Genomic DNA, 62,025 nt, shown 5'->3' on the forward strand with positions numbered 1-62,025 from the left:
AAATAATAATAAAATAATAATAAAAATAATAATAAAAAAAGATAAAAAAAAATAAAAAATGTAAAATTTTTTTTATGTTTTCGAATTATACTTTTTCAAATTTGAATTTTTTCGATTTTTTTTTTAATTTTTTTTTCAAATTTCTTTTTGAAAAACGAAAATTATGTTTGAAACTATTTTTTAAATTTTTTTATATATTTTTTAAGTATTTATATATTTATTAGAATCATAAATTTTACATTCCAAAAAGAGAAAAAGACCAAAATAGCACTAAATCAAGTTTTTGTTCCCAAACTAGCACTCAAGGCCAAAAGTCACAAAATAGCACTCAAGGGGTGGGGTTTAGGGTTTAGAATTTAGGGTTTAGGGTTTAGAGTTTAGGTTTTAGGGTTTAGAGTTGAGAAGTGAGGTTTTGGGGATAAGATTTCAAATTTTGAAAAATAAAAAAACTTAAATTTTTCAAAAGATAAAATGCTATTTTGGTCATTTTAGTTTTTGAGTGCTATTTTTGTGATATACACTTAGAAAGGTGCTATTTTGGAGATTTGCCCTTCCAAAAACCATACCCCACCCCTCAACTCTAAACCCTAAGTCTAGATTAGTTAACCCTAAGGGTATAATTGTATTTTACCCTTCATTAAAAGTGAGGGTAAAAATGGTTAGTGTAAACATGAAAAGTGGCACTATGAATGTGGTATTTGTGGCAATTTTCCAATATGAAATCATCTTTTTATAAATACAAAATAGCTTTTATAAATACAAAAATAATAAATTAGTGTTTATAAATCAAAAAAATGTTTTATAAATACAAAATTAGTTTTGTAAATATAAATATTTTTATAGATATGAAATCATCTTTTTATAAATACAAAAAATAATAAAATAGTGTTTATAAAAATTCTGGTTCATCCTCTACGTGAACGACGGCTTCCTCTCCAAAGTCGGTTAAATCGACTACAAGGCCAACTGCAGCTAAATCTTCTGCTGCACTTAAGTTGCCGGATGTGCTTGGTTGTAGTGGGTCTTCCAGCTCAGAACTTCCCTGAACTCGGCCTCTCGGGTTGAGTGATGTAACAGTGACTCATGGATCATTTTTGTTCCTAACCCGAGGGTACTTGATATAACAAACTTGTAACATTTAAAAAAATTATTTAATTTGTAAATAAGTGTTATTAATACACATGCAACCTCTGCAACCTTTCCGTCAAAGGCAAATACCACTACCATATTCATAATCAGTTTCTCCATGATGATACCAAATTTTGTAACTTCGTGTAAACCCATTCAAATATAGATGAGTCCAAACATCCCACTCTTTAATAATCTTTCTATTTTTACAATTAGAGCAAGGACATCTTAACATACCCGTTTCTGCTTCCGGTTGTCGTTGAACTAACCCCATGAATTCGGTTATACCTCGTTGGTATTCTTCCGTAAGCAATCTCGTGTTCGGATCCAAATGAGGTCGATCGATCCAAGAACGATAATAATTTGAAGAAGACATGTTTTTTTCAATCAAATTCGTGTGTAAATATAGTATATGAGAGGATGAAGAAATGGAGTGAATGAAGAGGATGGGGGTGCGGGTATTTATAGATGAAATGCTGCTGACAGTACCGAGGAAATTCCGACGGAATCCCGACGGCAACGGCTCTTTCCTCGGAATTTTTAAATCCCCCAACGGCTCTCTAACGGCTATAATATATCCTCGGATATTCGTCGGTGTTTTCCGAGGAATATGATTTCCTCGGTATTTCATCGGTATATTCCGAGGAAATTCGTCGGAATATTCCGAGGATCTCATTTTCCGTCAGAATGTCCGTCAGAATTACGCTATTTTCTTGTAGTGTTAGTTTGTTATACCTTCAACATAGAACCATCATAGAAGAATTCAGGAGAATGCTCTACATGACCATTAGCTAGTCTATATTCAAGTCTGCAGACAACGAAAAAGACACAGCTGAGAGCAGCCATTTACCAAAACATGACAAAGCAAGAAGTCACAGTTAAGAAAACAGAGCAAGAGAGTGGGGGACCGTTGATGTTTTCAGAATAGTAAATCTAACAATACTTTTAATTCTGACAGAGGCTAGTGTCACATCCTCGTGTAACTGTTGTAACTTGTGTATAAGATAATCATAAACCGAGATGATGCATAAGACCAGAAGCTGTTACCTGCCAAATGGACTGACTGTCTTAGTTCTTTCTCCGTTCCCTCAACAGCTACATTTTTCACACGTACTTTTGTTGATAATTGTCTGAACCTTTCCCAACCGTCTCCCCCCATTTGTGTTCAGAAAATTTAACATTAAAGCATGCCCATCCAGAGAAGTTCCCTGAAATCAAACAGAAATGAGTCGCTATGATTCATCAAATCCAATAAACTCTAACTTGAAAAGAGACAACTATTATATACATGTACATATCTGAGTCATATTCAAAACCATAACCGCTTGAAACATTTTTCACAGCTTTATTATCTGATTATATGGATTAAAACAAAAAAAAAATATTCAAAACAGAGTCATGGTTAAAAGCAAATCATTCATTCATGTATCAGCAATGAAAAGCTTACCTTAACACTGAGGAAAAAAGTTCACTGGGTTGTTTTTCTTTATCAATAATATACTTCTACATGTCCTAAGCTCAATCTCTCCAAGATTCTAAAGACACAAACAAAAGAACTATGTTTCTCCGATGGCTCCACATGATTCCAGACTCCATTTCATTGGCTTTCTGCATCTCTTACATAACCAGTTAATTACAATATCATCTGACTGGATTCAGGTTAATTAAACTGACTCCAAACCCAATTCGATAACTTACGGGTATGGGTTAAATCCAGTTCAGGAACGTGAGGAGTTTCTTGACAGCCATGGACTGATAAGTCCTTCAGAGATGGAAACAAAGCAACCCAAAGATGGGTCCAGCCGGTAAACAATTGAGATATGGCTAATCGAGTCTGCTTCATTCCAGTGTTTCTCCTTCTCCGGCGAGAACTTCCATACTGAGAATATTCTTCCAATGGCCTTTTTCTCCGATGTCTCCAGCCAAACACAATAAGGCTTCCGTGATCAAACAGCTTGAGTGAAGCATGAGGAAGGTTCCGTCCATGAGGAGAGAGGAGCCGATACCGAGCAGTCGGCTTGATAAGAACGAATTATGGGTTTTCGAAGTGATGACTTTTTTATAGTCCAACTCCACCGCCTTGCATAACAAAAAAAAATCGCATTGAATCTAGGTCGTGGGTGATCAATTAATGAAGCGTTTAAAGATGATAGATCGGTTATCGTAAGGAAGAATATTAAAGATCCGCCGCACAACCGAAGTCGCCGTTTGGCTCTGGAGATGCGAAGACTACCTCATGCTAACTCTTAAAGAAAACGCGGTGTTTCATCATGACCAAGTTGATACAGCATGGAATGGGATTGACAAAAGAAAGTAACAGGCCAACGAAACAAAAAACTGTAAGAGCACATCCAACGCGGGAACGTGAGAGAAACTTAGCGGTCCAACCTAGGTAAATTTGAGTATTATACTAATATAATATTTACTTTAGCTAAGAAAGAGTCCGTAATTAAGGCGTTTAAGGACTTAATCCTTAGACGCGTGGCAACCAGTGATAGGGGCGGAGGGGGCGTGTCTTGCACGTGAGAGAAAACAAAGAATCATTTTGCCTTTTCTTTCTCCATCACGAAAAAAGAGCTCTCGCGAAACAAAAGGCGATTCGGCGATCCGAGAAGGCTGAAGGTAAATCGGAGCTTTCACCTCTTCTTTTTGCATTTTTTGTTGTTGCATGTTGATTTCATATCTTTTTAGGGTTATATCGAGGAGTTTTAAGGTTTGGGATTGAGTTGTAAATCGATTTAGGGTTCGGGATTGAGTCTTAAATCGATTGAGGTTTTGGGATTAAGTCTTAAATCGATTGAGGTTTTGGGATTGGGTTCTAAATTGATTAGTTTTTCTTCATCTCGATTCGCTTCGTTGTTGTTGTCGTCGTTATTATAATGTTTTTCGATTTAGTTGTAAATCGATTTACGGTTCGAGATTGTGGGGATCAAATAGATTTTGGGTTTAAAATCGAATTGGGGATAAATTGAATTAGGGTTTTCGTCTGCTTTGAAACTCATTGTTTATATTGTGTACATTCGTTTCTTGTTTGCAGATGGCGAATCCACATGAACCTCATTTTTTTAAGCCTCTGCTTCCTGGTTTCCACAGTGGCGTCGTATGAACCTCACTCTCTCTATTTGTTTACATTTGTTTCTTGATTAGATGTATTTCTTGTTTGATTATCTTTGCCTTTTCTTGCAGACAATACCACTTGGCTTCTTCTCAAAGCACAAAGAAGGGAAGACGAACCAGAAAACATGGAAACTAAGATCGGACGCTTCAGATCAAACTTGGGAAGTGATACAAGAAGGCAGGACACTCACCGGAGGTTGGAAAGATTTCACCACAGCACATGACCTTCAAATCGGTGACGTTGTCATCTTCAAACACGAAGGAGACATAGTGTTTCATGTCACTCCTTTTGGTCCTAGCTGTTGTGAGATTCAGTATACACATCCTCACATCATCAAGGAAGAAGCCGACGCGGGTGATGCTGATGACAATGAGATTAGTAAGTTTCAATCAAAGTTCATCGTTTTGGTCCTAGCTGTTGTGAGATGTTTTGACGTGGAAAATTATTTTTTTTATTTCAGGAGGAACATGGGCAATGTCTTCTTTCTCATTCGACTACTGTTTTTTGGCTGAAGTCACTGCTTCAAATCTAAAAGCAGATAAACTTGTGAGTCAATTTTCATACGTAAACCATATTTTGTTAGTCAATTTTCATACGTATAAACCATATTATGTGTTTGCAGTATCTTCCTAAGGGAGCTACGAGTTCTACTGCTTTAAACAAACAATGCCAAGAGATGATACTAGTGAACAAAGAGGGAAATTCATGGACTGTGAGTTTGCGATTTAGCGAATCAGGCGGCATGTATTACATCACAAGAGGCTGGGGAAAGTTCTGTCGTGATAACAGATGCGACATAAGAGACTTATTTGTGTTCAATCTGGTTGGAGATGGGAAAACTACTCCATTGTTGTGTGTATGTCCGGAAAGTAAAGAGTGTTCTGAACTACTGAGCAAACACTTGAGCAGAAAGCGTGGTGAGTCTTCTCCATTGACTTGCTTGAGACGTCTTTAACTTGCTTGTTCTTTCTTTGCTTCTGGTTTAACTTGCTTGTTTTGTTTTGTTCTGCAGGTGACATTGCTTCTGACTCACGGGTGAATTAGGAGAATGGTCAAGTAGTCTTGCGTCTCTTTAGCTTGCGTCTCTTTAGCTATGTATCTCGGACTTGTTTAGAGCTTCTATCCTATTGTTTCCTTGCTACAATGTACTTGTATGATCAGTTCAGTTTAGACTCAAGTTCTTGTGTTTCTCGAGTATCAACTTACTTATAAGTTTAAATCTTTTTCCTCTACTCTTGTAAGTTTAAATCTCTTTAGCTAACTACAATTTTGCTTCTCTTCATTCTCTTGTCTTTTATGTTATACAAGTAAGAAGATAACTTGTACAAGTAAGAACATAACAAAATCAAGCTAAGAAGATAACAAAAGTTATACAAATAAGAAACATAATTTATATACAAAATGAGAAATTATATACAAAACTTTTACTTATAGATAAAAATTAAAACATAATTTACAGTTATAGTTTAAAAAAAACACTAATTTTAGCTTATAGTTAAAAAAAATATAAAATACTTATTTGATTTTACATTTTCTTTAAAAATATGTTTAATTATTGTATGTTTACATTTTCTTTTCTAATAAATGAAAATTTTTAATTTCAAATTTTAAAATTTAAAATTTCTAAGATTAAAAAAAAAACACTAAAGATTCCATGTTAAATAACACCATTAGACCTATAATTATGATAAGAGTCTTTAACTATTGAAAAAAAAACATTATAATATAGCTAAGGATTCTAATGGTGGATAACACCATTAGAGCACCATTAACCCAAAACCTCATATAGGGGTGCTTATTTTTTTTTTAATATTATTTAGTTGTAAAAGTGATTTAAGAAGCAACGCTAAGAACCCTGGACATTTTTGTGCTCCAATGGGGAACTCTTATTTTGGGGTTCTTAAAAAAAAAACATTATTTTTGCTTGTGTTCTTCTTGATCAGCAGAAACGATTAATTTCTCAAAAGTTTGATCAGAAAATTGATCAAACTTTTCATCAAATGCATTATCAAATGCATCATCAAATGATTCATCTAAAGTGTTGTGAGAAGAAGAAGCCATATATAAAGCAAGAGTGTTTGCGGTTGTTTTTAATAAAATCGAGAAGAGAGAAATGAGGTTGACAAAGTGATTAAGGCTTTGTTTAATACGAGAAGAGAGAAGAGATTAAGGATTCGTGTCTTATAAGAAAGTGTTTAAGGGTAGACTTTGATCATGTCTTATAAGAAAGTTGAATTGTAAATGGAGATGAAATGGTACAAAGAAAGACACAAGCTTGAATGTTTATAACTATGAGAATGCAAGAGTAGACTTTATATAATGTTTCAGAGCAAGGCAATCCGTGAAGTAGAGATGAAGCAATCATAAAACTTTCAATGAACGTTTTAAAGATGAGGAAGACAGTTACCTGTATTGCTCCAGTAAATGCAATCCTATGGTTTGACGATTCTTCATCAAACTATCCCTATTCAATTAAGCTTTTTATCAAACGGTCAATGCATTTGATAGATCAAATCGTGTTGAAGTTTTACCGGTATTGAAGACTCTGTATTGAAGAGTCGAATCACGGACGCTTCATTGTAGTCGTCTTCTTTCAAAAACCTTCGTCTCTTGCTTCGACCATCTGAAGAAACGAAGACATAGACAAATCATGAGACAGAGACAGAGAATGTGACAAATGATGAACACATAAAACGCAACATGCATAGCTTTACCTTTCTCGGGGAGATCGAATACGCAAGACGCCGACAGCTTCATAGCGGAGTCGTCGAGGTCAGAGCGAGAGAGACGAAGACGCTTTCACCAGCGATTGATCAGGGAGGCGTCGAGGAGAGCGAGGAAGACGAAGAAGCTTTCATCATCGATTGATCACCGAGGCGTCCTCGAGAGCGAGAGAGACGAGGAGAGATCATCGTCGCTTGATCGCGGAGCCGTCGAGGTGGAGTCGAGGGGAGATCGGTTTCTTCGAGAGGCTTGTGTTTCGCCGGAGTCGTCGAGAGAGAAACACAAGTTCTGTTTTGAGAGAGAGAGAGAGAGAGAGAGAGAGAGAGAGAGAGAGAGAGAGAGAGAGAGAGAGAGAAATGGACGCGGAGTGTGGAGAGCACCACACGTGTCCAATAAGACGCGATTCTTCAGCTGCTTGATTAAGCACCGCATTCCCCATAATTATTTCTTTTTTCTTTTTTTTTTAAATCAAAACAACACTAAGCACCCCATTAAGCGTCTGCGTTAATGGTGCTCTTAGAGTTGCTCTAAGAACATAAAATAAATTATACAAAGCGTTTTGAAATAGATGACATGTGTCGTGCTCTCCTCTCTCTATTTGTTGAGCTGGAAGCGTAAGAAGAGAGTTGCCTTCTTTTTTATGTTATAAGATTTTTGACTTGTTTATTTTAAAATTAAGTGAAAAAAATGCAATGGTTCAATCAAAACCATAATCAAATACTGTATCCACAAATATCATCCTTGAAAATGGTAAAACTATTATCCAAACACAAACGAACTTCATTCCCCATTGCTTTATCTCTCAACTTCTTCAATCTCTCACCCATCTCTTCATCCTCCATTACTTTTCTCAACCCATCCTCAACCTCTTTCTCTCCAAAACCGCTTATTCTCACCCCGATCTTCCACACATCCACAATGTATCTAGAGTTCACAAACTGGTCACCGGCTACGGGATAACACACTAGCCTCCGACAACTTGCCACCGCCTATTGCACAAACAACTCATGACTCAAAACTGTACACATTGTATATGGATGTATACTACATACGTTTTAAAAATATTGTATATATATAATTAGGTAATATATAATTAGGTTTAAGGTACCTCCATGGTTGAGTTCCAGCCACAATGAGTCAGGTAACAACCAACTGAGTCGTTTTTAAGAACTTCAATCTGCGGGGCCCATGGCACGATCCTTCCTTGGTTCTTGACTCTATGGACGAACCCTGGTGGCAGTCCCTCCTGCCAAACCCGGTTTGATGCCCAAATGAAAGGTCTTCCTGACGCTTCCAACGCTAATGCCAACTTTCTAATCTTTGATTCTCCTATTGGAGAAACCCAGCTTCCAAATGAGATGTAAATAACTGAGTTTGGTTTCTGTTCTTGTAGCCAACCAAGACAAGATCTGTCTTCTTCCCAGAAACTAGGGTTCTTGGTCAAAGTTGTATCACTTGTTGCTGCTTGGTTATGTGATGGACCAACGTAAAGAATTTTAGGGTTTTGATTGTTATTGTCTTTGTTAATGAATTCACGTTCATATTCGTCTTTGAAGGAGTTTACCAAGATCCACCGGAGACTTTTTACTCGTTCTAGAGTTCTCTGCCAGAACTTGAATCGTCTTTTTTGAGCCGTCGGAGTACCGATAAGCCACAATAGATCTCCGGCGTATAGGAGCGGTTGCTCCGGTAGGAGTAATGGTTTTTCTGGTTGACGAGGACAGCCTACACAAAAATGTTACAACTGTAACTTACTATGCAATCATTTAGTAAGCAGATTAAACAAATTGTATATCGTGTCTAACGTGTTATACACTGATAATCAATTGGCGTTACCCGTTTTGTATACATATTATGTTACACGTGTTCCTACGTTATTATTTATTTGCTTCGTGAAACCACCTAGATATTAACACGTACGTATAAAATCGATTGATCACACCAATTAATTATTGTTATCTGTAACTGTATAATCTCTGTACGTCTTTTTGACCCCACGCACACGCCGCCGCCGCCGTCCCTGTCTGTTCTACCATCTTAATCTCAAATTTAACTTGGAAATATATTTTTGAAATTCACGAATATGCTCTTTCGGAAAAAACTACCATACTGATCATATGTATATATGAGAACTTAACATATACACCCAAAAAAATGTATATATAAGAATTAGGTTCAATCAACATGCATGACAATTCCACGAGATAAACGTTAAATGTTTGGTCCACTTGGTAGGAATATTCAAAGCAAATCATTATATATTATCTCATTACATCAGCAATACATTATCTAACCTATACTAAAAGGAGAATATCCTCAACAAAGAGGATGTCCACATCAGCAAATAAATTCGAACCAATCAAATTCTACGTATATGCCATGTCAGCGGCGACTCAGCGCGACCTAAACTTTCCTTGCAAATTTGTCGATCGACATCCCGTCAAAACAAATCATCTGAAGAGGAGATAGAATCTTCTCCATCGGACATCAGACAAGCCCTCCAAGTTTTGTTCTTTGTGTTTCGCTCCTGTCCGTAGAAGAAATGGGAAGCAAATGGCGAAAAGCGAAGATAGCTTTAGGTGTAAATCTGTGCCTTTACGTTCCCAAAACGCTCGAAGAAGAATCAAGAACATCAAACAACGCCGTTTCGCTTTCTCCGGTAACGGTTCCAAGGCCCACGACGCCGGTTCCTTCCTCCTCTGGTCTTCGATTGCCTTGGTCCTTTAGCAAATCCTCAGCAAAGGTTTGAATTTTAACCTTTTAAGATTCAAAGTTTAGTTTTCTTTTTTAATCTTGTGTGTTGATAATCTATGAGTTTGATTCCATTTCATCTCTAAAGGTTGAATTTTTCCGGTCAAATTTGTTTGCTTATTTCAAAATTATTTTAGCTGAAAATATAAAGCTGTGAAATTTGGTTTTGGGTCACCGTTGGATCGACGGGGAGGCAGCGAATCTTTCTTGAAACCACCAAATTAATTTAGACGGAATTATATTAGAGGTGATTCATTATCTTTTTCTCGGTTTAGATGTACATTCTTATTCTCTTTTATTAATTACAATATGTATTAACATGTTAGCTATGCTCATCTCCAGGGGGTTCCTGTAAAGGTGACGAGGCCTACTGACTATAATCCATCCCTTGCTGCAGCTATTGGTCCGAGCCAGCCTAATCCCAATCTCAACTTGGCGGCTGTTGGGATTTCTTCGGGGTCTACTGGTGGGCTTGAGGGTCCGGACCGCTTATTTGTGGGTGGGCTTCCATATCACTTGACAGAGGATCAGATCAGGGAGCTCTTGGAGTCCTTTGGGCCACTAAGAGATTTCAACTTGATTAAAGACAGGGACACCGGAAACTCGATGGGATATGCATTCTGTGTATTCCAGGATCCTTCAGTCACAGATATTGCATGTGCTGCTCTAAACGGGATTAAGATGGGCAATAAGACACTTACAGTGAGGCGTGCAGTCCAAGGTGCAATTCAACCTAAGCCTGAGCAAGAAGATATATTACTTCATGCCCAACAACAGATTGCTTTGCAGGTGAGTGTTTTTCTTTATTATTGTTAGATTTGTATCTATTTTTAACTTTATTAATTTGTTTAATCTTGAACTACTTCTTTTTTCTAAAAAGTGTTTGGATCTTCACGCACATCAAGTGATCTTTTTGACTAAACAAAAACTCATTTATTTTGAAGGGAATAAAATTATGAAGGGAATAAAATTATGAAAAGAAGCTTAAAATGGAGAATGTTTCATATAGTTAGATGTGGGTTTTCAACTTCTATGACCATCAACTTTTTCTGCCAATAGATCTTGTGTTAGAGATTCATAAACTTTCAAAGTATTGACCTTTTTTGAAAACTATTGGTGAAAGAAAAATCTTTTTTGAGGTCAAATAATAATAACGCCTTGAGGGCTAATGAGGATTAGTAGATGAAAATGTAGACTGGGTAGTGAGACTAGGATCGGTGGACGTCTCTCCTTCAAACCAACTTTATCTTATAGTTCGAACCACGATATACTCATCAAGATTTTGATAATACGTAACTGCCCTAAGATAGTAAGTTTGGGTTCTGTCTTTGTCCCTGGGTTTTATAGTGCCTTTTGTTTCTGTCTTTCTCCATTATTTATTGGTATTGTTGAAGAAAAATGAGCAATTTGCTGTGATGTAATTATCAACTCTCCTAAATGGAGCCACTATGGGATATAAAGTATATCCTTCTCTGTAATATCCTTCTCTTTTGATATTATTCTCTAACTTCCTATTTTGTGCTTTGTTAGTGCTTCTGATGCACTGAAGCTATCTATTGAGAACAACACGTATCTTGGAGGTTTGTGCTAGGCTTTGTAATTCTTCAAATTGTTTTGTTATCTATATTTTATTGTTTTTTTCTGATGTGCATACAATTAGTGAAATTATTTGCTACGTGATGTTGAACTTACCCTGTCAGTTTAGGAGAGAATTGTCGAGCGTCAGACAATTGTCTAATTAGGTGTTCCCTACTGGACTGGTAGAATGACATGGTAATGGATTTTTTCCTCTTTGCCAAGGCTGATTAAAATTCAGTTTCATTACATATTCTCATATAATTGTTTTGTGATCATATATGTATATTCAACTTACCCAATTCTTCTTTTTGTTTTCGTAAGTTAGATTGTCTTTTATTCCACTGAGACATGTGTTTCACGAAAATCAAAAGAGGTGGCTTGAGGTACTTAAGGTAAAAATATATTATAAGAAATCATATAAGTAGAATTAATTTAAAACCTTTTTAGCCAAACGCTTTTTAGTATGAGGAGGAGAGGGGCGGATCTACTGCGTGGTCTCGAGGTGCTCTCTGGGATACTGCGTGGTCTCGAGGTGCTCTCTGGGATTGTGGTCATTCTCTTCATCCTCATTCTCACCAAGGCTGCTTAGACTGAAGCAAGGCCCTCCACTCCCGAGGTTATAAATCTTCTTAGTTCTCTCTCGGTTGATTCATTTCTCATCTCTTCTTCTTATTTTTACTTAGTGGCGACAACCGTGCTTAACTGCGAGATATCTAAGGCTAAACCTAAATCAGACTGAGCCATGGAGAGCAAGGCGGACTCTTTCAGAAGAAGTTAGTAAAGGAAAGTGAAAACTGAATATCCCTTTGTTGTGGAGTTGACTATTTTAGACGAATAGTGAGATTCTTGGGTTTGGTTTTGAAACAGGGATTCTCTTGAGCTTGAGAAGAAGACACGAGCAACCATGAACGCGGTATGGAAAAGACCACCGATCACTTACATCGTCAAAATGTGAACTCCGAGAAGAATTGTCACCGTGGAGATCAAAGCTAGAGCAGCAACTGCAGCTGCTGAGGCGGATTAAGGCTTAGTTAAAACCTTTACTTGCAAAACTAACTTATAACTTTGTGAACCTGTTGATATAAGCCCCTGGATTCGTTGCAAGTTATGTATGGAAACTCAGATGATGCTTTTTGCTTACGAAATCCTTGGCAGGCCACCAGCACCCTGAAGCTAACGGTTCTCACCAGGTACACATAAGCGATCTTGGTAGAAAGATAGTTGCTTTACTTGATCATCTGTTCGGATTCCTCCTATATTAGCTTGGATAATTATCTACAGTTAGCTTTCCTATTTCAAATAGATATAAAAAGAATAATTGTTTGTGTTTTAGAGTTTTCTATAACACTGCAACATACCCGAGTCCATAGAACCTTATCTTATTGCATGGATCCAATGCATCAAACTCGAGTTAATATATGTCCTTAAACTTGGGATCTATATGATTCATTTAGTTTGTTTACAAGAGACGGTTTCAGTTACTTTCATTTTTATACAAGTGTAAATGTGTCCCGGTATATTTAAATTGTGAGCTGATGTTTCCTGGGAAGTTTGTGCTACAGAAAGATTTAAGAATTATTTTTTAAAAATCAATTAAAAGAGAAGATGATGTCTTAGAAAGACATAAATCTTCTAAGAATTCATATTTGTCAAAATATAAATTAGTAGTATAAAATACTAACATGATACAAGTGACCTAAAAGTTAGATTGATATCTAAGCTACCTCTTTACAAATTTAACATCGCCAATATTTTAAGTTAAGTTTTAGAAATAATAAAAATTCCCTATCATTTAAAAATGGATATAAATATCTAAAGAATAAAAATTTTAAACTATTTAAAAGGTACTAAATTGATATTTGGAATGATATTATGTAAATCAACATAAAAATTAAACTACCATGAAGAAACAAAATAAATCTTAAAATAGTTAAAATTCCTAAAAATAATATTTGTCAATATGAAATAGAAATCAACATATATATATATATATGAAAAACTATAAGATGGAAATTTATGAATTTAATAAGTTATTTATAGCTTTTGATTACGCATAGTAAAGAGTAAGTCACATTACAAAGATTTTTTTAATTGTTACCTCCAGTATATCAATATACTGTTAGAGATTTGTCCATCATTTATTTATAATGATCTATAAAATAAGTTTGTGTAAAAACCAATTTAGGTTAGAGAATCACCTATCGATCCATTTAGAGAAGTCTTTACAAATTTTTGTCAAATTTCCATGCTTTTCTTTATTCCAATTCCATCTTAAACTGTTTAATAATTAATTTAAGAACAATGGAAATATGTTTCCACTCTGACATACAAACAATATTGTAAAGTTATAATTTTTCTACACAATACAACTGACTAATATATCTGCATATCTGTAATGCAATCTACCCAAAGTACTCTTACGTAGTATCTAAACATGGAATCATTCATATTGAATTTCCTAAAAGTTTCACATTTTTATATTAAATAAATATTTACAAAATAATAACTACCAAACAAATTATAGCTTCAAAATTTTAAAGATTTATTGAATCATTTTCATTGGTTCTCAAATTTACATATTTAAATATTCAAAATGATTACACATTTATGAAATAAGGTGATTTACCTATTCTTCAAATAATAATTAAAACTGCAATCACATGATGTACAAAAAAAATATGATATACATAAAATAATAGAAAATATTAATATTTTTCATAAATAAATTATTTGAATTTTTAATAAATCTTTTAACATGATCGCTAAAATCTTAATAGAAACTTAAACTATGTTTACATATAAAATTAAAAATTAATGATATACCTAACAAAAAGTTTACAATTTTTCAAAATCATTTCACTCTAATTTATCCAAAAAACAAATAAATGATATAATAAAAACACCAAAATAGATTCAATCTATTTTAAACTTTGAAGTTTGAGATATAAATTTTATAGAAAAATAAACCGCGCGTAGCGCGGTAAAATCTCTAGTTACTTATAAGAAAATAAAAAACTCTAAAAATGCTTTACGTAGTTGATTTGTACACGGACATACTAATTCTCATCGGCTTTCTTTGGGTATATTATTATTATTATTTTTCTTTGGGTATATTATTGTTTTTTTCTGTTGTTGATATTCTGGGTATATTATTGTTTATGTATAAGTTATAGTACATGAGGTAGTACGTATATATATACATTCTTCATTCGGACGTACCTAAGTATTGTCAAGGTTTTAAATTGATTATTTTTATTGATGTATTTCACATATTTATACATAAATTTGTTAATAATAAACTAGACAATCTATACAAGATAACTACAACTAGATAATCTCTACTTTAAATACATAGTTAGAGACTTTTTAGAACAAAAAAACATAGTTATAGATAATCCCAATCTATATCGATATATGTACAACATGCGCTATTACTTAACACATATTTATGTTCAAGTTATGTATATCTATATTCTTCACTGGAAAGTACCTACTTGTTATGCATATCATGACTCCTTAATCCTTATAATGTATGCAGATGCTCACATTATATTCGATAACGCTGCGTCGCTGCGTCTTAAGCGCTAGATGTCATGTGAATATCATTTGTGATTCAATAATAAAACCATGTTGTAGTTAAGACTTTCACTTTATTTGTTTTTGGTTTTATTTTCTTTATCGCTTCCAATGATTGCGTTTTAGGTAATCATATAAGCAGGCAATTATCAGTTACAAATATTTTGCTAAAGTATGTACGAAAAAACAGTTGGTTTTCAAATGTATGAAACTATTGATGCCATATTCCATATTTATTATTTTCATTTTTGACGGATGTGGAAATATACAAACTATAGTAGATCGGAGCATGTAACACCATGGTTTGTACTAATCCTGCGGTTGTGTCAGGGTTGAAATTGGATAGGACTCGCGTGATTGTATATAAGTATGAATTTATTTTGTCAACCAAAAATAAACTAGTATGCATATTTATAAGTGATTCACTCTATTATATTTGGCATATATCTCAATTACGATATATGAGAATTAACCGTTGTATTAAAACGAATCAGATTACCTTTTCGGGAAACTATGCCTGTCCTTACTAGCTCTGGTATGGATTCGATCATACGGTAAGCAGCGAGCATCACCGGCCAGAATCCGGCAACAGGAACACCACACCGATCAGCCACTTTTATAGCCCACGAAGCCAACAAATCAACCACAACACAAGCCACGCCCGCGTCTTCGTCTAGTAGGAATCGTTCGAGCTGAGACGGCATGATGTTCTCCATCGACCTCTCTATGGAGAAGAAGTCCGAGGGAAGTGCGTCCGGACGTTCTAGACCGTCTGATAAGGCCAAGAACGTGATCCCAAGATCCTCGTTAGTCGTCGAGATCCTACGGTGGATAGACCCGGGAGTCATAACGACAGGGGAGAATCCACGGCTGAGGAAGGCCGACGCGAGGTGGAGCATCGGAGTGACATGGCCTTGCGCAGGGTAAGGGATGAATATTATCTTTGGCTTTAGTGGTACTTTCATATCTTGTTCTTTGCTTCGGTTTTGATATAATTCTTCATATATGTTTGAATCTATCTTGGTATGTGAATTAGGGTTTATATAACAAGGAAGATGAAAGGCTGTAAACAAGATTATTAATTTGATTTAATTGCACACCATGCATGTGCTATATTGACTCAACCCATCTTTACATTGCATGTAAAGAAAATATGACCACTTCCCTTAAAATGAAGGTGTGCTCCAGTAGTTGTAGTCTACTTTTCTAAGGAAACGTTTCTATCCTGGTAAAACGTTTCTAAAGAATATATGTAAATATTCCGAAAGCAAGACTCGACCACACTACTTTTCTAAGGAAACGTTTATATCCTGGTTGTTGAGCCGTTACTTGTGCAGTGATCATTTTACAATATTAAAAAGGGAATATGAAGCCCTGAGCTATGCGACGTCAGACCAGAAAATCAACCAATAGAAAGTTTTCAAATCGCCACATCATTCTTTTGTTACTCGAAAATCAATTCACGTGGGTTCAATATATAAATAAGCATTGGCCCATTTTTAACCAGTCCAAACTTCTTTACAAACATGGGGTTTTTGCCAAAACTAACCCACAACTTGATTTTAATCCCAAACCTATACCCAAACTTGAATCAAATGCAAAACTAACCTAAAAGCCTAGTGAAATTACAGCTCAGCCCCTTGTGACCAAACAAAAAAACAGAAGCCATTTTTACGAATATAGCCCCAGTAAATCGTCTGAGTCGTCTGAATTGTTGGAAATCGTCCAGACGACTGAAGTTTCAGTCGTCTGGTACCAGCTTATTTTAAAAATAATTTATAAATCTTGTAAAAAATATTTTGATGCGTGAAAAATAAAAATCAAGTAATTATAAACAGTTTTAAGTGATATAAATTAAGATATGATAAAATTGATTTGTTTTGAAGATAGATGAGTGGAAGTAGTGTATCATTATATTCTTTGGTTTAGGAGTTTGGCAAACATATGTTGTAGTATTGTATGTATTGTTAGGGTTAGATCTTGGAAAACTAAAATGTTTTTTTCAAAAATTAGTTTTCACCAATATGTGTTTATTTCTGTGTATAGTAAACACTTTTCAAGTTTGATTTGATTTTATGAAGTGTTTAATTAGATAAATAAGTTTAGGGGTTATGTTTAGGGTGTGGACGACTTATATTTCAGTCGTCTGTTGAATAATTTACACGGACGACGTATATTTCAGTCGTCCAGACGACGTATATTTCAGTCGTCCAGACGACTTACAAGTAAGTCGTCTGGAAAGTCTTCTATTTTAGTTTCCCGCTAAAAATATTTAATTTTCCGCTAAAAATATTAAACTCTTCTGGACGACTTACATGTAAGTCGTCTGTTTTAATTTCTTCACCAGACGACTGAAATGTAAGTCGTCCAGGAAGTCGTCTGAGTCAAAAATATTTAACCTAATTGGATTTTTTGTCTCCCTATATAAAGAAAAATTTACACATTCTCTCTCCTCCTCTCAAATGGCTGCAACAAAAATGTAATGTTCATCATTCTAAAACTCTCCAACCTCTCTCTAATCTCTTTGACTTGAAAACACCAAACTTTATATGAATTTTTTCAGTTTTGTCTCATGTATTTCTTACTAATCTATCTCTTTTGCAGGTTTTTAATCAAATGGTACTCATCTTCCACTAATTTAGAGGTAGATCTATTAATTTTAGATATGTATTTTTGTGTGTTCTATAAATGTAGATTTATCTAATCTTCCACTCATTTTCTCTATTTTTAAGTCATTTGAACGTTTTTGGATATGCAGGTTTTTCAGATCTGGATTTGATGTGCAGGTTTTTCAGATCTGGAAGACTTCTGGGACGACTTACATGTTAGTCGTCTGGAAGTCGTCTGGAAGTCGTCTGGACTTCTTGGAAGTCTTCTGACAAAGTCGTCTGGACTTTCAGGAAGTCGTCTGGACTTCCAGGAAGTCGTCTGGACTTCCAGGAAGTCGTCTGGACTTCCAGGAAGTCGTCTGGACTTCCAGGAAGTCGTCTGGACTTCCAGGAAGTCGTCTGGACTTCCAGGAAGTCGTCTGGACTTCCAGGAAGTCGTCTGGATTTTTCTGAGCGTTTTGGTAAGTTCTTATGTCTGATTTTTCTTCATTTGGTAAGTTCTTGTTGTATAAAGTTCTTACTTTTTTCCCAAACTAAAACTCTCCAAACCCACTCTAATCTCTTTGACTTGAAAACACCAAACTTTATATGAATTTTTCAATTTTGTCTCATGTCTTTCTTACTAATCTATTTTTTTTTTGCAGGTTTTTAATTAGATGGTACTCATCTTCCACTAATTTGAAGGTAGATCTATTATTTTTAGATATATATTTTTGTGTGTTATGTAAAGGTAGATTTATCTAATCTTCCACTCATTTTTTTCTGTTTTTAAGCCATTTGAACGTTTTTGAATATGCAGGTTTTTCAGATCTGGATTTAATATGCAGGTTTTTCAGATCTGGAAGACTTCTGGGACGACTTACTTGTTAGTCGTCTGGAAGTCGTCTGGAAGTCGTCTGGAAGTCGTCTGGACTTCCTGTAAAGTCGTCTGGAAGTCGTCTGAACTTCCTAAAAGTCTTCTGGCAAAGTCGTCTGAACTTCCTGGAAGTCGTCTGGACTTTTTAGAAGTCGTCTGGACTTCTTAAAAGTTGTCTGGTCTTGTCTACTCAAGTGGAATCCAAGCTTGTCTTTGTAGATGAATGATCTATAATAGTTTTGTTTGTGGTCTGTTTTGTGAATTGCATGTATACTCTTTTAGTTGTGAATTTTTTGTAAAATCAGTAATAATGTTTTCCAAGATGTATTAAATGTGCTAACAATGTGTTTACACATTTACAAATCAATGAAATAATAGACTTCAGTAGCCTTTTTTCTTATCTTTGGATCTCTCATATCCAATAATAAACTCCAATGGCCTTTTTCTCATCATAATAAACAAGAATGTTGGTAAGAGATGGAAACAAACAATAGTAACTAGTCAAAGCATATCATATTTTTTATAAGTTTGCATTGAAAAACTTAGTCAAATTTAGTAAAACTAAGGGAGAGAACATATTTTGTAAATATGAGTTTTACATATCTTGAAGTTACTTATCACTCTTAAAAATACAAGTTATTCAAAAACTAAGGTAGAAGACTTAAAAACTAGTGGAGAAGACGCGGACGACTTCAATCTAAGTTGTCTAGACGACTAAACTATATGTCGTCTGGTCAACGCAGAGGTTATTTTTGCAATTGACTTTGAAATCTGTTATTTCGGACGACTGAAAGTTAAGTCGTCTACTATTGTTTGGTTAAAAAAAAACTCCAAAAAAGCTAGACGACTTACATTTCAGTCGTCAGAGGTTAGTTTTGCATTTGACTGGATTATTTCAGAAGTTTGACTTTTTGGACGACTTACATTTCAGTCGTCTAGTGAAAATTAAAATAATAATATTTTTTTTAAAGTAGACGACTTAAAGTTAAGTCGTCGTATGTTAGTTTTGCAATTGAAAAAAAAAACTTCAAGATTTAATTATACACAGACGACTTATAATTCAGTCGTCCACGAGACGACTGAAATGTAAGTCGTCCAGGATTTACGAGGTTTGACCAGAATCTCGGAAAAAAGTCCTGGACGACTTACAATTAAGTCGTCTGGTGGACGACTGAATTATAAGTCGTCTGTGTATAATTAAATCTTGAAGTTTTTTTTTTCAATTGCAAAACTAACCTATGACGACTTAACTTTAAGTCGTCTACTTTTAAAAAAATATTATTATTTTAATTTTCGCCAGACGACTGAAATGTAAGTCGTCTGGGGAAGTCAAACTTCTGAAATTATCCAGTCAAATGCAAAACTAACCTATGACGACTGAAATGTAAGTCGTCTAGGTTCTTTGGAATTTTTTTTGAAACCAAACAATAGTAGACGACTTAACTTTCAGTCGTCTCAGGTTACAGATTTCAAAGTCAATTGCAAAAATAACCTCTGCGTTGACCAGACGACTTCCAGGTAAGTCGTCTACAGCCAGACGACTGAAAGGTAAGTCGTCTACAGCCAGACGACTTCCCAAGTAAGTCGTCTGACGAACAGATCTGGAAAAAAACTCGATGTCATAGCTTAAATTGGTGAGATAAGTTCCTTAGCATACATAAGGCTTCTCCAAGCACACAAAATCACAAACGAAAGTCACCCACCCATAATCGTTGGCTTCTATGACTCTATGAACCATAAAAATTTTAGAATCAAAATCTTGGGTTTTTTTGGCTCATTGTGGAGAGAAAGTGAGAGATATGTTGTGTTTAGTTCACAAGAATGGAAAAAGAAGAAGGGTAAATCGATTTTGGGAGCATTAAGAGCTTCAAATTGGTTGTTCATGGTGGTTGTGGTATTGATGACAATGGCAATCTTGTAATTACTTGAAGATGATGAGGGTGAGAGAGTAAAAATGTCATTTTCGAAAAAAAAAAAAAAAAAAAATTGATGGCATTTTCGTAAATTATATGAACTTGTGGGGTGAATAAGGCAAAACCAATTTTCAAAAAAAAGAGAGGTTAGTTTTGTGTTTGACTTTAAGTTGTAGGTCAATTTTGCAAAAATCCCTACAAACATTTTGCGTCTTACAAATAGATAACCCCTTTAAAATATATATTTTTAATTTCTTTAGTTAATTTGCACGCAAAATAATTTTAAATATTATTTTGTTATCAATAGAATATATATTTGTTTATGATCATTTATATTTTCTTGTTTTAAAATATAATTTATCTTCTATAATTTTAGTATATAAGATGATTTTATAAATATATATATATTTATGTTTTCATAATTTAGACTTACTATTTTAGTAAATTTTATACGTGGTTTACGTTAAACCCCTTTTAATGGTGAATCATATTTATAGTGAAAGATATATTTTAAAAATAGAATAAAACTTATTACTTTAATATAATTTTTAATATTTAATTCATAGTACTTTTATATTAGTATAATATATACTATAATTAGAGAGGTTATAAAAAAAATAACATTTTTTATAATAAACTTTTAATTAACATTGATTTGGATAAAATTATACTACTAATTACGAAATTAATTAATGCATTATCATTTAAAAATATTTAATTTTTGTAAGATTTTTTTCAACAGAATTTTTATAATTAAAAAATAAAATTAAAAAAATTTTATACCTTAATGAGCCAACATGTTAAGTAGAAATAAATGAAATATGATTTTTTAAAAATGATCCATTTAAAAAAAAAATTTGTCACAAATACCACATTCATATTACCACTTTTCATGTCTACACTAATCACTTATATTCTCACATTTAATGAATGGAAAAAGACATTTATACCCTTAAAGTTAACTAATCTAGACTTAGAGTTTAGAGTTGAGAGGTGGTTAGAGTTTATGCAGTGTTTTGAAAACCGACCCAGACCCGCGGTTGAACCGGTAAACCCGGTGACCCAGAAAAAATCCGGTTTGAGTTTTATGAAAAAACCAATATTTAAAAACCCGCAAATACCCAGTAAAACTCGGAACCCGATACCGGTTGAACCACCGGTCGAACCAATAAATAATTTTTACTTCATTTTTTAAAAGTTTTTAATTAAGTTTTTAGATTATGATTTATATTCTAAGTTTTCAATTAAGAAGTTAGGTGCTCACAAAAAAAGTTAGGTTTTCCTTTTTCAGTTTTATATTTGTGATTTTTAGATTTTGACGAAGATTTTAGTTTCTCTATACCACCTGAAAAAAATGAAGTGAACGATGGTAGAGTAAACCAAAATTAGTTGATGTGATTTGGTGTTAGTTTATTTCCGTTATTGACATTTTGTTACAATGATCTTTTACTTTTAGTTTAATTTGTATTTGAAGTTTAATTTATTATTCAATTAGACATTAAAATATTTATAAATTTTATGTCTTGATTTTTTAAATGTCGTAAATCTTACTTTATTGGAGAAAATTTTAAATAATCTAAACTACTTTTTGATATTTTGTATGTTAAATGAAAATAATAATATAAAAACTAAAGTTAAGTATTTTCTAAAAGTTTTTAAACATAAAATATATACATATCCAAACTATTATTTTATGTTTTACAAAACATTTAGAAAAAAATTAAACTTTAGTTTCTATATTTTTATTTACATAGCTTATATATTATTATATAATAAAATTAATTAATTTATTAATCTGCGGTTCACCCGCGGTCGACCCAGTAACCCAGCAATCCGGTAAGTCGTTCGGTTTAGTGTCCGGGTCGGGTTTAAAAACATTGAGTTTATGGAATGTGAAATTTAGGATTCTAATAAATATATACATAAATACTTAAAAAATATAATTTTTAAAAAAAATAGTTTCAAACATAATTTTTCGATTTTCAAAAAGAAATTTTGAAACATTTTTCTTGTAAAGAATTCTTTTCTTATAAAAATGTTTGAATTTGAAAAAATATAATTCGAAAACATAAAAAAAAAATTATTTTTTAAAAATTTTTTTTTTATTTAAATAATGATTATATATATATATATATATAACAAGGTATAAGAGTCTTTTGTCACTTAATGAATAAAGTATTTTTGAAAATGTGTATTTAGTGGTGGTAAATATGAAAAGTGGTACCATGAAAGTGGTAAACATGAAATTTCCAAAAAAAAAAAATCACACATGAATAGAATTAGGCCTGAGCGTTTTTACCACAACCCGAAGTACCTATCTAAACTTGAACCGGAAAAACCAAAACCGGATCCAAATTGTTATACAAAAATATCTGAACAGGACTTATGAGCTTAGTATTTTGGGGTCTGGTTATAATTTGAACCAAACTGAAACCCAAACAAGGATTCGAAGATATCTGAAATTAGTTAAATATGTTAATGTTTTTATATGTTAAGGTGATTTAGATATTTTAGAGTATTCAAATTATTTTTGCAGTTATGTTTTTTGTTATTTTGAATATTTTTAGTAAATTTAAATAATTTAACTAATTTAGTTAGATTTATGAATAATTTCTATATTTGAAAAAAAAAATTGTCTTTGAACAAAAAAAATTGTCAATTTTTGAGGAAAGTATATATTTTTGGAGGATTTCAAACATTGATTACAATCCGATCCGAACTGAACCCGGAAGGAACCGAGCTGAATCCGATCTGATAATTAATAAAATCCGAACGGGATTTATGAGCATAACATCAAAAAATTCAAAAATTAGAATCAATCGAACCAAAACCGACGGGCCCCCAAACGCCCAGGCCTAAATAGAAGTTTTGACTTCTATTTTAATAGAAACTAAATTTTAACTCGCGCGCCCGCGCTGATGTATTTTTTAAAAAATATGATGCTATTTGTTTTTTTATGTCACTATTTAGGGCTAGACAAAAAATCGACCCCAATCTGAATAAGTAGTACCAAATCCGAACCGAAATTGATTAAATATCCGAATTATTCAAAAATTTGGTATTTGAAGAATTGAAACCTAATCCGATCTGAACTGAAGTATTTTGGATATCCAAAATAGATTTATATACTTATATATAAAAATTATTCTTAGATTTAATATATATAAAAACCTCCAAAATATATATGATACTTTCAAGTTCATTTAAATACTTAAAAATATATGCAAATAATCAAACGTAAATATCTAAAATAGTTAAAATATACTCAAAACTTCAAAAATACTTAAATAGTTATTAATTCTCTATCCAAATATTTAAACTAAAATAATTTATATGTTAAGTTAGGTACTCTAACATATGTTATTCAAATTTATATGTAACATATTCTATTGTTTATATATTTTATTAAATTAAAAAATATAATAAATTTTAATTTTTAAAAAATAATTTAAATTGGTTATCAAAATCCGAACCGAATTCTCAAAGATCTGAACCGAACACAAAATCCCAAACAGACCCGAAAGTGAACCTGAACGCCCACCCCTAATCACTATTTTATATTTTATATGTGTCATCATACGTCACAAAATATGTATTATCATAATTAATCATATTTTATACGTACCATCAAATAAGTAATCTTATAATTAATAATATTTTATTCGTACAATCATATAAATAATCACATATATTATCTTTTTAAATTTCAGTGTGAAATATAAAAATCATAATTTAAGTTGATGTTTGAAATTGGGCTTTGTATTGTATTTTTCTTATATATATTGAAAACAAATTATAATGGTTATTGAAAAATATATTAGTAAAAATCATTTTTTGAATATATGTATATTTTTGAATGAATTTTTGATATAAATTAATTTTAAATTATTATTTGGATTTGAATATGTATATCAAGTAACATAAGCCCATTACTTTTTAATATAATATAATTGATCTCCAATTTTTTTAACAACATAAGTCTATTACTTTTTTTTCTAACTTACTGGTATTCATGTTTCCAAACAACACTATATTTTTTTTTACTGCTATTTATGTTGCCAAACAAAAGTTTAATGTATTTTTACTTATAGATATTTGGTGTAACTTTTATAGTAGTTCTGTTTTAGTGTAAAAAAAAAGTAACTTTCTTTTCCTAAAAAAAGTAATTTTTTAAGATGAGACTTGGGTGATGATTGTTTTAATGGTTTTTGGATTTTAGTTTTTAGTTTTTGGATTTTGGTTTTTAGATTTTGGATTTTAGTTTTTAGTTTTTCGTTTTTGATTTTGCAGTAGCTTTTAGTTTTTTGAAAATCATGAATGGTTGCTTTAGATTTTAGTTTTTGGTTTTTGATTTTATATAAAATTATTATTAACACTTTACTCTAAAATAATAAAATATAAAATATTAGCATCAAAATACACATAAAATTATTTGATAAAATTATATCAAAACAGAAACTATAAATACAAATAAAACTATCATAAATCTATATAAATGCAAAAATAATTTCACGAACATCATTGTAGAATTCAGATTTATAAAAACCTAAATGGTAATTTTTTTTGTTTTTGAATTTAATATATAATTATTATTATTAAAAAATGACTTCTACATATTTTTTATTTATTTATATGTTTAATATAATTGTAACACATTTCATGTAATATATAGGGATAATTAAGAAAATTCTATATTAATAATTTTATGAAATTTTAATATTACAAAATAAATATTCAGTAACTATATTTTAAAGTACATTTAATTCTGGATAATTAAAAATTATATTTTATAAAAAATAAAAGTATATTGTTTTAAAAAATGGTAAAATAAAAAAAATTATGTAATTTTGTTACAAAAATTTTCTATATGTAATTCAAATATTTTAATCTAAATAAAATATCATTTAATTAATAAAGTAGTCTTACTACATTAAAGATTTTTTTATGATTAGCAAAAATGTACTATAAATTTTGGCAAATAATACCTATAGATTATTAAAAAACATGTAAACTTTACATAAATAAAATTTAAATAATTAATTTTATTTTGTTGAAATTTTTTAAAATGTTATTGATATGTACAAATGCTTTTTACTTAAGTGATGATTGTTTGGATGATTTTTATTTTGTAATTTTAGAATTTAAATTTACATGATCGACAAAAAAGAATTTTGTTTATTTTTTCTTAGTGATTCTTACTATTTTTTGGAATAGTTATCACTAATTTATTTTTGTTGTTTATACTATATTAATGCATAGATATAGATATATTAATAATTCTACAAAAAGAAAAAAAAAAAGAAAACAAATCACGTACATTGTTCAAGGAATCCAAAAAAATGTAGTTTTTAGTTTTTACTAAGAAGTAGGTAGTTATTTCAAAATCTAGTTTTCCTAAAATTTAGGAAATCTATTTTTCCAAAATCTTGATTGGCAAAAAAATAGCTTTTAGAAAATCAAAAACCAAAAATCATTTTAGAAACTACAAACGATCAACCTCTTGGTTTTTGTTGTGATGTTTTGTATGGATTTCTATAGCGAAGCCCTTTTTATATGGGCCGCCTTTAGGGTTTTCCATAGAACACATATAAATACCAAAAACCTAAACATTTCTTCTTCTTTTTGTCTCTGCAACTAACCTTTTCGCCGGAAGAGAGCAGCAGCCATGGTTAAGTTCCTGAAGCAGAACAAAGCGGTTATCCTCCTCCAAGGCCGTTACGCCGGGAAGAAGGCAGTGATCATCCGCTCCTTCGACGACGGAAACCGCGAGCGTCCTTACGGACACTGCCTCGTCGCGGGACTGAAGAAGTATCCGAGCAAGGTCATCCGCAAGGACTCAGCCAAGAAGACCGCCAAGAAATCTCGAGTCAAGTGCTTCATCAAGGTTGTGAACTACCAGCATCTGATGCCTACTCGTTACACATTGGACGTGGATCTGAAGGAGGTTGCGACTCTGGAAGCTCTGGCTTCGAAGGACAAGAAGGTGGCGGCTCTTAAGGAGGCTAAGGCTAAGCTCGAGGAGAGGTTCAAGACCGGAAAAAACAGGTGGTTCTTTACCAAGCTTAGGTTCTGAGATCTTTTTGTAATGGAATTTACAATATGCTTATGTAATTTCGAGAATGAATGTGGAACCATGTTTTGGATTGGTTTAAGACCGTTTGGTTTGAAGTTTAATTCTTGAGGTTTTGTCATTTTTAGTTATGAGCATTTTTGCTATATTGGTGCGTTTATTAATATATTGTCACTGGTTTGTGTGTTAAGTTCTAATTGATCAAATCTGGTTCCAGTTTTTACAACGTTGGATTGATTTTTATTGAAATGGTATTCGGTTTTTGTATGATCATCAATTTTGGTGTAAGCTTGGTTTTAAAGTTTTAAAAGGCTCGTTCCTTTTTGGAGCAATGGCGATGAGCAAAACGCCTTAGGCATCTCCATAAAACGCTAGTTTGGTGTGCCATAAACACGCTTAGGAACAGCTGTGAGTGAAGGATAGAGCCCTCTTCAGAAACTGGATGCTCTTGCTTCCACTTACTGTTTTGTTAAGGTTGTTGTTGTCTTCTACTCTACATTGTCAATCTTGTTTTGTTGGCTTGCTTTGATGTGTTAGCTGCTTCTCTCTATTTACTTGAGAAACTGTTAAAGCTTTTCCCATCTCTCTGATGATAATGATATTGTTCGACTTCTTGGCTTCCATGGTGGAAATAAACCATACAAATTGCCTTGTTCTTTGCGTTTGACTTCTTGGCATTGTGTGTCAGATTACAAAATGCACTCGTCGACATTGATGACTTACTATATGGTATTTCTACCATAGTGACAATGTTTGAAATGTTCTAAGTTCTAACCATCTGGATAGGCATTTATTAAACACGCAGGGAATGAGTATGAATGTATAGGCTATTTTTATACAGTGAATTTTTAAACTGGTTTATAAGCGTTACAAAGGTATTGCAATTGGAATCTCTGTCACCGAGTCTATGAAAACATGCTTAAGTTGTCACTCCATATACTGTATAACAACAGAAAAAAACACAAGAAACAAAAACATGAGGAGCACGTTTAATGATGAATTAGAGGCAAACTAAAGATCAAATTAGTCATTGACGTAAGACGTTGTGTCAATCACATCAAACTCTAGAGAGGCTACCATCGTCTCTTCCGCTAATCATATGAAAGAAGAACAAAACACGAGTTTCTTTCTCTTCCATTAGACATTGCATCTTAACAAACGCCCTCGTCAACATCTATGACTTAGGATATAGTTCTTTCACTGCATACTCGTACGGAAACATTGTATTGAACACTTAAAGTTTAATACCGCTTTGGCTTTTTATAGAATAGAAGCCAAGAAACTTTTGAATGTTTCTAACGACAATCAAAACCTCTTTTTGAATAAAATGTCATCAACAGCTGCTGAGTGTGTTCATACTACTAAATGAACAATGTCATGTCACTAATGTATATGTAGGGATCAAGGTCCACAGAACAATATCACCACTTACCACAATTAAAACGCACAAGCAAAAGAAACGAAAGGATGATAGGAACCATCTTTCTTCTCTTCTTCTCTATTTCAAGTTCTTCATACACTTATGCTTCTCTTACACTGTGTCGTCCAGACCAAAGGGACGCACTTCTCGAGTTCAAGAGTGAGTTTAATGATGAGGGAATTCAGGGTGCTTGGACCTCGTTCTGTGTCACCTCTTCTCCCAAAAGAAAATCATGGGAAAACAATACCGATTGTTGTTATTGGGACGGTATCACATGTGATGCTAACTCAGGTGTGGTGATTGGGGTAGACCTTAGTTCCAGCTGCCTCCATGGCCATTTCAAACCCGATAGCAGTCTTTTCAGACTGCAATATCTCCGGAGTCTGAACCTTGCTTACAATGATTTCAATGCCTCTTCAATCCCAACTAGGATCAATGAACTCACGGGCTTACAAAGACTTAACCTTTCATACACTTCATTTTCTGGTGAAATTCCAACAGAGATTCTTCACCTAACCAAGTTGGTCTCCCTCGATCTTTCTTCTATTTTTATGTATTCTCAGACTCTCTCATCCCCTAGAAAACCCTTTCTTTCTCAACTTGCACAGAACTTAACAAACCTTAGACAACTTGATCTGAGCCATGTAAACCTTTCCTCAGAAATGCCTCAGATGATGATCTCAAACCTGACCTCTCTAAGATCAATCCGCCTTCATGGTTGCAACTTATTTGGTCGATTTCCACGGCTGAGTCCTACTATTCGATCCATTGATTTGAGTGTCAATCCACACCTAGAATCCTCTCTCCCAGAATTCAATGGAAGTAACTCTCTTGTATATTTGGACGTCACTGATACATCTCTTTCAGGGAGCATTCCAGACTCTATCAGCAACCTCAAAACACTTGAAGGTTTTGAGTTTTTCCGACTGCAAATTCACAGGGAAGATTCCGTCTTCAATTGGAAACCTTTCTCATCTCAACATTCTTGACTTTGGTTATAATAACCTTGCTGGTGAAATTCCCACTGCGCTATTCAATCTTACAAAGTTATCATCCTTATCACTCGCCTCCAATCACTTCACAGGCACGCTTCCTCACAACATCACTTCACTCTCCAACTTGAATATCTTTCACGCGGCCTCAAACTCTTTCTTCGGAACAGTCCCTTCTACTTTCTTCAACATTCCTTGTCTGGAGAGTCTTGATTTGGGTGATAACCAATTCAGTGGCCCTCTTGAGATTGGGAATATATCTTCAATGTCTAAGCTACAAAGCTTAGTTCTTTCAAAAAACAATCTCACAGGACCAATCCCTACATCCATATCCAAATTAGTCAACCTTGTGTATCTTGATCTTTCCTATCTCAACACCCGAGCCCCACTTGACGTTGGTATCTTCTGGCATCTCAAGTCGCTCCAACAACTTACTCTATCCCACATAAATACCACCATTGCTAGGATTGATTTGAATGCAGTTTTATCCTTGCCTCTCAAGTCCTTGTCTATCTTGGATCTCTCAGGCAGCCACGTTTCAGTAGAAAACATGAGGAGTTCAGTTTCCACCCTTTTATCGCAGTTGATATATTTGTTCTTGTCTGGCTGCGGTATCACAGTGTTCCCAGAGTTCATAAGCTCCCTACAATATATCTCTATGATAGACCTTTCTAACAACAGCATTAAAGGTCAAGTGCCCGCATGGTTATGGAGACTACCAGAATTACATTATGCTGAACTTTCCTACAACGCAATCAACGGTTTCAAAGAATTCCCAAAAGATGTCTCAAGAACGATGATGAGTTCACTATTTCTGAACAAAAACAACTTGTCTAGAGAGATCCCCAGAGCAATATGTGACATGACCTCTCTAAGTGTCGTTGATTTATCAAACAACAACTTCAGCGGATCTGTTCCACAATGCCTCAGCAATCTCATCAAGAGGGGTCGCTAACAATCACCTCACTGGAAAACTACCAGACGTATTTCTCAACGACTGCAACCTAAGGTCACTCAATGTTGGTCACAACCAATTGGCGGGGAAACTTCCAAGATCTCTGTCGGGTTGCTCTTCTCTGGAGGTTCTAAACATGGAGCACAACAGAATCAACGACACTTTCCCATTCTGGTTAGGATCCTTACCAGAGCTACACCTACTAGTCCTCCGCTCCAATGAGTTTCATGGGTCACTACAGTACCATCCCAATGTTGCATCTTTCTTTCCTCAGGTACGAATCATCGACATCTCACACAATGACTTCACGGGAACCTTACCGTCACACTTCTTCATGTACTGGAGTGCTATGCACTCGGAAGGAGATGGTTCAGGACTGGAGTACATGGGATACAACTACTTTTACCAGGACTCAATGGTCTTAATGAACAAAGGAATAGAGTTGAACTACACCAAGATCCGTGCAATCTTAACACTAATTGATCTTTCAGGAAACAGACTCCAAGGTCAAGTGAAAGCTCTTAAAGTGCTAAACCTATCAAGCAACGGTTTTGTCGGCAACATACCTTCATCTTTGGCGAATCTGGTTCAGCTCGAGTCACTGGACTTATCACATAACAAGCTCTCTGGCCACATTCCTCGTGATCTTGCCGACCTCACAAGTCTATGTATCATAAGGGTTTCACACAACAAGCTCGTAGGGATGATTCCGAAAAGCACACAGTTTCAAACGCAGAACGTTTCGGGTTTTGAAGATAACGCTGGACTCTCGATGAATGTGGAGTTGGCCGTGATGATTCGCCGCTTTCAGAACAAGAAGAGGAGGAGGAGGAAGAAGAAGAATCCTATTTTAAAATTTACCTTAGCCTGCCATTTTCTTTACTAACATTACATGTTTCATTAAGGGCAATCAAGTAATATTAATAACATATTTACATTGGGTTATTTTTTTCGGATCCACCCCACATCAGATCTCTCTTGGGCCATTTGGACCGATTAAGAAATCAGATCCAATTCTCACTTTTTTTTTTGGCCATTGAGTCCAAATTCAAATAATTTTTTTTTAACTATTCTTAATTATTATTATTTTTTCTTTTCTTAATATAATTTAAGCATTCATAAAAAATTGAACTTTTCATTGAAAAATATAAATCTTTATTAAAAGTATATATTTTTTTATTAAAATATTAACCATATAATAAAATTAATTTATCAGAGTTATACCAACTTAATTCATTAAAGAAATAAAGTTTAATTTTTTAAGCATAAATAATCATTTAAAATGAAATACGATAAATAAAGATAAAAGTTTAAATCTTTTATAAAATAAAACACAAATATATAAAAATATGACATTTACTAAATATTTGTCAATTGAAAAAAATAAAAAATAAATCTGCGCTTTAAAAACGCGGGTCAAAATCTAGTTAAATATTAAATGAGAAGTCACTTTAGTGATTTCTGGTGACGTGTCACTCATATGTGAAGTTTCAAAAAATTGTTATAATTTGATTGGTCGATTGATTTTAATTTTAATTTATTTAAATTAGAACTAAAAATTTAAGTTACGTCTAAAAACATTTAACATCACTTGCCATATAATCTAAAGAATATTACAAATAATAATTTATGACAACTAATTCTCAAATTATAGAAAGATTTAAATACTATTACAAAATCCAAACATTTTGAGTTTACCATAAACAATGCGATGATATCAGAAAAAACATAAGAGCTCATCAAAAGATGAATTGGACAGAAAATTAGTGAAAAAACACATATAATTATAAGAATTTTTCTGTGTGTTTCATGGTAACGTTCCTAGTTGTATTTAGATTTTAAAAACTAAAAACAACCTAGGTAGTGATTCCATTCATGAGTTAAAAAAACAGAAATACTACTTTTTTTTTGTCAGCCAGTATGAAATCAAAAATTTGCCAAGAAATTAATTGAAATTACACCACAAAATTGCCAAAACGAAGAAAGAACGCCTAATGCAAAGTCAAAACCGATCTAAAGTCGAAATATCTACCGTAAAAAAACAAAAGGTTGATATCTCCTCCCTTCTAAAAGATATCTATACTATTAAAAGGGAAAGAGTTTTAAAAAATCTACCTATAAAATGTTGCTGCACTCTTTCATTAACTAACGATATTTTTGGTCTCACATAATATTTTCCTAATTATCTCTAACTATATGGTAGTGTTAAAGCTCTTAACTATACGGTAATATTAAAGCTGTTATCGATTCATATTAATAGTATAACACATTAAATAATTACATTTTCTAAGTATATTGATGACCGCAGCAATTACTTATGTTTCCATGAAATTCGTATACATTTAATAGTATAATATCACATCAAATAAAACCTATCATATACATTTAATAGTATTACACATCAAATAAATACCATTTCTATATATGATAGCAATGACTTCTATCCCTAGCCAAAAAGCTCTATAACTTTTGGTTTTTCTTCTTCGACCTACATCATTAAGAACCAGCAATAAACAACCTAGAACATATTCTTCAAATCTAATTACAAAAGAAAAACATGGTCTTCAAATCTCAAAATTAAAAATTCAACCAACAAACACCATAGCTTCTTCTCAAAACTATTTGAATAATTTTATACCAAACTAGGACTTCGGCTATAAATAAATAAATGAATAAATAAATATTATTATAAAATTAACTTCAAATCTAAATTAAAAGAAAATAGATAAATTTTATAATAGATTAACACTAATAAAAATAAATAATATTTAAATATTAAAAAAAAATTAGATTTTGTAAAATATTTAGTGTGATACACTTCTTCTCTAAAATATTTTATCACTCAACATTATGGTTGTTATGCAATAATGTAGGTCTATATTGGGTTTGTATATGTTCTTTTGGATCCGGTTTGTTTCGAGTCTATAATTCAAATATCTATAAAATATATGTAATTTTGGTACAAAATAGGTTCGGATCAGTTAGGTAATTAGGACCCGAAAAGACTTAATGTACTTGAAATCCTCAAAAAGGCAAAACACGAAAATCTAAACAAATATCTGAAAATATTCAAATACCCAAAAACCAAAATTTTATCTGAAGAACCAAAAATATCCAAAGTTTTATTCGAATCCCCGAAATATAATTTGAAATTTTACCCAAACCCGAAACTATAACCGAAAATCCGAATCTAAAACTTAAAAATTTCTATAATACTCAAAAGAATCTGAAATACCCAAGTATACATAATATACACAAAATATTCAAGTACTTTGGGTACCCGACTCGAACAAAGGTCTGCGGGTCCAAAAAATGCCAATGTGTAGTTTACTCGATTTTGGACCCGATCATGTATTTCTGTGTTGGTTTCGGTTCAGCTTTTTGGATCCGAGAAAAATGCCTATGCCTAAGAAAAAGTTCATAAGAGTATACATACAAAATCTCACATAAACTAATTCATAAATTTTATAACTTTTAACAAATTTCTTTATTCGATATAATACGACTTTATAACATAATAATATAAAAATCATAGAATATTAATTCATATCAAATTTTGTTTATAACCAAACGAAACCCGCGCTTTCGAAGCGCGGGTCAAAATCTAGTATGGTTGTTAAGAGGGGATAAAAATTTTCTCTCTCTATAGAGAATAGAGTTTTTATTTTGTGTGTTTGGGTTTGTTTTTTTCATGTTTATTCTTAACTAGGATTTTAAGCCTGTACTGCGTACATGGAGAATTCTTTAATTTTACTTGAATTCTTTTATTATAACATGTGTTGAAAATCAAGATTATTTTTTGTTATAAATGTAAACACCATATAAGATCCTTTTTTTTGCTATTATCACCATATAAATTTCAAGCTGAATCATATAAAAGGAATAAGAGAATATTACTTTGAGCAGAGAAAAATGAATTTGAATAAAAATAATGAGAAAGCTCTATTGATTTTGTTGCTACACTTAAACTAAAAAATTATGAAAAAACGAGACGATTGAGAATAGGAAAATAGAGAAAAGAAAAAAAAAAGAAAAAAAAAACATCTGATAAAAACATTTGGAATAAACAGTTTGACATGGTACTACAAAAATGGGGAACATGTGATTCTTTATGTTGAGGGACATTTATTTTTTTTAACAATTGGAATTGATATAATTTTGTAATTAACTCAGATTGTTAACAGCTGTGTCGATGATTTTTTTTTTTTTGCTTTTGAATTTTTTTTGCCAAATGTCAATTTTTGATTTGTTAGGTGACTAGTGATTTAGTATTTAAAATGATTAAGTTAATTGTATAAAATATAAATCAACATAGCAAAAATATAAAATAATAAAATAAAATTTAATATTATTTGTAAATCATAATTACCCAAATGATAGAAATAATGTTAATTAAAATGATTATTTTCCAACAAATAAAAGTGAATTGATAAAAAGATATAATTATTAAATTGTATTATCATTGATCCTATTTAATTAACTAAAACTAAATTAATAAAAATAAATACAGATATATGAAATATAAGCACTAAATTTAAACCAACAGTTTTAAATGAATATTAAAAATATACATTTCATATTAATTTGTTATATTTTGAAAAATTTCATACTTACTTTCAGCAATTATATAATCGAGATCTATATATAAAGAAAATTAGAAGATGCCGCACATAAAGTCACTTATCATCATCTCAACCCTTATACTTTATTATATTTTGCATACGAGTCCTCAAATTAAAACCGATTTAGCTACAAAAAGTGGAAAAAACAAAACAAATTTAGCCAAAAAGGATTAAATTAAAAAAAAAACTAAAAAAAATAATCGTTTTTATAAACCAGAAATAGCTGGCCAACCCTTGTCTTCCTCTCGAACCCTAATCAAGCCGGCTCATCTCAAAAGACAAAAGAAAAATTCCCAGAAATTGCATCTCTCCGCCACCCTCAGATTCTCCCTTTCCGTTACTCAAACCCTTCTCCTCCGTCCGATTCCACCTGATCCTTCCCCGGAACCGAAGTCCTTTAACCGTAATTTTAATCAAAGTTTATTACCTAACCGCGTAACCAACCAACCAACCCGGTCACAACCCGCAAACCAAACAGGTTCGTTTAATTCTTCTTCTTCTTCTTACACATTCGGTTCTGTCTCTCCCTCCTCGATCAGAGGATCTAGTAGTGATTCGTGTCTCTCTTGTAGAAAAAGAGTAATGGATTCAGATTTGGAGCCAGTAGCTCTCACACCACAGAAACAAGACAGTGCATGGAAGCACTGCGAGGTCTACAAATACGGAGACCGAGTCCAGATGAGATGTCTCTACTGCAAGAAGATGTTCAAAGGAGGCGGCATCACCCGCGTCAAGGAGCACCTCGCCGGCAAGAAAGGCCAAGGCACCATCTGCGACCAAGTCCCCGAGGAGGTCCGCCTCTTCCTCCAGCAGTGCATCGACGGCACCGTGAGGCGTCAGAGGAAGAGGCGGAGGTCCAGCGCTGAGCCTCTGCCTATCGCTTACTTCCCTCCGGAAGAGACTCAGGTCGTCGAGGGCTCTTACGTCAACAACGGGGAAGTGGTTGCAGCTGGTGGTGGACAGAGCTCGGGGAGGACGAAGCAGAGGACTTACAGGAGTAGGAAGAACATTGTAGAGAGAAGTGAGTTGGCGAATGTTGAGGATTTGATTGGTGGAGATATGGATAATCTGATCCCTGTTGCTATTAGTAGTGTTAAGAACATTGTGCATCCTTCTTCGAAGGACCGTGAGAAGACGGTTCACATGGCGATTGGGAGGTTCTTGTTTGATATAGGAGCTGACTTTGACGCTGTGAGCTCTGTTAACTTCCAGCCGTTGGTCGATGCGATTGTTTCAGGTGGGTTTGGTGTTTCTCTGCCTGCTAATGAAGACATCAAAAGTTGGATTTTGAAGAGCTGCGTAGAGGAAGTGAAGAAAGATATCGACGAGTGCAGGCCCCTGTGGAAGAGGACAGGCTGTTCTGTTTTAGTCCAGGAATCGAATAAAGTACTTAACTTCTTGGTTCACTGTCCGGAGAAAGTAGTGTTCCTGAGATCCTTTGATGCCTCAGAGATACTCACTTCTTCTTCTGATGATGATGATGATGATGATAAGTTGTGTGAGGTGCTTAAGGAGGTGGTTGAGGAGATAGGAGACACCAACGTCGTTCAAGTGATCACCAAATGCGAAGACCATTACGTCTCCGCAGGGAAGAAGCTGATGGAAGCCTATCCTTCTCTCTACTGGGTTCCTTGCGCTGCACACTGCGTAGACAAGATGCTCGAAGAGTTCGGGAAGATAGACTGGATAAGAGAAATCATCGAGCAAGCGAGAACCGTCACGAGGATCATCTACAACCACAGTGGCGTCTTGAACCTCATGAAGAAGTTCACTTACGGCAACGACATTCTCCAGCCAGCTTTCACCACTTACTCCACTAACTTCGCAACTATGGCGAGGATCGCTGAGCTAAAGCCTCATTTGCAGGCGATGGTGACATCATCCGAGTGGAACGAGTGTTCGTACTCAAAAGAAGCTGGTGGTTTAGCGATGACTGAGACCATCAACGACGAGAGTTTCTGGAAGGCGTTGACGTTGGCGAACAATATAACGGTTCCTCTTTTGCGCGTTTTAAGGATTGTTTGTTCTGTGAGGAGGCCTGGGATGGGGTATGTCTATGCGGCAGTGTATAGAGCGAAGGAAGCGATTAAGACGCATCTTGTTCACAGGGAGGATTACATGGTCTTCTGGAAGATTATAGATAAGTGGTGGTTGCAGCAGCAGCGTCTTCCTTTGCATGCTGCTGGTTTCTATCTTAACCCCAAGTTCTTCTACAACATTGGGGAAGAGATGCGTAGCGAGATACACTTAGCTGTGGTTGATTGCATAGAGAAGTTGGTTCCTGAAGATACTATTCAAGATATAATAGGAAAGGACATTAACTCTTACAAGAATGCTGTTGGGATCTTTGGAAGGAACTTAGCAATCAGAGCTCGAGACACAATGCTTCCTGGTACGCCATTGAATCTCATGAAAGTGTTTTGATAAGTACTTAAACACATGTTTTGGTTGTTTTTAGCTGAGTGGTGGTCTACGTATGGAGAAAGCTGCTTGAACCTGTCACGATTTGCTATACGTCTTCTGAGTCAGACATGCAGCTCATTGGTTGGCTCTGGGAGAAACCTGACACCTTTGAAGAAAGTATATGAATCCAAGAACTCCATTGAGAGACAGCGTCTTAGTGATCTTGTGTTTGTTCAGTACAACATGCGTCTCAGAAGACTGTAAGTTGAAATCATTTTGCTTCTTCTCAATCACAAGTCACAACTAAAAAGGTTATCTGTCTCTTTCAGGGGGGTTGAAAGCGGAGATGACAATGCAGACCCGTTATCACAGAGCAACATGGAGCTTCTTGAAGACTGGGTTTCAAGAAACCAAGTTTGTATAGAAGGAAATGGAAGCTCGGACTGGAAGTCACTCGAGTCCTTTAAGAGGACAGAAGTAGCAGCGGTTGTCATCGATGAAACAGAAGACTTGGGGACAGGTAAAATAATAAAGCGTTCACAAAATAGAATCTAGTTATTGGAGATAGAATAATTGGTGTGACAAGTGTTTTAAATAATGGGAATGTGTGGAACAGGTTTCGATGATGGAGAGATATTCAAGGGAGAAAAGGAAGTGAGTGATGAAGGTTATTTCACAAACATATCGGAGAAGCTGTTCACGTGAACTCACTAAGAAGAATCTCTCTTGTTTTTTTGTGTAATAATAGGGGTTTGTTTGATTTGGAGAAACATTTGTGATTTTCTCCTCTTAGGGGCTTGGTTTGTTTGTATTCTATATAGTTTTTACTAATTGATGCTGTGTCCCCATAATTACTGAGCATGCATTTCTTCTCTATTTAGTGACTCCATCCAAAACCATTCAGACATTTTGATTGTTTTATGTTTTTTTTTTTGAGGTTTTGTCCAATCTCCATAATGATTAATTGTTTCACAATTTATCTTCTGTTTTCTGTCTATTTATATTTTGATAATGGTTTATGGACTAATCTTGATTCTTGAAATATGTGAAAAGAAGGAAGAGACCACAGTTAAATTCAGAACCTGGTTTGCAACATTTTATCATTAACTGGTTAATAATGTATGGTTTAAGGTTGTGTGGTTATCAAGAAGGCATATATCATATAAAGAGCCTTATCCTCTAAACTTAATGATAAGTTTGGTTGGTGTTGTGAGGAGAGAAGAAAGAAAATGGATGGGCTTAGCCATATCGGTCTCCCTGTTCTGGGAATACTCGCAGTCTCCGTTGTCACGTTCTACGCCGTCAGCTTCGCTGAGATCAGAGAGGTTAGACCGTGTTATGAAACATAATCTTGTTTTAAGTGTCTGAGTAGAAGAAAAGATCATCAAGACAAATCTTGTTCTTGGTTTTTGGGAATGTGCAGAAATCGTTTAAAGATTTGTACGACTCGGAGAATGGAGAGGGAGCAGGGTTCAAGACTTCACTAAGTTCCAGAGAGAGGAGATTGAAAAGAGAAGCAAATAAAAAACGTCCTCGTTCTTGAAACCCAGGGTGATGGATGGTTGATGATTCGTGGTTTTTTTTTTTTTTTTTGCATAAGGATTTGATGATTCGTGTTCCATAACGTAAGCATGATGTTCTTTAGTAGATGTTCTATAATCACAATTCTCTGTTTCTGCAGTGGTCTATGTATTTCGTTTTCAAGTTCGAGTGCACTAAATTCCATTTGAGTCATTCTGGTCCGTGGGTTGGTTAGCCGCGTACCGAACCATATAGTCCAGTCACTGGCCGTCGCTAGTTTAGGCCATTAACCACAAGTTCATGTAGCTGCAAGCCTGCAAAGTCACTATCTCAGAAACTGTTTTTGACTTTTAAAAACAATATCTATTTATGTCTCTGTATCTTTGGTTTGTTCAGATCACATTCACAGTCTTATTGTTGTTGTTTATTCATTCCATTTCCACCGAGTCGAATGCACTACATAACTAGACTTGTGTATTCGAAACAACAGATCCAGTCTTTGGAAAATAAAAGATACACTACACCTATTATGGTTCTGATACTTATTGCATATAACTGGAAACAATGACTCTGCTTCTCACTTCTTTTGCTGAGTCTTGAGTTCTTTAACCATCTCTTCTGTTGCCTTCAACGCTTTCCCATAGATAGTAATCAACTGAAACAATGGTAAGAAGCCAAATAGGAAGATTGTAAAACAAAAGGAGACTTTTAGGGAACTGGACACAAGATTTATCAGACAAATGTATCAATCAAGATTGGTAATTAACCTCATTAATCTCTTCAGGTGAGATAATGAGCGGTGGACACATCATTATGAGATCCCCTGCAACACGGACTATTATCCCCTGCTTCTTGCATTCGGCTGCAAAGTATTCGCCAACACCTGTAAACATCAAAAATGAAAAAAAAAAAAAAAGGGTCGATGCCGTCTTTTAGTATGTGTAAGTAAAAAACTTTGACACTGTCTTCAAATGGTTTACCCCATTCTGGTGGAAACGGTTCGTGTGCCGATTTATTTTCTGTAAACTCAGTCGCGAGAATCAAACCAGTTCCTCTGATCTGAAAACCAAATGTCCAAATGGCTCAGTCATACTTCAGAAGTAAAAGAACTCATTAGTGAGTAAAATAAAGCGCACCTCTCCAATAATAGGACTAGTGGAGAAAGCTCTAAGACCTTCTTGAAACCTTGTGGAAACTCTGTTTACATGTTCTGGTATGTTCCTCTCCCTGCAATATGAATTGATCGTCAAGAAAGTACATATAAGTTAGAGTATACACAAATTCACGTCCCCGTGCCATTGTGCACTACAAGGTTTGATATTCTAACGAAACTGTAAAGAATGTGTGATATATTTGAGTTTTATTAATGAAAAAAATACAGTTTTTCAACTCACTTATAGATCTTTAACGCTTCAATTGCTACAGCACATGAAACTGGATGACCAGAATAAGTAAACCCATGCGCAAAAGTACCTGAATATAAACAACATTTTAAGATCAGGATATATAACTCCTTGGTGAACATAATACTAATACATACCTATCTTGTTGCTTTGAGAATAAATAACATCTGCCACTTCTTGACTCACAAGAACGGCTCCAATCGGCACATATGCTGAAGACAATGCCTGCATATTATTACTAACAGTTATTAAATGTTGCAAGTCTACTAACCAGCTCGGAAAATCTCACCTTAGCTAAGGACACAAGATCTGGTTTGATGTTGTATTTGTCACATCCAAACATTGTCCCAAGCCTTCCAAATGCACATATCACCTTAAAAGAAAGTTCAAACAAAATAAAATGGTTAATGATATATTTTCTTCTTGATAGATTTTTGGAGTTAATGAATGATCTTGTGTGTGGACATGATAGTAATATTGATTACACATGTACCTCATCAGCAATGAACAAGATATCATATTTCTTAAGAACAGCTTGGACCTGTTGCACATAAAAGAGCAAAAAAAAAAGCTTTTATAAACAAGAAAAAAAAAAGAAGAAGAAAAAGAGCTGTTTACGATCCAATATATTTGTAGTTCCAAGGGACCAAAATATTATATAAGGATCACATCCACATATTATATTAATACTTGATTAGTACTAACAAGTTTTTTTTTTGTTAGAAAATGACCTTTTCAAAGTAGGAATCAGGTGGAGGTATCACACCACCAGCACCCATGAGTGGTTCAGCTATAAAAGCACCAATCTGGAGACGATACATTTTGAGTTAGACTCTAGATGCCAAATTCATAAATATCGAACTTTTTGTTAAGTAAACTATCGAATGTTTACAGTTTGTGGTCCTTCTTTGAGGATAAGATCTTCTAAATTCTTAGCTAATCTGGTTGAGAACTCCTCTTCAGTTTCACCTGCATAAGAAATGACGTTAAGAAACATAAGCTTACATGAAGTTTTCTAAGTGAAAATCACTCGTACCCGGAAGATGATAACGCCAATAGTGAGGACAATCCGTGTATCGCATATATGATGAAGGTAAGTCAAAATCTTGATGCATAACCGGCATGCTGTAACAGTGGATTAAGTTTGTTAGAAAAAGTTGTCCTTGTTTTAACACTTTTCCTTGTTAGGAAGCTTAAATTAGAACTTTATCTATCTTACGCAGACAAACTTGCTGATACCAGAGTGGAGCCATGGTACCTGAAAACATAACTTAACACTAGTAAACACTTTGACATCTAACATAAAGTTATTAGGGATGTGAGTAGCGAATAGAAGCGCAACGAAAAACATAGGTTTATGCGACTTTGGCTACATATATAAACATAATCCTAGTTCAGGCCTTAACAAACTTGACCAGCAAGCAACGTGTGTTTAGATTCAAGGAACAGATTTATTTATTTATTTTTCTCACGATGTGCTTCTTGCGATGATCTTTTTCTTTTTGGGCCTTCCAAGTGCATTATTGTAATACCAAACCAGCTTGACCTGTATTAGGTGAGATCAGAGAGACGAGTATTAACCAACATATTTTTTGTTAATGTAACATATATAGATCTTTAAATTCTTATAACAAGGACTAACAGTTTAGTAGAGTTATGGAAAACCTGGGTATCATTAGCCTCTGATCCACTGTTTGTGAAAAATGCTTTGGCCATATTTTTGGCCGTGAACATGTCTAAAAGATCTTGAGCAAGATCCTGTTATTGCATGAAAAAACACCACAATGATCAACTTTTAAGTATAAACAAATCAGAAGAATGATACCAGAAAGGAAAATTCTAAGTACCAGTGAAGGTTTAGTAGTAAAGTTCCAAAAGGAGTGATAAAAGGGCAAGGTGTTCAGCTGCGAAACCGCAGCAGAAACAAGCCGTGCTTCACTTCCTCCTGCAAGAGTTCCGAGGGGTATCAATCACATAACTTGCATATCAAGTCATGTACACTTATTAAAGGAATAACCTAACCTAATGCGGTACACCATAGACCAGCAAGAGAGTCAAGGTACTTTTTCCCATGGGCATCATACACATAACATCCCTGAAAATTTATGAAGAATGAGAGAAAAATGTTACATTTGCACGTTTGTATGGATGAACATTTACAATGTAGTCTATCACAAAAGGGCCACCTCGGATTTTGCTATGATCATCGGATCTAAATCAGAACTTTGCCACCCAGCTGTAAAAGGTGCTAGCATACTATGACCTTTAGGCCTGTAACAAAACAGCTTCGCAATGTCAATAATATACTCCTGATGCTTATAGTTGAACCTCCTTCGAATCAATTATCACTATATAAATTTGTGTAATGGCTAGCCCCGTAAGTGACATAACTATAGACGTGATTATTGTTTCTGAAAAAGTATAATTATATATTTTGGTGAATGAGATCCATCAAATTAAGAACGAAAATACCCTTCTTAAAAGCAAGAAAGTGCTTATATTACACCAAAAAGAAAGTGCTTATTTTTATAATCCTAATACAGAATACTAAGCTTCCAATTTTTACCAGAAAATACTAGGAACATAATTGGCTAAGGTTCTAATTTTATATTTTAATTTGGTTGTGACTGTAGATTTTAGTGTTGTGGAATTTTGCCTTTTGGTTATATATTTTAAAATTCTAATAAATCACTTCATAAATCTTTCAAAACTAAAATGTTAGTGATTTATATATTTTACTTTCTACAGTTCAAAAGAAAAAGAAATTGTATACCTTATAAAATTGTATACATCATAAATGAAATATATTAAAATTATGCATGTAAAAGATTCTACCGATTTATCAATCAAACCATAAAACTTCAAATTTACAAAAAAATACTCATACTTATCTCATAGAAAAGTTAACTACCAAAACTTTCTAAAATTATATATTGAAAATATATTTTCACTAGTGGTGTTCATGTTACTTTAACTTACAAAAAGGTGAAAACTTTGGTATTTGTTTGCTTTGGCAAAAAAAAAGGATTGGTATTTGTTTGGCATTTCTTAACACACCCCCCCCCCCCCCCCCCCCCCCCCCCCCCCCACGATAATTTATTACTGTTTAAACTTCAGATAAATATAAAATTAATAAAAAAACTTTACTTTAGTTTATTTTAAATGATGGTTATTTCATTATTTACTAGAAGTTTTCTATTTTTCTATTTTACCTTTATTAGTTTAAAAAATAAAACCATAATGTAATTGTTTTTAGTTTGATTTATTCAAGTTTACTTTCACCTTTTAATTTTGCATTACTTAACTTTTGATAAAAATAATTGAAATTTATAAAGTTACTTTATTATATTATTCTTTATTTAATTACCATTTTTAAATATGTATATTTGTAAATATATGATCATTTATAATAATATATACATTAAATAAAAATAACTTATATACGTTGATAAAATATATTTTAAATTATAATTATTTTAATAATAAAAATATGATCATCTATTGATGTAAAATTTTAATATTCGTAATTATTATTTATATATTAAAACATATTATTTTAATAAATATAAAAAAGTTATTAGGTATCATAAAATTTTACGAAAATGAATATTTACTGAGAAAAATATTTTTGATATAAAATTTATTAGTTATTACTATATTATGAAACTTTTCCAAAAATATAAATCCGTATATAGAAAATCATCATTATTATATTTAAGAAATCTTACCAAAAACATAAATCTAAATATAGTAAATTTTATATGTCACAATTAAATTTATGCCATGTCATATTTCTTTTAAGCCATGTCATCATTTTTTTGTGAAAGTTAATGTAGTGATGATACATATACAAATCACTTCTCAAATATAGTCTAGGGGATAGACCTTCTTATAATCCATACCCTATTTCTCTAGAAATATATAACTATGAAACTCACCCAACTGTGTTTCTCTTAACCGTTGATGCCTCTGTGGTGAAGATCCTAGAGCCAGGCATGCGTTGGGAAGAAGCAAGATACCTGCTCTGCAAATTAACCTGACAAATATATGAGAGGAGTGATATTAGCACAGTGAGGTTGAGCTTTGAATCACATCACTAATTCTTTTCCTTTGGTAATCAAAAATTTCAGACATTAGGTTACTCGATCATAGAACATAACATGAAACTCAAACTGTCAAATATTAAACATTCTCATACTTAAAATGGCTGACTACTATATTCATAGACGAAACCAAGCAGTGTTTTTAATGACTATAAAAATATTATAACAAATGTAAACTTATAAATTCTGATAAGTGCATATATGAAATTAATTAAAATTAACTTTAAATGATTTCGTCAAAAGAAAAACTTTAAAAGATTATGGCTGCATGTGGACTACTCTCTCTTTACTAGCTTCGCTCCTGAACACAACAGTCTACAAAAGTAGAAGCTAGTAAGAACCTGAGTGGTACGCGCCAGGCGTCGGAGGCTGTTGATGACGGCCATTTTCTGGTAAGTTGAATCTAGGACCAGAGCGAAAAATCAGAGAGGGACAAAGTATTAGAGAAGATGAAAGGTGAAGCGAGAGAATTCTGTGAGAGATAGAGTTCTTGAGGTTGGTTTATATAGACAAGATGACTTTTACCATTTGTTTTTTATTTATAAAAGTCGTTTGTGGATGGTCAATAATTTAACAGAAACTATATATAATCTTTTACACATTCGGATTTTTTGTCGTCACATATTCCTTTTAAGTTGGTACTAAAATCATATTTCTTGAAAGTATTTACATAAAAATATTTTTACTTCTACCAGAAGTTAGAAAACAATATTCTCTATTTCTAAAAGATTTATGTTTCGTTTGTTAGCACATATGAAAAATATTAAATTTTAATTATAAATGTGCTTTTTAATAAACTATTTTCATATAATTTTAAATCAAGAGCATTTTAGAAAATATAAGTAATTTTTGAAATTCACAGTTCACCGTTATTAAATAATAAAAATTACAAACAAAATTTAAAATATATATTATTTTGAAACGTACTTTTACTTTAAAGCTTTTATCTGTTGGAAACAAATAGAGTACAGTTCAATAAATGTTGGGAAAATTACATGTTTACCATTTTCATGCTACCACTTTTCATTTTTACCACCACTAAAGAGACATTTTCAAAAATATCTTCTTTATTAAGTGGCAAAAAACTCTTATGACCTTGTTATTTATATATATAATAAATCATTATTTAAATAAAAAAATAAAAAAAAAATAAAAAAAAATAAAAAAGTAAAACCTTTTTTTATGTTTTCGAATTATACTTTTTCAAATTCAAACTTTTTTATAAATTTTTTTTTTGAAATTTTTTTTCGATTTTTTTTTTCAAATTTCTTTTTGAAAAACGAAAATTATGTTTGAAACTATTTTTTAAAATTTTTATATATTTTTGAAGTATTTATTTATATATTTATTAGAATCCTAAATTTCACATTCCAAAAAATCTACCTCACCCCTCAACTCTAAACTCTAAGTCTAGATTAGTTAACCCTAAGGGTATAATTGTCTTTTACCCTTCATTAAAAGTGAAGGTAAAAGTGGTTAGTGTAAACATGAAAAGTGGTACTATGAATGTACTATTTGTGGCAATTTCCCCATCTTTTAAAAGAAGTTTTTTTTTTACTGATGTAGACGCTCTATGGAACCTCTTCGATTACACCAGGTTTTGGGATGGAGACTTTGATTAATTAGCTGAGTCTGAGACTACGATTTTCAGTAAGGTTTTAAATGAAAATGATAAAAGAGTATATGCATATTTATTAGCGGTCGTTAACTCAACTGGAAAAGATTCTAGCCATTATATCATAAGTCTCTAGTTTGGATGAAGAGTATTTTACACTCAAAGGCAGTTTATGAGTTTTTATAACACAAATAGGTAGTTTCTGCTACTTGAGCAGTTTATGAGTGAAAAGACTTAAATTACTCTTAAATAAAGCGTAACCATAAATTGTCATTTAGTTAGACTGTTGTGATTTTAGTTGGATTTTGAAATTTAAAAAATATGTGGTGGACCCAACGAGAGATAAACCTTACTTTGATAATTATCGGATGTGTAGATTTTATTTTTTATACTTTTTGAAACTTTTGCCGAGGAAAAAAAAAGAAAAAGTGAAAAGTTTGATAAGGAGCCAGATCCAACGGCGATTTCCGGTGAGAGATAGGCCGAAACAAGCAGATGACGATTATGTGGAAAAGAAAGAGAAAGATGTCGACGAGACGGAGCCGGAGGGGAAAGAGAAAGCGGATGGTGAGGTTTTAGCTGTTGTTGGTATGTCGGTGGATCTACAATCGAGAATGCAATTAACTTTTTTTTTAATTGTGTACCTGAGTTTTCAGTAAACAATTGTGTTAGAAGGTCGCGGCAAGACCCATATGCTTCCATGTTATTGGCCTAGGATTACAGACCATAAGCTGCAATTATATCTGGACAGTATCTGGATTTGTATGTTAACAACATTGTCTTTCTAGTTTCTTATGTTTTTGCAATATCATTCTATGCTAAGGAGTCTTTAATTGTTTATTCTCTAAGCTCAGATTCTAAAATACTAGCACTCTTTGAAGAATTGAGAAGGTCACTTTGAGAAGTGTGGTTTTTTTTTTTCTTTTTCTTGTTGTTTTCTTTTAGTTTTTTGTTGTTTTAATTCAAAAGTCAGATGCAACTTATTGGAAAGAATCATTTTGTACACATGGACACTATGAGTACAAAATGTACACATGGACACTATGAAGAAAATGTACACATGGACATCCTATTGAACGTTGTTGTAGAAAATTTGCAAAGGAGTCTTGTTTAGATGGTTAAGATACTGTTAACTATTGCCGGTCCAAGAATTCACTAATGCCATGATCCCTGTGAATGTAACAATCATTTTGAAACGAGTCATCTCAAACTTTGAACTTCCCATGCAATTAAAAATTTTAAAAAAGAAGAAGCTAAATGACATTTTGTTGAACACCACAAAAACCAGAAAATTGACCATGGAGTGTCCACTTGTAACTGTTTCTGAATCGAACAACAATGTACACTGAAAAGACAATATATTAAAATTACGTGTACACATGTACAATAGTTTTGATGTACACATTGATCAGTAACACTTGGCGGGTTGTCTACAAGAGCTGGTCTATAGACTCGGATGATTCTCAATATTCCCATCAACAGACCATAAGGAGATATGAATCTTCTCTTCTACATGTTCATGTGGAGTTAATATGTATTTATTTAGTCTTTTAATCTTCTGGATTTTCCTTGTATCTAGTACTTTTCTAATACGATTCTTATTGATAATAATGGTGGACCTGAGTTTTCAGCAAACAATTGTGCCTAACGTTGAGTTTTTGTTTTCCTATAGTTCCATTGATGTAGTATACGATTATTATCAATTTGAATGCTAAGAATTAAGAATATACATGTGAAATGAGTTTTGTGTTATTCAACATACGTTTTAAGACAAGTTCGAATTCAAAAATGCATCAGCGTTCTATTTAGAAAGCGTACAAGTGAACCAAAGTCATGTGGATACCTATAGATGTACACATGTACAATATGAGGAAAAAAATGTAGACATGTACACTATCAGGCAAATGTACACATGGACATCCTACTAAACGTTTTTGTAGAAACTTTACAAATGAGTCTTGTTTAGATGGTTATCAATCCAATGATGTAATATACGATTATTATCAATCTGAATGCTGAGAATCAAGAATATACATGTGAAATGAGTTTTATGTTATTCAACATACGTTCGAAGACTAGTCTGAACTCAATGATGCATCCGTCAACTGGTTAGAAAGCGTACATGTGAGCTAAAGTCACGGTTTTTTTGTAAGAGTAATGTTTACAGACTACTTTGATAAAATCAACGTGTACACTTAATTTTAACTGGCAGATGTACATTAATCCACAAAAGCGTAGTGTACATCGTTTTACTTGTACACCAAAAAAAACTTGAACATACATTGACATAAGTTAAAACAGAGGCCTAGAATCAGCGGAGAGATGGAGGAGATGAAGGAGGTGAGACAGAGGCGATAAAGGCGGCGACGAGATGGAGACGAGACGAAGGCGGTGAAACGAGACAAGGACGAGACGAAGGCAGGGATTTCAGCTGAGGGTTGGATCCGAAACAGAAAGCTGTATTATTGATGACTGGTGTAGAGTTTTCATGAATTTACTCTTGAATTTACAGAAGAACCGTGAAAAATACAAAGGAGGTTGATGAATGTGACTTTATCCAAAATAAAGAATCTAGGCCGTTGATTTAAAGAGTACAAAAGAAAATCTAATGGTTAGGATATGAGACAGATACAAATCTTGTCAAAGATTTCAAAATTAATCTGAACCGTTGAGATGGCAGAAAGATGTGGGGTGGAGGTTTATTCCCGCTAAAACAATAGTTAGGTTAGTCAGTGGGTTGGTTACAAAATAACTAGTTTATTTAAGTAAAAAGGAAGCTGTTAGGATAAACTGCCTTGGTAGCAGAAAGTGTGTTTTTGTGTTATAAAAAACTCAAAACTGCCTTTGAGTGTAATTATCTCTTGGATGAAACTAATATTAAATGTTGTGGGTTTTAGGTTTTGTGAATTACGAGTTTTGGATTCAAATTTTCTGAATTCTATCTACTCATGCAAAAAATCTCACATCCATATATTATGTTATTATTATCGTGTGCTCACTGATTACTACTCCCTCTGTTTTTTAATATAAATCATTTTATAGAAACTTTTTGTTCCAAATTATATGTCGTTTTGGATTTTTTATGTAAAATTTATTTAATGTTGTCTGACCAATGATAATATATCATCTATTTTTCTATTGGTTGAATTGTAGTTAGGTAAATAATTATGATGTTTTTATTTAGAAAATATAAAAAATTAATGATTTTCTTAATCTATGTGCATACCTGTAAAATGACTTATATTAAAAAACGGAGGGAGTATAAGTTATCAGTCGTTATTTATAGTTTGACAACTTTTTAAAATATTAGAGATGGAGATGGTCTCATATACTACAATAAAGAAGTAACAATTCTTTGAAAGATCAGCACTAGTGGTTTCATTTCAGAACACGTAAAGTAGGTAAATTACTAGAAATATTATATAGGCTCTAATCCGTAACCAACAAAGGAATATAAAAAATAAGAAGAAAATGAATAAAGAGTTTGATAAAAAAAAAGAATAAAGAGTAATAAAGTAAAAAGAATAAAAAGTAATACCTATTACTTATATTCCTCTCCGATTTGAAAAAACAAATGTAGTATATAATTCCTTAAATGTAAAAGAATGTTAAAGAATCATAGATAACAAATATTCTGGTAAACAATGTAATTTGTAAGAAACGATTAGGAATTCACTATTTCAACTCATTTCTTTGGTTACCATTTAAAATCATAATGTGAACTAAACTTGATCTGCGCATCTGAGCAGATTTTGATTTTTACTTCTTTTTAAATAAATTGTTTAATGACATTTTAAACACATAAGTAATTTGAATATTTTTAGGTTCCTACAAACCTACCAATATTAGGAAGGATCTGACTCGAACCCCGTCCAAATGGAGTTTAATTTTAAAACCAAAATAAAACATGATCTCCAAATCCATACTATAATGGTACTTGGATGCCCATGTCTAACTGATCCTGTAAACAAATAAAAAATGATTTGTTAACCGGTTTGATTTTTTTTGGTCACGAATGAAGCAATTTAATTCAAACCTATAAAATTATTATGGTTAATACAAAAAATAAATTATGTCGAATTATTATAGTAAATACAATTAAAAAAAATTCCCTAGATATTTTTTTTAGTTTATTTTCACAAAAAGAACCACCAAAGAGAAAAATGACCAAAAGAGTTTAAAAAAATAAATAAATATACTCTTATACCTCTAGTGTTAACCTAGTGTTAACTAATCTAGATTTAAGGTTTAGAATTGGGTGGGGTTTTGAGAGTGGAGATTATTTTTTAAAAAAATTAATAAATTAAAAACAAAAATAAAAAATATTTTTTTTAAATAGTTTCAAAAAGCTTTTTCGAATTTCAAAAAGAATTTGGAACAAAAATCAACTAGAGTTTTGAACAAAAAAAATTATAAAAGTTCGAATTGAAAACATATAATTTAAAATTATAAAAATACATTTTTTATTTTAAATTTATATATCTATAAAATAAGGAGTAGAAGAGTATTTTACCTCTTTAATGAAACTTCTTTTGGTATTTTTTGACTTTTTGTGACAAAAAATTTGAAAAGGCTATTTGGAGAAAATTGTGCTTAGGAAGTGTAATAAAAGATGTAACAAAATATTTAAAATTAAGTAATAATTGAAATGGTTTGAGTTAGTTAAAAAAATAAATATCAGTAAGAAATTATTTAAAAATAGATAAATATTGATTTGTACTTCATTTTTGATAGAATAGATTAATGAGCCATTATTGGTACATAGAGATGTCAAACAGGTTTACCTATCCCGTTCTGTTCTGTACCGCGGCGGGTAAGTCATCGAGTGGGTCCTGACAGGCTTGTCCCGAGCGGACTGCGATCTTTAAAATGTTGACCCAAATCTGTACCGCAGAATATATAGACCTTCGCGGGTCGTCCCACGGGACGCCTCCTTATCAAACCGCCTGTTACAGCTTCTTTCATGAATGTTCAAGTAGAAGAGTTGTGTAAGATAGTTGAAGAGAGTTCATTAAGCTTCACTAAAACCTTATCAAAATCAATGCCACAAAGCTCCGTTTGTGCTTGCGCTCTTGAGTTAAAAGTCTTCTTTTGTTATCATCATAAGCTTTTGTTAAGTTTAAATCCGATTGAGTTATTGTCTTTGTAATAATTTGGCTCAAGTGTTGTATGTTTTCGTCAAACCATCTCCCTTTTTAATTATTTGGATTGCAAAAAAAATTTGTGGATCATTTTGTCAAATTATACAAGTGACGTGATATACAACTAACGTTTCTCCTAAACAACACCATTGTAACCAAATTTAATTTAAGAAAAACACCACTTCACAGTACTGAAAACAAAACCAATTAATTGTAATAAAGCAATTCATAGTTGTGTGTAATAAAAAGAGAAAACCAAATCAAAACACCACCAGAGCTTGATTCTTCATCGCTAGAACTAGAGTCGTCATCGCCGTAGCTCAAATCATCATCACCGGAGCTTGAATCATCATCACCGAAACTTCTTATGTTTTATGGGAGAAAAGTCACAAGAATCGCTGTCTTTTCACTCTCTTTCTCATTTTTTTATGTAAAATAAGAGATGAAGAAAAAAAATACAGATTATATAATCTTGCATGATCCGTTTCGGTCCATTTCGCAAAAGATCCAGTCCCATCCTGCGGAGCCCGCAAATTTACGGGCCTAGAATACTTCGTCTCAATACCGTTCTGCGACAGTTTTTTATGGACCAGGTCTGCGGTCTAAATCTATGGTTACCATATCTATTGGCACAGTTACCTTTGTTTCCTTTTTCGGTACCCACGTGTTACACATGTATACATCTAACGGCACATATTTGATCCGTCCGAATACGTTTTCTTGATTTCACATATTATCTTGATAAAAATTGAAAAACAAATTTTCAAATTTTATTTAATAAATCAGTACAGTTTTATTTGAGGAAAATCACTTCAGTCCGTTTCATCCGAAATGTTATAAAGATTAGGTACCGACAAAAAAAAAATTATAACTGTATAAAAAATTATAATTCCGCAAATGCAATTACATTATAGTGACTAGTGAGTTATAATTGAATCACGTTACAATTTACGATAATAATGCAACGATTTCTGAGAATTCAGAATTCCTTTTGTTTTATCTTCTTTTGGTTTATATAAAACATTTTGGCCACAAGAAATGGTCTTTGCTACAGAAGAATTCTTATAAGAACAAGCTCCTCTTGGTAGCATCTGAAGGTTTTAGGCAGTCATCCCAAGGTAAAATCATAACTGTACTTGAATAAAATAATATTTGATATGTCAAGTGTCAAGACACTGCACGGCTATTGGTCAGCTTAACTAAACTCAAGTCGACATTTGCTTAATTACTAATTTACTAATCACTCACTCTGTTGCTTATTGCTACTTAATTGTTTTGTTTGTAAGATTAGAACATATCACATTGTACGTACTTCTTATGTGGCACAATGTGTATTTCTTCCGCTTCACTCTCTTTTAAGAGAAGTGTTTGCTCATGATTTCTTGTATATCGATTGTTTGTACAACTTCGGTGATAAATGCTTATAGCAACTAAGCAGCGTCGTTTGATTACGAATCTAGACACGTTATGATGTTAATATGTAAGTTAAGGGAACTGATCTGGGAGTTATGTATGAAAAGCAACTAAGGATGATTACTTTAATATGCAGCACGATGAATATACAGTGTCTATATCCCGTGCCGGTCTCAGGTATATTCTATTAAACTGAAGTACAAAACATTATTTACCTAATTTTAAATAATTTTTACATATTTATTCATCTTCAAAACTAATTTTAACCGATTCATTTATCTTTTTCAAAATAATTCGACATCATTTATTACAGAGATACAAAACAAAACTTACATATTTTAAGTGTTTTACTACATTTTTTACATTCTTTTTTCACTCTTCCAAACTACTTTATTAATTGTATTTACCATAATAATTTGATATTTATTTTACGTGTTAACCATAATAATTTCACATGTTTGAATAAAATTGTTCTATTAGTGACAAGAATTCAATCTATTCTATTAAAACTGAAGTGCAAAACATTACTCACCTAATTTTAAGTGATTTTTTACATTTTCTGCATTCATATTTTAAATTAATTTTAACCATTTCATTTATTTTATTTTTCAAATAATTTGACATCATTTATTACAGAGGTACAAAACATAACTTACATATTTTAACTTTTTATTATGTTTTTACATTTTTTTCACTCTTTCAAACTACTTCATTAATTATATTTACCATAATAATTTGACATCATTTATTTTATGTGTTAACCATAATAATTTTATATGTTTGAAAGAAATTGTTCTATTAGTGAAAAGAATTCAAACCAGTTAACAAATAATTTTTTTTATTTACATAATAAGTTAGACATGGGCATTCAGGTACACGTTCGGATACAAATTGATTTTTTTGGTATTGCGTTTTTTTGGATTTTAAAATTAAAGTCCGTTCAAGTAGCATAAATTTTTAGACATGATTCGAGTCAGACTCTTCCGGGTCCGAGTAGGTTCGTAAGAATCTAAAAATATCTAAATAACCTAAAAATATCATTAACCATTTATAAAAGGTAAAAGCTAATTATGCGCTGGTGCGCAGATCAAGCTCTAGTCGCTTTTAACCCCACCCCCCCCCCCAAAAAAAAATAATAAATAAATTGAAGAAAATTATATAGATATAACTCTCAAAAAAAATTTAGACCTCCAAATTTAAATTAAAAAAAAATTAGCTAAAATTTTGGTAAATCGTCTATAACCTCCTAAATCTCAGAGTCGAAAAAATCATATAATAAGAAGAACGTTTCCTGGTATTAACTAAACTTCAATGTCAGCCAAAGTTTCTTCCCTATCACATAACTCAAAACATCCTTTATTTTTATATATCAACAACCATATATCACACCATCTTTGGTTTGGTTAGATGGTTTTGATCATATCGTTTTGGCCATTGTTCTTTATTCCTTATATCTAATGCAGTAATTTAGACTTGCTTATTAGAAACTACATGGTTTCTATCGTTCAGACCATTTTGCATAGATTGTCATGTGGTGAGATGGTTGAAAAGAGATGATTTATTATGTTGCATGGATGCTTTATTATGCATATAAACCGAATTCGTGAATTGTTCAAAGAAAATGTCAAACAATTCAAGAAGAAAGTCATGTCAGAATATTTGAAACCACTATTTCGTGGACAGCATTACAACTCTTGTCTCTCACTTCTTTTACTGAGCCTTGAGCTCTTTTACCCTCTCTTCCGTACCTTTTAATGGTTTCCCATAGATATCAATCAACTGCGAAGATGATTTAAAAATAAAAACAATGTGGGAAAAGAAAAGAAAAACAAGATATAGCGCAGATTAATGTCTCAAGAATTGTATATAACTTACATCATTGATCTCTTCAGTTGAGATTTGTTGTGTGTAAAGTGTAAACTAATCCCAAGAATCAAATATGTTCCTATTATCTGAAAACCATCTCAAAATGTTCAATCAAAGACTTCAACAGAAAGGTAGTGAGTATCTAACCAAAGAGAGATTATACCTCTCCAATAATAGGACTACTCTTGGCAAAAGCTTTAAGACCATCTTGAAACCTTGGGGCAACTCTGGGGGCATGTTCTGGTATGTTCCTCTCCCTGTCATATGAATATGTGCGTAAAAAAGTGAAGACAAGCATAGAGACACGAAAAACATAAACAAGCAATTTAAATTGGCTCATTTGCGTAAAGGAACAAAGCAACGAACGTACTTGCATATCTTTAAATTCATGAGCAATTTAAACTGGCTCATTTAATTTAAACTGGCTCATTTGCATATCTCAGCACATGAAACAGGATGACCAGAGTAGGTAAATTCATGTGAGAAAGCACCTTAAATACCAAAATCATAAATAGTTTCATAAGATCAGGACATTGAAATATTACTACGTTAAGCATAACTAATACATACCTAGCTTGTTGCTTTGAGAAAATGACATATCCTACTTCTTGACTCATAAGGATGGCTCCAATCAGCAGATATGCTGAAGACAGTGCCTGCATTTATTAAAAATCATTTACCAATAGTTTGGAAAAGTTTTTCAACAGTGGTTAAAAATGTACAAATCATCTGACAAACTCTCACCTTGGCTAAGGACACAAGATCTGGCTTGATGTTGTATTTGTCACAGCAAACATTGTCCCGAGCCTTCCAAATGAACAAATCACCTTATAGACCAAACATAAAGAAAACGGATAATGATATCTTATAGTACACATGGTTCAATAAGATAGCGCATATACCTCATCAGCAATGAACAAGATGTCATACTTCTTAACAACAGCTTGAATCTGCAGTACAGAAATGAGAAAAAAGAACACATCACATCCACAATCTCCTAACAATGAAACATATTAATCATTGCAATTGGTATTTACTGCCAACAAAAGTTCTGAAAATGACCTTTTCAAAGTATGTAGCAGGCGGATGTATCACACCACCAGCACCCATTACTGATTTAGCGATAAAAGCACCAATCTGGTAAAAATACCATTTGCGTTAGATTGAGATGCCAACATCATCGTTACTGCATGAAGATTGTAATTTCCTTAGATTACTCACAGTTTCTGGTACCTCTTTAATGATAAGATCCTTTAAATTCTTGGCTAATCTGGTTGAGAGCTCCTCTTCCGTTTTGCCTGCACCAAGAATTATCCATGGAATACAAGAATATTTTCATAAAAACAATACTGATGTGGAGCTACCACATCTCCACATAGCAGTCAAAAGTTTGTATGACAATGCTATCTATCTATACGGTATAATAAAGTTACGCAGAAGAAAGCTGGAGATACATAAAACATTGTTAGATAACTTTGGATGGAAAATAAACAAAACTCATGCTGAAAATTGCTGAAACTTATAAAAAATTCAATTCATCTTTATAATATTATTTGGAAAGTCAGTTATCTCCTTGTCGCGCTCACAACAATAATTTTTTACAGAGGCGTCCTTAATGAATTGAAAATATAATATCTAATTACCATTATTTCAAAAGTTTTTAAATTTATGTCAATTAGGGTTTTAATTTTAATTTCCTTTCTTATATTTTCAAAATAACATATATAGTAAAAATGAAATATTTATAAAATAAATAAAAGAAAAACATATTTACAAAAGGAAAAACATATTTTATAAATACATGAGCATGAAAATATTATATATGTAATATGTTTACATAAAAAGGAAAGCTTACAAAAAAATATTTATATTAAAAAGAAATAATCATCGCTTTAAAATATAAATTTAAAAAAAAATAAAAAATTATTTGGAAAGTCAGTTTCCTACTTGTCGCGCTCACATTAGTTCTTACAATAATTATTTACAGATGTGTCTTTAATGAATTAAAAATATAATATGTAATTACCATTATTTTTAAAGGTTTTTAATTTATGTAAATTAGGGTTTTAGTTTTAATTTCCTATCATATATTTCAAAATAACATATATGATATATAATAAAAAGAAATATTTATAAAATAAATAAAAGAAAAACATACTTACAAAAGGAAAAACATATTTTAGGAAAACATATTTTATAAATATATGAGCATGAAAATATTATATATGTAATATGCTTCCATAAAAAGGAAAGTTTACAAAAAAATATTGATATTAAAAAGAAATAATCATCGCTTTAAAATATCATTTTAAACAAAATAAAATATATTTTTAACAGTAAGATAATATTTTCCTTATATCAAATCTTTTTTGAATACTCTTACAAAAAATTTTAAATAACATAGACCATGATACTTTTGATGAACTAAAATATTTATAATCACTAATATTCTAATGTTTTATTCATTTTTTCCTAAATTTGCTTTGTTAAATTTTTAATTTTTATTTACATTTTCTATATAATTTTTATCAAACTAAATAAATAAAAATATAAAAACTTTACAAAACTTATTATACCACTAAAATTAATTAAGGCTTAATACTTTTTGGTTTATATTTTTCTTCTATATGTGTATAACAAAATATACTTATAATAATAAATATAAAACAGTACGAATTTCTGTATTTAATACTACTTATAATTTTCAATTTATAATTTACACATAAAAATTATAAATTACTTCAAAGTTACAAAAAATATTTTAATTATTTTGCAAAATATTGATATTTGTTCATAAACTTTCAAAATTTTATGGGCTATATCCATATATGAAACTTTTTACTTATCATCATTTTAGTTTTTTTCTAATATTTTACAAATCACCAAATATCAAATTATTCGAAAAAATTACGAAAGTATAGTTACATTTTAAAGATGGAGAACTGAACCTAGGCAATGAATAAAGGGAAATTGCCACAAATACCACATTCATAGTACCACTTTTCATGTTTACATTAACCACTTTTACCCTCACTTTTAATGAAGGGTAAAATACATTATACCCTTAGGGTTAACTAATCTAGACTTAGGGTTTAGAGTTGAGGGGGTGGGGTAGGGTTTTTGGAATGTGAAATTTATGATTCTAATAAATATATAAATACTTAAAAAATATATAAAAAATTTTAAAAAATAGTTTCAAACATAATTTTCGTTTTTCAATAAGAAATTTGAAAAAAAAATTAAAAAAAAAATTTGGAAAAAAAAATTCAAAAAATAAAATTTTAATCAAAAATTCGAATTTGAAAAAGTATAATTCGAAAACATAAAAAAAAATTTACATTTTTTTATTTTTTTTTATTTTTTTTTTTTTTTATTTTTTTATTTTTTGTGTTTTTTGTGTTTTTTATTTAAATAATGATTTATTATATATATAAATAACAAGGGCATAAGAGTCTTTTGCACTTAATGAAGAAGGTATTTTTGAAAATCTCTCATTAGTGGTGGTAAAAATGAAAAGTGGTACTATGAAAGTGGTAAACATGTAAATTCCCCATGAATAAAACTAATCAAATTTATTTGAACTAAAATCAAAAATATTATACTTCAATTTGATGAAATATATGTATCTCAATATAACCCAAAATTGAGTAATCTTCCAAAATTTTATACCCAAAATCAAAAGGGTAATTGTCACAAATATCACATTTATAGTACCACTTTTCATGTCTACACTAATCATCACTTTTACCTTAACTTTTAATGAAGAGTAGAAGAATACACTTATACCCTTGGGTTAACTTTTGACTGGGGTAGGGTTTTTGGAATATGAAATTTAGGATTCTAATAAATATATAAATAAATTCTTAAAAAATATATAAAAAATTTTAAAAAATAGTTTCAAACATAATTTTTGATTTTCAAAAGAATTTTTTTTAAAAAAAAAATCGAAACAATTCAAAAAATAAAATTAGAAACAAGTTTGAAATTGAAAAAGTATAATTCGAAAACAATAAAAAATTATTATTTTTTTAATTTATTTAAATAATGATTTATTACATATATAGAGAACAAAGATATAAGATTCTTTTACCACTTAATGAAGAATGTATTTTTGAAAATGTCCCTTTAATAGTGGTAAAGATGAAAAATAGTAAACATGAAATTTCTCCAAATCAAAAGTCTAATTACTATAATAATATATTATTATTTATAGTAATAGTTTATTTATTTTAAACATATAAATTATGGAATGACTCCAAACATATATAAATGAAAATGAAATATTAAAAAGTGTTACAATTTAATTTTAAATTATATATATATATACATAATTTTTTTACATATCATTTTTCCCTCCATTATGTAATTTTTAATCGATCAATATTTTTTTTCTTTAATTGTCAAAAAATATATATTAAATTATACATAATCTGACGACTAAACAAATGTATACATAACCTTACTGAAAAAATTAAACAAATATAAACCGATTACCAAAGGAAAGCAAATAACAAAATTTATTAAAACTTTAATCTATTGAAAAAAAAATACTATGCTCGAATTCGGAGAAATGAATAAAAGGCAATATATTCAAATAATAAACAAATCGACTAGATAGTATAAATCTAATTAGCTAATATAATATTATTTAAAATTATACATATAAATTACAGAGTGATTTAAAATAAAATTAAAAATATTAATCATTAGCTAAACAATTTCCTTCTTCCAAAATTAAAATATTAAAAATTAAACAATTTTCCTTCTTCCAAAATGCTGAAATCATTAGCTCAAGCTAGCAAAAGCTGATATCGTGTAAATATGGACGGTGGCCAAAAAAGAAACAAACCAACATCAAACCTTAAAAAGGTTCCACATTCTCACTTTGTCAGCAAATACTAATGCGAGGAAAAGGTACGAAGCAAACATGTAATCAAGGCAACATTATCAAACGCGACCTCGTTAAGAAAAAAGAAAAAAAAGAATGAACTAAGTAATCATCTATGTTTATCACTGCCCTAGTTATAGATAAACCCAGCCCAATAAGAGCCCACTAGCGGGTTATGTGGTAAATTAGTAAAGAAGAGCCAGAGCCATATCCACCACCACCGAGCCAAGAGGAAAATGGCAATGGTGGTGGCCGTGGGTGTGCTCCACAACCACCTCCTCTCTGCGTCTTCTCGAATAGTTTGTTTATCTTCTTGTTCTCGCCCTCCCCTCTCAGTCTCGTCAGGTGTTGCGAAGGTGGTTCTTAAAAAGGGAAAGACACAGCTCTTCAAAGACGGAAGTCCAATGGTGTACAGTGGAGCCGTGGACAGGATCATCGGAAAACCGCCTCCACAGACCGGAGATGTTGTCATTGTCGCCGATGGCACCGAGAATCCCATTGGCTGGGGGTTGTATAACTCCGTATCTATGTTCTGTGTTCGCCTTATGCAGCTCCAACACGAATCCACCAGGTTTCTTTCTTTCTTTCTTTCTTTCTTTGGAGTCAACTTGTTTTGCTTCATATTGATTCCTTTTCTTCTTATTGGCAGAGATCCTTCGTGTGCACTCAACATTGAGAAGCTTCTCCAAACTAGAATCACTCAAGCAGTTCAGTTGCGGAATAGTTTGGGACTCCCCTCGGATAATAATACTAATGCTTATCGTCTTGTCAACAGTGAGGGAGATAGGTGTTCTCACTCACTCACTCACTCACTAGCTAAATCTCAATCAAAATTTTTTTTTTTCAATCTTCTTCTAACATATCATTATCTTTAGATTGTCTGGATTGATAGTGGATGTGTTTGGAGATATAGCTGTGGTTGCATCCTCCGCCGCTTGGCTTGAAAAATACAGGAGTCATGTGGAGGCTTGCTTGAGATCAATCAATGGTATTAATCACATTAACTGGAGACCCTCTCTTGATGTTCTCAAAGAAGATGGCTTTGATATCTCCTCTTTGAAACAAACATCATCTGCTCCTCCTCTCCCCGAGAGATCAATGGTCTTTGCTTCCCCTTGGCTATCTTTATGGAAACAATCATCAGGGAATGATCTTTCTTTCTTATCCTCCTCCCCCTTAGGTGGTGGAAAATGGTATCTCTTACGCAATCTCTCTAGAGGGACAGAAGACAGGGTTCTACACTGATCAACGCGAAAACCGCCGCTTCATATCGACCATCTCCGCTGGCAAAAGGGTTCTTGATCTTTGCTGTTATAGTGGTGGATTCGCACTAAATGCTGCGAGCGGAGGTGCCACCAGTGTCCTCGGTGTTGATTCATCTTTGCCTGCTTTGGAGCTCGCCAGAGAGAATGTAATCCTCAACCGTATGGATCCAGAGAAGGTTGCTTTCTTCAAACAAGATTCTACAGAGTTCATGAAGGGCGCTCTGTCAAGGGAAGAGACATGGGACATCGTCATCCTAGACCCTCCTAAGCTAGCTCCAAGGAAAAAGGTTGGCCCCTTGGGACTTGTTTTCTTTTTCTTTTTCTTCTATTGATTTACAGGAATAGTTATTGAGAGGTTTTGAATATGCTCTGCTAGGTTTTACATAACGCGGCAGGAATGTACAGGAATCTCAACTCGTTGGCGATGAGATTGACAAGTAGTGGAGGTTTGTTGATGACATGCTCATGTTCAGGTGCCATGACACAGAGCGGGAAGTTCTTGGGCATTCTTCAGAGCGCTGCAGCTATGGCGGGAAGGAAGATCACTGTGGTTAGGGAGGCAGGAGCTGCTTCTGATCACCCTCTCGACCCATCCTACCCTCAAGGCCAGTACCTCTCCAATATTCTGCTTCGGGTGCTCTGAGTTTTCGTTTCAACAAATGCTCAATATTATTTTTTAGGTTTGTTGGGGACAAAAGTAATTTAGTTTGAACTTGTTTGTTATAGATATTTGGAGTATCAGCTCTCACCGAATGAACCATTTTTGCAAGCAAGGATTTCATTGAGTAACGTTTCTTAATTTCACTTATTTTCTTTATAAAAGTGAAAAGACAATTTCAAAAATTAGAACAGTTTTATTTGAGGAAAACCACTTCAATACATTTTATCCGAAATTTTAGAAAAGAATAGGTACGAAGAACAACAACAACAAAAAAGAACAGTTAAAAGTGAAAAAATTTATAATTTCCGCAAATGAAATTATAGTATAGTTGAGCATATGATTGAACCACGTCACTGTACGATAATAATTCAATGATTCATGAGAATTCATTTTGTTCTATCTTCCTTTGGTTATATAAAACATAATTGGCCACAGAAGAATTATCAAAAGAAACAGCTCCTCTTGATAGCATTTGAAGGTAAAATCATAATTGTATTTGAATCAAAATGTTTGATATTTGTCAATTGTCAAGACACTGCACCGCTATTGGTCAGCTTCACTAAACTCTGAAGTCGACATTTGCTTAATTAATAATTCACTAATCACTCAATTTGTTGCTTAATTAATTATTGCTACTTAATTATTTTCTCTGTAAGATTACAACATATCACAGTCGTTTCGACTGTTTGTACATCTTCACTGATAAAAGCTTGTATTCCCTCCGTTTCACTTTATTTGTCCATCTAGGTTTTTTGACACATATTAAAAAATGATTAAATTTATTATTTTGTTCTTATTTAATACATGAGAGTGAATTTGAAAAAACTAGCAAATCGAAAACATAAAACAACACTTAAAATGAAAAAAATAATACGAAAAAGAGGGAGCATCAACAAAGCACACCATCGTTTGCTTAATCTGAAAAGTTGAGGTGGCTGATCTGGGACTTGTGTATGAAACAAGTTACTAAGGAGGATCACTTGAACAAGCAGCGCGATGAATTGTAGTGTTGATGTCATTAGAAACAATCACATAATAAGATGAATGTTTCCTGGTATTAACTATAAAAGCCGGAAAACCGGATCAAAAGAAACGATATAATATAAACGACGTTAAGGAAAATATACAGACGATTCAAAACCGTAACGGAAATGAAACCATGGAGTCGAGACGAATCTCTTTCCTTAACTCTTAATATTCGCTCCGTTAGTGCGACGGATCTGTACGAATAGGAGTCCCAGGATAAAACCATGATAGGTTATCACGCAGCACTCGTGAAGAACCTCTAACGAACTAATATTTCTACGAAACACTCTCTAGACTTACGCTATAGGATTTGCTGGTTTTTGTTGTGAAAAAACGTCAAAAGAAATGAAGGAGGAGACGAGTTTATAAAGAAGAGAAGACGAGCCACTTTCCGTAACTGATGCCGCA

General features: G+C 32.6%; 10 protein-coding genes and 2 long non-coding RNA genes across 15 annotated transcripts in view; 9 read left to right on the forward strand and 3 right to left on the reverse strand.

The window, feature by feature from the left end:
- Positions 1–59, forward strand: part of LOC103869097 — a 3,287-nt gene extending 3,228 nt beyond the window's left edge. The window contains exon 3 of the long non-coding RNA XR_633114.3: positions 1–59. This exon is cut by the window's left edge and continues 1,978 nt beyond it. This is a non-coding gene — a long non-coding RNA (uncharacterized LOC103869097).
- A 4,101-nt stretch (positions 60–4,160) lies between these two features.
- LOC117133970 lies at positions 4,161–6,287 on the forward strand. Its single transcript, XR_004458051.1, has 2 exons — positions 4,161–4,228; positions 4,315–6,287. It is a non-coding gene; the product is annotated as an uncharacterized LOC117133970 (long non-coding RNA).
- Positions 6,288–6,966: 679 nt separating this feature from the next.
- On the forward strand, positions 6,967–13,272 carry LOC103869103 (splicing factor U2af large subunit B-like). Its single transcript, XM_033291243.1, has 5 exons — positions 6,967–9,713; positions 10,064–10,510; positions 11,252–11,301; positions 11,398–11,915; positions 11,983–13,272. The coding sequence occupies exons 1-3, from the start codon at positions 9,513–9,515 to the stop codon at positions 11,258–11,260; spliced, it is 657 nt and encodes a 218-aa protein (XP_033147134.1). The 5' UTR covers positions 6,967–9,512; the 3' UTR covers positions 11,261–11,301; positions 11,398–11,915; positions 11,983–13,272.
- LOC103869105 (UDP-glycosyltransferase 82A1) lies at positions 7,684–9,006 on the reverse strand. The gene is made up of 3 exons (XM_033292675.1): positions 8,973–9,006; positions 8,079–8,695; positions 7,684–7,959 (listed from the first exon to the last, which is right to left on the reverse strand). Exons 1-3 carry the CDS (start codon positions 9,004–9,006, stop codon positions 7,684–7,686), a joined length of 927 nt encoding a protein of 308 aa, XP_033148566.1.
- A 12,588-nt stretch (positions 13,273–25,860) lies between the features above and the next one.
- Positions 25,861–26,513, forward strand: LOC103869106 (60S ribosomal protein L27-3). The gene has a single exon (XM_009147167.3). It carries the CDS (start codon positions 25,919–25,921, stop codon positions 26,324–26,326), a length of 408 nt encoding a protein of 135 aa, XP_009145415.2. The 5' UTR covers positions 25,861–25,918; the 3' UTR covers positions 26,327–26,513.
- Positions 26,514–28,559: 2,046 nt separating this feature from the next.
- LOC103869243 (receptor-like protein 53) lies at positions 28,560–29,690 on the forward strand. The gene has a single exon (XM_033292676.1). It carries the CDS (start codon positions 28,560–28,562, stop codon positions 29,688–29,690), a length of 1,131 nt encoding a protein of 376 aa, XP_033148567.1.
- Positions 29,691–29,826: 136 nt separating this feature from the next.
- On the forward strand, positions 29,827–30,608 carry LOC117134377 (receptor-like protein 53). The gene is made up of 2 exons (XM_033292677.1): positions 29,827–30,473; positions 30,596–30,608. The coding sequence occupies exons 1-2, from the start codon at positions 29,827–29,829 to the stop codon at positions 30,606–30,608; spliced, it is 660 nt and encodes a 219-aa protein (XP_033148568.1).
- A 3,170-nt stretch (positions 30,609–33,778) lies between these two features.
- On the forward strand, positions 33,779–37,648 carry LOC103869107. 2 transcript variants are annotated; one of them, XM_009147168.3, is made up of 5 exons: positions 33,779–34,790; positions 34,885–36,704; positions 36,771–36,975; positions 37,045–37,235; positions 37,332–37,648. In XM_009147168.3, exons 2-5 carry the CDS (start codon positions 34,895–34,897, stop codon positions 37,418–37,420), a joined length of 2,295 nt encoding a protein of 764 aa, XP_009145416.2. In that variant the 5' UTR covers positions 33,779–34,790; positions 34,885–34,894; the 3' UTR covers positions 37,421–37,648. The 2 variants fall into 2 exon arrangements, with proteins under 2 accessions (XP_009145416.2, XP_018514528.2); XM_018659012.2 differs by lacking the exon at positions 33,779–34,790 and having other exon boundaries at positions 34,811–36,704.
- A 43-nt stretch (positions 37,649–37,691) lies between these two features.
- Positions 37,692–38,682, forward strand: LOC103869109. 2 transcript variants are annotated; one of them, XM_009147171.2, is made up of 3 exons: positions 37,692–38,040; positions 38,139–38,266; positions 38,397–38,682. In XM_009147171.2, the coding sequence occupies exons 1-2, from the start codon at positions 37,945–37,947 to the stop codon at positions 38,256–38,258; spliced, it is 216 nt and encodes a 71-aa protein (XP_009145419.1). In that variant the 5' UTR covers positions 37,692–37,944; the 3' UTR covers positions 38,259–38,266; positions 38,397–38,682. The 2 variants fall into 2 exon arrangements, with proteins under 2 accessions (XP_009145419.1, XP_009145418.1); XM_009147170.2 differs by having other exon boundaries at positions 38,139–38,667.
- Positions 38,292–45,008, reverse strand: LOC103869108 (gamma-aminobutyrate transaminase POP2, mitochondrial-like). Of its 2 annotated transcripts, XM_009147169.3 has the most exons (19): positions 44,084–45,003; positions 43,578–43,675; positions 41,826–41,910; positions 41,662–41,734; positions 41,487–41,584; positions 41,305–41,397; positions 41,112–41,185; positions 40,859–40,897; positions 40,676–40,764; positions 40,532–40,608; positions 40,371–40,445; positions 40,133–40,180; positions 39,929–40,012; positions 39,777–39,864; positions 39,631–39,709; positions 39,373–39,463; positions 39,217–39,295; positions 39,004–39,119; positions 38,292–38,891 (listed from the first exon to the last, which is right to left on the reverse strand). In XM_009147169.3, the coding sequence occupies exons 1-19, from the start codon at positions 44,126–44,128 to the stop codon at positions 38,814–38,816; spliced, it is 1,509 nt and encodes a 502-aa protein (XP_009145417.1). In that variant the 5' UTR covers positions 44,129–45,003; the 3' UTR covers positions 38,292–38,813. The 2 variants fall into 2 exon arrangements, with proteins under 2 accessions (XP_009145417.1, XP_033148644.1); XM_033292753.1 differs by having other exon boundaries at positions 39,004–39,295; positions 44,084–45,008.
- Positions 45,009–53,621: 8,613 nt separating this feature from the next.
- Positions 53,622–55,154, reverse strand: LOC103869110 (gamma-aminobutyrate transaminase POP2, mitochondrial-like). The gene is made up of 8 exons (XM_018658919.1): positions 55,142–55,154; positions 54,999–55,075; positions 54,840–54,914; positions 54,680–54,727; positions 54,522–54,584; positions 54,348–54,433; positions 53,941–54,034; positions 53,622–53,690 (listed from the first exon to the last, which is right to left on the reverse strand). The coding sequence occupies exons 1-8, from the start codon at positions 55,152–55,154 to the stop codon at positions 53,622–53,624; spliced, it is 525 nt and encodes a 174-aa protein (XP_018514435.1).
- Positions 55,155–58,858: 3,704 nt separating this feature from the next.
- On the forward strand, positions 58,859–60,738 carry LOC103869113 (ribosomal RNA large subunit methyltransferase I). The gene is made up of 5 exons (XM_009147173.3): positions 58,859–59,236; positions 59,315–59,452; positions 59,541–59,766; positions 59,846–60,217; positions 60,307–60,738. Exons 1-5 carry the CDS (start codon positions 58,902–58,904, stop codon positions 60,571–60,573), a joined length of 1,338 nt encoding a protein of 445 aa, XP_009145421.2. The 5' UTR covers positions 58,859–58,901; the 3' UTR covers positions 60,574–60,738.
- The last annotated feature ends 1,287 nt before the right edge of the window (positions 60,739–62,025 follow it).

This window comes from Brassica rapa, chromosome A05 (genome assembly GCF_000309985.2).
Source record: "Brassica rapa cultivar Chiifu-401-42 chromosome A05, CAAS_Brap_v3.01, whole genome shotgun sequence".
Taxonomy (NCBI): Eukaryota; Viridiplantae; Streptophyta; class Magnoliopsida; order Brassicales; family Brassicaceae; genus Brassica; species Brassica rapa.

Excerpts from the sequence above, each read along its gene's own strand:
- LOC103869105 (XM_033292675.1), bottom strand. The coding sequence starts at position 9,006 with ATGGTAGAACAGACAGGGACGGCGGCGGCGGCGT. Across the intron at positions 8,696-8,972 it reads AGGGACGGCGGCGGCGGCGT|GCTGTCCTCGTCAACCAGAA; the intron begins GTGCGTGGGGTC and ends ATTTTTGTGTAG. Across the intron at positions 7,960-8,078 it reads GCTGGAACTCAACCATGGAG|GCGGTGGCAAGTTGTCGGAG; the intron begins GTACCTTAAACC and ends TTTGTGCAATAG.
- LOC103869103 (XM_033291243.1), top strand. The coding sequence starts at position 9,513 with ATGGGAAGCAAATGGCGAAAAGCGAAGATAGCTTTAGGTGTAAATCTG. Across the intron at positions 9,714-10,063 it reads TTAGCAAATCCTCAGCAAAG|GGGGTTCCTGTAAAGGTGAC; the intron begins GTTTGAATTTTA and ends GCTCATCTCCAG.
- LOC103869106 (XM_009147167.3), top strand. The coding sequence starts at position 25,919 with ATGGTTAAGTTCCTGAAGCAGAACAAAGCGGTTATCCTCCTCCAAGGC.
- LOC103869243 (XM_033292676.1), top strand. The coding sequence starts at position 28,560 with ATGGAAGTAACTCTCTTGTATATTTGGACGTCACTGATACATCTCTTT.
- LOC117134377 (XM_033292677.1), top strand. The coding sequence starts at position 29,827 with ATGGAGCACAACAGAATCAACGACACTTTCCCATTCTGGTTAGGATCC.
- LOC103869107 (XM_009147168.3), top strand. The coding sequence starts at position 34,895 with ATGGATTCAGATTTGGAGCCAGTAGCTCTCACACCACAGAAACAAGAC. Across the intron at positions 36,976-37,044 it reads AACATGCGTCTCAGAAGACT|GGGGGTTGAAAGCGGAGATG; the intron begins GTAAGTTGAAAT and ends TGTCTCTTTCAG. Across the intron at positions 37,236-37,331 it reads AACAGAAGACTTGGGGACAG|GTTTCGATGATGGAGAGATA; the intron begins GTAAAATAATAA and ends TGTGTGGAACAG.
- LOC103869109 (XM_009147171.2), top strand. The coding sequence starts at position 37,945 with ATGGATGGGCTTAGCCATATCGGTCTCCCTGTTCTGGGAATACTCGCA. Across the intron at positions 38,041-38,138 it reads GCTTCGCTGAGATCAGAGAG|AAATCGTTTAAAGATTTGTA; the intron begins GTTAGACCGTGT and ends GGGAATGTGCAG.
- LOC103869108 (XM_033292753.1), bottom strand. The coding sequence starts at position 44,128 with ATGGCCGTCATCAACAGCCTCCGACGCCTGGCGCGTACCACTCAG. Across the intron at positions 43,676-44,083 it reads GCCTGGCGCGTACCACTCAG|GTTAATTTGCAGAGCAGGTA; the intron begins GTTCTTACTAGC and ends TATATTTGTCAG. Across the intron at positions 40,446-40,531 it reads TCAAAGAAGGACCACAAACT|ATTGGTGCTTTTATAGCTGA; the intron begins GTAAACATTCGA and ends TATCGTCTCCAG.
- LOC103869110 (XM_018658919.1), bottom strand. Across the intron at positions 54,434-54,521 it reads ATCTTGTGTCCTTAGCCAAG|GCACTGTCTTCAGCATATCT; the intron begins GTGAGAGTTTGT and ends TAATAAATGCAG. Across the intron at positions 54,035-54,347 it reads TTCTCAAAGCAACAAGCTAG|GGAGAGGAACATACCAGAAC; the intron begins GTATGTATTAGT and ends TTCATATGACAG.
- LOC103869113 (XM_009147173.3), top strand. The coding sequence starts at position 58,902 with ATGGCAATGGTGGTGGCCGTGGGTGTGCTCCACAACCACCTCCTCTCT. Across the intron at positions 59,237-59,314 it reads CTCCAACACGAATCCACCAG|AGATCCTTCGTGTGCACTCA; the intron begins GTTTCTTTCTTT and ends TCTTATTGGCAG. Across the intron at positions 60,218-60,306 it reads AGCTAGCTCCAAGGAAAAAG|GTTTTACATAACGCGGCAGG; the intron begins GTTGGCCCCTTG and ends ATGCTCTGCTAG.